This window comes from Enoplosus armatus, chromosome 6 (assembly GCF_043641665.1).
Source record: "Enoplosus armatus isolate fEnoArm2 chromosome 6, fEnoArm2.hap1, whole genome shotgun sequence".
Taxonomy (NCBI): Eukaryota; Metazoa; Chordata; class Actinopteri; order Centrarchiformes; family Enoplosidae; genus Enoplosus; species Enoplosus armatus.
Window position 1 is genome coordinate 8,735,098 of NC_092185.1, and position 69,373 is coordinate 8,804,470.

General features: G+C 41.5%; 1 protein-coding gene across 2 annotated transcripts; it reads right to left on the bottom strand.

Annotated features, from left to right (window-relative positions):
- Positions 1-3,546: 3,546 nt before the first annotated feature.
- On the bottom strand, positions 3,547-34,255 carry sema3d (sema domain, immunoglobulin domain (Ig), short basic domain, secreted, (semaphorin) 3D). 2 transcript variants are annotated; one of them, XM_070907747.1, is made up of 18 exons: positions 34,146-34,255; positions 26,439-26,696; positions 22,633-22,793; positions 20,670-20,732; positions 20,427-20,546; positions 20,255-20,348; positions 19,624-19,752; positions 17,568-17,704; positions 15,495-15,609; positions 15,158-15,227; positions 14,914-15,058; positions 14,070-14,292; positions 13,527-13,615; positions 13,202-13,243; positions 12,410-12,567; positions 10,070-10,134; positions 9,726-9,865; positions 3,547-4,898 (listed from the first exon to the last, which is right to left on the bottom strand). In XM_070907747.1, exons 2-18 carry the CDS (start codon positions 26,644-26,646, stop codon positions 4,434-4,436), a joined length of 2,424 nt encoding a protein of 807 aa, XP_070763848.1. In that variant the 5' UTR covers positions 26,647-26,696; positions 34,146-34,255; the 3' UTR covers positions 3,547-4,433. The 2 variants fall into 2 exon arrangements, with proteins under 2 accessions (XP_070763848.1, XP_070763846.1); XM_070907745.1 differs by having other exon boundaries at positions 20,255-20,546.
- Positions 34,256-69,373: the final 35,118 nt, after the last annotated feature.

Below are 69,373 nucleotides of genomic sequence, written 5' to 3' on the forward strand. Positions count from 1 at the left end.
GTTAACAAACACAGTCGTATTAACAGCAGTTGTGGTATCATCACGATGGATGCCTTTACAGACCACAGACAAAACATTAGATGGTTATATAATCAGAATGTTTTCTCATGTTTGAAAATGTCTCACAAGGTTTGTGTGACTGACATTTCTATGCCACATGAAATGAGAAACTTTCCCATGTCCCAGTAGGGAAAGACTAAACTGAATACTACAACAATAGGGCCAGACAAACTACTTTAAACTGTCACAGACTAGATTAAGCCATAAAAATGAATTTACATATGTTCAGTACGGAATCAGTACGGCTGCTACTTGGATTTTTGAATGTACCAGTAGAGTATTCCCTAAACTCTGGTGCTTTGATACCAGAGATGTCTGAGCCTGGCAGCCTCCTCTGTGACCCCTAACCTCTGATGAGAAGAACATGGGCCTGACAAAACCTCTGTGAAAGCCGATATGCATGGATGCACAACGTCGAGTGACACCCGATATCCAATCAGCAGCGATGACCCCACGGCCGACGCAGGCAACCTTGCATCCTGATTCAGTCACATGCCACACCTACAGAGCAAAAGGAGAATGACAGGGCAGCGCAAGGAGCATTCAGAGGAGACATCTCATTTACATGGATTTTCAAAGCAGCTCTTTACACTACAAATGAAAACATCTATCATAGGGTGTGTTTAGGACATTCACTGCATCCTGCCTGTCCTGCCACAAACCTGAAGTGAGGAGAGATAATGTACGTCCGTAAATCAGGCAGAGGGAACGCAGGTGGTTATTACTCTGAGGGAACAACTGTTTCTAGTTCATGCACACATACCTCTCTCATTCCAATACCCCAGGCGGCCATCAATACCACACTGCCCGACAGCTCCTATACAACACTTGGCTGTCTCCACCCGGGTCCAGAAGTTCACTGTCAACACCTGATAAACACACACATCTGCACAGCTGTAAATACCCTGTAATATAGAACCAGAAACACCTCCGCAGCCTGACATCTCAATTTCGCTCTCATCTCCTTTTTCTCTCCATCGAGTCTTCCCGTCATGGTGTTTGATATCTTGATTCTGGCGAGGCCGCTGTGGTTTAAGTTTGCTGTGGGACTGTGTTTATTGGAAAACTCCCAACCCTAACCCTAACCTTTAAATTCTTGCACCTGGGCACACTTGCATGAACTGATACAAAATACAGTAGTGTGCTCATCTGATGTCAAGATAATGGAAGCAGACAGAATGACAGATTTGGGTCAACAGATATTGCAATCTGTGTGGCAATTTGTATGTGCCAACTAACATCGGCCGGTTAAAGTTTGACCCTCTCTTTAACCCCCGTTAAATCAAAAGAGACACTCGAATGTGTTAGTCAATCACACCTACCCATTCTGACCCAGAATAACATATATGTTTTAATTTGATTGAAAAACTCCAACTCCACTATGCATTGCCAAATAATGCGTCCAAAATAATGAAGGCATAGAAGCGCATGCTTAGGGGCCAGGTGTATGATAGCACACAGCTCTCACTAACCAATGTAATAGTATTTAAGGAATGTAATGTTAGATTCCTGATACAGAAGGAAATTAAAATATATACAAACCACTTTAAATCAGGCCCAGACAACATCATTTAATCAGAGAGCTTCCAGCCCACACATTTTCACAAGTCCAACCTGTGCCACCTACAGGACCCCAGTGCCATGCACTGTATCTGAGCTTGATGTGCCCACGTGGGTCACTGGACACAGGGAAACCACTTCAAATGGAGACAGTGGAAAAGGAGTACACTGTGTGCATGTGCCTTTGTCTGTGTGTGCGTATGCTGCAAGGCCACTACAGGGGTCCAAAGCAGATTTGCTCACTCATTACACCAATCACGTCAAATTAAGCACTTCCTTCCATAAAATCTGGTTTCTTTCCCTGAATTCTGTTTCCTTTCTGTTAGGCCCCCCACTGCCTCTGTCTGCCTGTCTATCGCGGCAAGTCATCTTTACTCATTGGTTCTTCTCCAGCCAAATGTGAAGGTCAAGTTAATGCTGTGCACAGTATAGTGTGCTGAGCAACTGCCTGGCGCACAACTATGTCTACACTGCGAAGAGTTCCTTATGAGGAGGCATAACATCTGAGAGATCTTTTATGTGGTAAAGGATCATAAAGCATTAATGCAAATATGAGATTTCTGGACTTCTGACCTGCAGGAAGTATTATTTGTAATAACTCACATCTCATTTAGGAATATTTTCTGGAATGTTTTGTTTCTCCCCCTCCCCATTTTCTTCACTCTCTTATAACCTCAGAGAACTAATTAGTTCATGGCATTTTAGACCCATGAGAGTGAGAGGCAGAGGGGGAAATTACTGAGTTGCAGGACCAGATGAATGAGTGGTATAAACAAACATTCAAGATGCAGCACTGATTTGAAGATGACTTAAAAGTATTTTTATCTATATAATGTATACATGTGCTTCTACAACAAATGATATGGTGATTAGAATACACAACAGTGTGTTTAAGCATTGGTTAAGCATTTCTAGGGTAACGCGCTCTTAAAGCCTGCTCTAGTCCCTTTGCTGTTTCTCCTTTTTTTTTGTTTGTTCTTTGCAGCTGACTGATAAATAAACTATAGACAAGGAGGAAGTGCTTGAAATATTTATTGTCTTTGTTACAAGAAACATGGAGAATTCACTGTGGAGAAACACAAAATGGGAGACTTGAATGCTGTCCGTATGTACATATGTATATAGAGGGTAAGTAAACGTGATGGAATGGGAGGCATGGAGGTTTCTGTGAAAGTTAAGGCAATAAAACGCCGATCATTTCACCACAGAGACAGTCATAGTTGTGTAATGGGGAGGTCCACATATGAGACCAGTAAAAGAATTACAAGGCTTTCGAGGAATATGATGTTTTCATATATCTATATGGGACACATTTGTAGCCTGTGATACCTGCAGTATTTCAGCAGCTCCCCTCTAATCTAATTTAAGAGGTTACCACTAAGTCAGTTAAAACAGACTCCATGACTCTCATAATGCCATCACATAAGATCCTTGTCATATTGTTGTCCACATTACATCCAAGCACTGTGTATGATAACATCTACAATATTATGTATGTCTGAAAACACTATTCAGGTCAGACACATTGGGTTGCATAATGTTTGCTTTTCACGCTCACGCCACTAATGTCGATGCCTTTACAGCTTTATCAGTATATTCTAGGAAACCTGTAACTTGCTTAGTTTGATCACAAGCTTTCACATTTTGCATGGTTTCTCCTGAAGGCGCCCACTTTCTCTCTCTTGTTCACACACACACACACACACACCACGCACTAACACTAAACAAGAGACCAGCTGGTCCTGAATCATTGTGACATCTGCATAGAGTGTACAGGGACTTGTGTTGCTATATCAGGAGAGGCTCAGCTGAACTAACCCTAACCCATTCTCAACCTGTCTGCTCGAGACTGCCTGTAACTGCACTTTTACAGTAACAGATTCTCTGTATATTGATTTTATCTCTTAACAGAATGTACGCAAGCAATTCAGGGAACGGAGGCTCCAAGACACATTTATTTAAATAACTTCCAAAAACAGCAACAAAGAAAACATCTATTGAACGTACAGTACACAGGGGTGAAACGTTTGTACAAAAATATGTCATTTTGTCGGCCCAAACATAATACAGGATTATCATTATAGTTATACAGATCAGTAATAAGACTAGATTGAGCATGCTGTATCTCCTGTACATGTTATATAAATATTTACAGTCATTCAACATGAATGCATTGTCGTCACCAAACTCTTTTTTTTTTCTTTTTTTTTTTATATTTTTCTAATCTCACCAATTCAACCATATGTTTCAATATCATCAAATGATAACCTCTATTAACCATCTGTCTGTACTGTTGGGGAAAATACCACTTTGCCATTGAAAGCTGAAGACCAGCCATGTTGCAATCCTTCATCTGGCCAGCTCATCTCCAGAGGCACACCATTGACTTGCTTTTCAGCTACAATACAAGTCAATGGATGACTTTTTCAATTTTCAAAATAGGTTTTACACATTCCAAAAATTACTGTTATCTGCAAACAGAACAGAATAATAACTCAGTTGTTAAGATGGAAGATTCAGAGAAAATCACTTATTTTTCCTCTGAAACACCTGATACTTTTGTTCATACTGTAGCTGGCAGGTGGATTAAATTACATATTCACAACAATACTACTACTAAAAATTGCTTGTTGAAATTAATGCTTTTATTTTGAACTCTTTAACTGTATATTTCAGTGTTTTTCATGTTTCATGGCCCATTAACTCTGAGTTAGATTTTGCTTGCTCATGGATTGATCTGTCATTGCAATTTTGCAGTTCTGTGTCACGTCTGCTTCATTATCCAACCTGTGGTGTTGTTTTTACCACATCCCTCACTGCTTTGCTGTCCTCACCACCCTCCCTTTTTCCTGTTTCCCCCCCTCTTCCGCCCTTTCTCTGTGGTGTCTCCTGTTCCTGCTCTTTTTCATTTCCTGGATATGTTTCCATTTGCCAACTCCTAAGCCTCGTCCTCTCACCCTTGACGGCCTCTTCTCCAGCCACAGTGAATCACAATACTCCTCCAGAGAGGCAAAGGGAGAGCTCATCACTCTCAGGTAGTCTTTATAGCGCTGGCGGGACTCAGCACCATGGCGTAGCTCCACCACAGGGGCTTCACTCGGCTTGGGCTTCCCATCCAGTTGTCCATGTGTAACCAGTTGTAGTGTCAGCCGGAGGAGAGTGTGGGTGAAGTGTGTGTGCTCTTGAGCCACGCAGACATACACACCAGCATCAGAGGCATGGAGAGAGCGAATCAGGAGACCTCGATCTGTGTGTACAATGCGATCATCCAGCCTGACCTGGGAGACAAAAAGAAACATATAAGAGCTTCATTACAAAGGACACAAGGGAAAACAGCTGCCTTCAATTCGCCTGACCAGCTGGTACACAATACAACACAAAATTCTTAAATCACCCTTGCAACTTAAATCAATATTTAAATCTTTTCTACAAAACAACAAGAAATTCTGGGTCCCTCTACCCCTAAAACAATCAATCTGAATGACTGCACATTACAAAACACCAGCTTGATACCTGCCACCCTGTTTACACGCCTGATTTGTATCCAAGGTGCGTTAAACATGGTAATGACCCCTGAAACAGGAAACATATTGAATTGGGTGTGGTGAGTGTCACCCACAGCGTGAAGGACCAGGGACCATTATGTGGTGTGGAGAGATCTTTAGATGCATGATGAGTGTAAGTGTGTGTGTGTGTGTGTGTGTGTGTGTGTGTGTGTGTGTGTGTGTGTGTGTGTGTGTGTGTGTGCTTGTCGTTGAGGTGTAAGGGTAAGTAGCATGCTAATGTCATTCCATTTAGCATTCACCATGATTCGTCAGGTGGCATGGTTGCTGTCAGGGCCTAAAACAACACAGCTGTGGTCAGAAGACAGAGAAAGAGCATGCACATATGTGTCCAGTGTGTGTGTGTGTCCACACATGTGTGGATGCTTCAAAAGCATACCTCCCACAGCCTGGCTCTGGCCCCCCAGAGGTGTAACTGATAAGAGAGGTTAGAGAAGGAGGCCCAGGCGTTAACCTCATGTAAAAAAACATGAATATTTGCCTGTGTGTGTTGTAGCTTTGTTTTCCCATATCCTTCGACATATGTGTGTGTGTTAGTGTCTATACAGCTCACTAGTGGTTTCTAGGTCTGACACTGATGATGTGTTGTCCAGCCAGAGGCAGACCCACAGACTCACTAGTCTGTCTCCTATCACGTTCTCGTTTCCTGACACACCTGACTGACCTGACAAAACACATGGGATATATAAATCAAAAACATAAAATCTCCTACGCAAACTCCCTGCGGAGACATTGGGCAATTTCCTAAAATCATTCAATCATTCAGTATTTATGTTTTTATTTGTGTGCCTTTGTGCAGCTTCTGCCATCCAAAATCAAGGCATCTGTGACTAAATGGCAATGCCAGACACTTAAACTCGCCCAGATGGTCCGTCTTTATTTGTGTACCTGAGTGTGTGTGTGTGTGTGTGTGTGTGTCTATCTGGGCCTGCGATTCAGCCAACAAATTCCTGCAAGGAATGGCAATGCAGCTCTTAAGTGTATCATACAGCGTTCTGTGTTTGTAGGGACACTTGTATGTGTGAACAGGGGTGCATACATGTGGAGCAACCCAATGAAACACAGCTCTTAATAGTTAAATGAATCACAAGTGTGAGTAAGTACCAGGCTAAGAGCTTCGCATGCTTTCAGGAAGGCTTTGGTCTAATGAACACCATGGATGAAATTCAACGTAATCCATGCTTTTCGTATTACACATTTTGTAATGGGCCAGCATTCCAGGCTCCGGGAGGTGAATGCACACACAGGCACTAACAGACACACACAAACATGCTGTGAAAAAGACAGAGAAATCTCTTCCAGCTCACATCTTTAATAGCTGACTTTTACGAGGGGATAAGAGGAGGGAATGTGTGTGTATGAGCGTATTATGAGAATAAGTATTGGGTTGGACTGCAGGTGCTGTGAGCAGCTGGTCGAGGATGCCTTTATCAAAAACCATCAGGAGGCAGAAAGTGTGGAGAGAAACGCAGAAGAGAAGAGGCTGTGGGAGCGTGTGGAGACAACACAAAAAGCATGAGGAAACAAAGTAGACGAGAGTAAGGAGCGTGACGGCCGGAATTAAGTGAGGAGAGATTAAGGTGTGACTGATGAGAGAGGATGAGGGACAAGAGAGGAAAAGGGATGACAGACTGAAGGAAAAAGAGTGGGGAGAAAAGCACAGGGAGTGAGAGGTTGAAATGAGCCAGACACTTCAGACATCACCTGTTCCAGCCGTGAGAGCAGGTAGAACACCTTGTCTCACAAGAGGCCGCTGATGGTTTGGGTGTTTTCGTGTTAATATCGTTGTGGTTTAATATTCTAGCCAGTTCCAATTCGTAAAATGCACGTAATGCAGTTTTTTTTGTACTTGACACAGCTGCCAGTAAACGCAACATTACTGACGGGTGGCAGTGACAAAGAAAGAGAGAAAACAATGACTAAAACTGGAAAGAACGAAAGCAAAGATGACAGTGAAGTCATATCCCGGCACAGAGATGAGGAAACTGCTGACCAAAATAGTCAAATAGCATCAATTACAAGAACACTATTTGATTACCGTCAAAGTAACTTCAAAGTAAGGCTCAGGCGAAGACACTGAATAACATGCCATGCTACACAGCGCAAACTAAGGCACACACACAACTGATCTCTTCCATCACCTGAACACACTGTGTGTGTTTCTTTGACCTCCAGCTTGGTGTGATTCACTTGAACTCCTTCACTTTGTGTTGACTGTCAGCAGCATTGCTGGGGTTCAGCCAAGAAGAAATCAATCACAGGCTTCATTCTATATTTTAACCCACGAGAAACAAGCAAAACTAACTAGCACTTATCCATACATACCCAAAGACATTTTGCCTGTGAGAACAATGGAGAAATAAAAAGCCTTGAAGCATTAGACTCACCGTCTACCCAGGATAAAGAAAATATTATTATATTATATAATATACTCAAACTCCTATTTTTCCTATTCAGTTTGAAAGCCATGTTTGTAGTCTGACATGTTAATTAAATGTTAATTTATTATCCCATTAGTAGACACAATTTATCTTTCAGCCACATTTAATTACTTAAAAATCCAAGCATTTGTGCTACAGTTACCTTTTGTCTTGGGTATTCTGTGTCTACATTTAAATATTAAATTTTTCCCCCTAAAACATTGTTTGAATCATAATGAAACATCTGGCTTCATTATCAGGACATTCTTCAAACACGAAAGCAGCATTTTTAAGTTATATATCATTATAATTAGCAACATTTGTCAGTGTGACAGACTTATGTAAAAGGGTTTGTTGTAAAGCCCAGCCTGAGTCTGAATTATTATTTAACAATACTTTAATTGTAATGTATCAGAAAAATTGTAAAACCAAAACAACTGTATTGGGCTGCCAGTTAGTCCAGATGATGGCACTCTGTACCTTTTCATTGACAGAGAAGACACATTTTAGTCACATTTTTATGTACATACTGCAACACAACCAAACCTCAAACAGCTGAACTTGCTGTTGATCCATCATATTCTACACATTCTGCTGTATTTGTTTAGCTTCTGTCTATCACATAACAATCCTGAGGGAGGAAGAACTCCTGCATTCACTCCTTCATCACTTTGTCTAGAGTACAATAGGTCACATATCATTGCATGCCTGGACACACAAACACAGAAAACACCCCATTGTGTTCATTACCCCAAAACACATGACTGTCCCCAGGGGTCTGTTATGATTTCTGCTGTAGGGAATCATAAAGAAACACGCACATATGCACACACACACACACACACACACACACACAAAGGAAATCACAGGGCTTTCTGCTGTGTAGGCCTATAAAGGAACACATGGTGTTAGTGGCCTCTGCACCTGTCAGTGTGTTTACATTCACCCCTGAGAGAGAGAGAGGACAGAAGACCTTTCATGGGAGTAAATAAGTGTAGTGGGAAGTGGGGAGAGAGAAGGAGTGAGTGGGTGGAGTGGTAAGCAGGCCACTCGCAATGGGTGGAGGAAGGTTTGCATGTTTGGATAGGGGAGGGCACCGAGGTGCTGAGTAAGCAAGTCTCTTGTCTCATTCAGGAGACGAGTGTCATCATCAATGAGTTCCTTTCAACACCCCAAACATAAACACATCCCGTGTCCTTCTGTGCCCACAATCCTGTCTCCCAGGATCTGAGTTTTAAAGTGACTTTGGTCCAATGACAATTAAAAAAATTGAAATAATACAATGGTTTTGTAAAGAAACACTAAACACTGAGATTTGTTTTAACTTCTTGACAACAGCTGGAAATTCAGCTTTCAATAAGCCCTAAAAAAGGCAATTTCAGTTTTAGGCCATCACTTGTTGAGTTTTCAACTAAAGTGGTTGTTTTCTTTTTGTTTTAAGTAATGCTTTGTGTAAAGTCCATATTTCATACAGCTTTAGTTGCAGAATGTGTTTTCTGATTCACCAATCAATGTTACTGCCCAGAACACAATCTTTAGTCTCCCTCTGGTTTAAGTTATTCCTCAATTTCCTCAAAAACAGAGGAGCTGCAGAACATTTCTGAAAGCCCTGGACCTTCATAAATATCAAAAATGACCTTTTTCAAGGACCTGGTGAGACCCCGGATTGCTCCCTTATTACCTATAATTCCACAACAGATGAAATGTGCGCAGTATGCTCTTGGTCCAAGCAATGCTTTTTATCTTCCCCAAGATAAGCAGGACCTGCAGCAATGTGATTTGTGGCATAAACAGTTGCTGATGGGTCCAAGGCTCAGACCTCATAGCTGGTGAGGTTGAAGTCAACTTTGATGTTTTTGGATTCTTTGAAGTACTGATGTAAGAAATGATTGTTGCAGTGGAAAATACCTGTCTTTGGCCCTGTTACTTTCTTGCTTTGAGACCTGGCATGAAAAAAATGTAACCCCTCAGGTACAGTAAACTTAAGAAAAGCAAAAACAAGGTTTGCCTTCAGACTTCAGAGAGAGTGGAGGAAGAAAGAGAATGAACGAAAGAAAAGCATGAACAAGAGAATTTATGTTTGTGTGTGTGTACATGTGTGTAGATAAGGGCACTTTCTGACCTCCTCCCTGCGTTCAGATCCAGGTCTCTGTATGTACCACCGGATCTGGGCCTGTTGAGATTTAGGGATACACTCGAGGAAAGTGGAGTTGCTCTGCACCCCAAAGAGGACCCTCTCCTCCACCCGTCCCCCAACAAGACCTATAAAGAAAACACAACTGTTATTGATCCAAGAGTCTCCTCTCTGGTTCTAAAAAAGGTATATCATGCAGGTTTCCTCTAGTGACTGGTGAAGTGATTCATCTCTTCTCTGGATGTGTGTTTACAGCTCGCAAAGAAGATTAACAGACTCTCCTACAAAGACAGACACAGGCTGAACTTCTGAAGAGAACAAAGTCTACGTACTGTCTTCTGTGTCCCAGCACTGACTGGCGGGGTCTCCATGCTTGATGTCCTGTCTTCTGGCTCGTCTGGAGAGCAAACACACAAAGTTTATCAAGATTACAAGTTCACGTCATGTGGTGTTTTGAGAGGTTGTTTGATATACCGTAAAATACTGATAGTAATCTTAACAAGGTCATCTGTACAGTATGACAGTTTCACAACCTCAACCATGTGATTCGGATGACGCCCAAAATTCAGAATGAGGCCAGAAGTGAAAAGCAGAATGGACGAGATGGAGGAAAGCCCATGCTAGTTATTGTTTACTCATTGTGTCGTCTCAGTCAACATGTGTGTGAAATCTGGAATTGCCCACTACATTCTTAAATTATGGCTAAAAACTTTTTTTGAGGTAAGTCAAAAGTGAAATATGGTCAGAATATGGTGTTGAATTATTGCCAAAAAAGAAAGTGTTTTTTCCATTATATGATGATGTCAGAGTGAAGTTGACCTTTTGGGAGAAAAAATGTCATCACTACATCGTTGTATCCCATTAAACATCTGTGAGAAATTGTGTCATAATTACTGCATCAATTCTAGAGTTATGGCCAAAAACATGTTTGTCAAGGTCATTTTGAGGTCACAGTGACCTTGACCTTTGAGTCAAAAGTGTCACCAATTCATTGTCAACTGTGAAATATGGTCATCAGTTCTTTATGATGTTATGGCTAAAAGCGTGTTTTGTGAGGTCACAGTGACTTTTGACCTTTGACAACCAAATTCTAATCAGTTCATCCTCAAGTCCAAGTGGACATCTGAGCCAATCGCCAGCGTGGAGCCATAATGAGGGGAGAAGAGAAGATAATAAAGGGTACACCTCTCACTCATCTCAAACGGGGGTATGTTTTCTCAAATGTCAAATTTTGCATATACTGGAAAAACAGGAATGCTGTGCTGAACATGTGAAGAAGTTGCCTAACTATCACCTCCAGCAACAATTTTTCACAACCACTCAAAATGTGATTTGAGATGACCTCTGATTACTTGTAACTCTCCGTGTCCTTCTCTGATTGACACGTATAAAGCCTAAATGGAAAAAGTAAAAGTGAAACCTCATTCGAAGATTGACATTTGTTTTCCTACATAAATGTTATAGTTTGAATAGAATTTAAAAAATCAAGTTTTTTTGGCGTCCAGCTTGGTGTTGCTCACTTGGGCTCCTTCAGTTTGTATTGATTTCACCTCCTCCACCTCCTGTCAGTCCTGTGTGATGGGACATCTGTAGCCTACGCTCACTCACACTGTGAGGATCAGCTTTCAAAGAGCCCTGGAGACCTCCACTATTCTACAAACCACACCAGCATCCCCACTGGCCAAGAATATGGCAGTGTGACCTCTAACTGTAGGGTACAGATTCTGTAGAGCCTCAAATCGTGCAAGCAAGCACACAAACAAAAAACACAGACACACATGCTTTTTCTCCTCGAGGACTGCACTCTAGAGGTGTGGAATGACAGTAGCATTAATCAGCTGAGGAACAGCACCTCTGATCAATGCCTCAAATGCACTAATACCCCCTGGCATGGAAAAATGCTGAAGAGGAGAAGGGAACCAAAAGGGAAAACATATTTAGCAAGAACTATGAACTCTGCCTGACAGCCCCAGAATAAAGAACCAGCCCTGGGAACACACACACACACATGCACACACATGCACACACACATATACACCAAGGAAAAGTAGGGCAACAAAGGGTCAAAGAAGTTTAAAGATAAATGGGTTTTTTTTTTCCTTTTTTGGATCAAGTTTATTGCTATTAATCATTCTATGCCACATGTTTAAATCCTAATGGCATCAAGACATTAACGTGCACCAGCTCTGCATACCTGGGAGGAAGTCAATTTAAAGTAGTACAATTTGAATTTGCATTGTGTTCGTACGAGTGTGTGCATGTGTGTATCCAGGTTTCAAATGGTTACATGTTTGGTTTTGTAATTCCCCATAAATGTTCTGATATGTGATGCAAATTTGTGTGAAAAAGATATTTTCTTAAGATTTTAACTTAAAGTGTTTACTCCACCTATTTATTATTGATGTTTTATTTATCTGTGTGTTGCAGTGTGGACTGTCATTATTTTCACTGTTATTTTCACAATAAGAATCACAATACATTTGTTTCACAAATCAACACTAGACACTCCATCAAGAGTCACATATTTGACGACCCTACATTTTTAGTGTGAATGTATGCATCTACAGGCTCTAAACAAAAAAATGTTAAAAAGAGGTTAATTCTCATGCTTTTGGTTAATGTTTGATAATGACTATAACTTGGCAAAATGAATTTCTGGGAGCCTAGCATACCTCTTGGATGCAGGCATGTATTGTGAGCATGTGTGTCCATCCCAGGCGCAGTAGGGGTCTCGTGCCAGGCAGCATTCAGCACAGGCCTGACCATACAGGTGACATCTACTGAGGGACACCTGGGCCAGCCCTTCACTTGAACCCACGTAGAGCTGTTTCTATAATGAAACACACAACACACTCTGCTTTAGGGAGGGTAAACATACAGGTCAATTTCAAATTCAAATTTATTATCCATTATGGAAATTCATGTATTTAGAGGTGCAACAGAGACATAGAAAAAGTACAGCAACAGAAAACTGTACATTGTGAATAATGGGGGTCAATGTGTTACAACAATAATATTCATTTAAAATGTCAAAACCTTCAACACACACTTGAAAAAAACCAGAGAGATTTCAGGATTTCTCAATGTGAGGAATTTTTACAAATGTGATTGTCATGATCTGCTCTGACTCGTCTGAAGGAGAAACAGAACTTCAAAACAACAACGGAAAGCACTAGCTGCTGGAGATTAATGGAAGCTGTGATTGGGGTTGAAGTGTCTGCTGACACCCCTGACCCTAAGATAATGAGGCAGGAGGGGGAGAGAGCGCTACAAGAACATGGGGAAGGCTAAAGAGTGAGAGGAATATTGAATACATGAATGAATTGGGGATAAGAAACAGTATGTCTTGTGCCACATCAGGCATATGCACATGACTGAATGCATGTGGCATGAATGAAGGCAGAGAGCAGAGAAGACGCGCAGAATTAGTGTGGGAATATGGATGGATGAGAATGAGGCCAAACCTGTTTAGAGGACATCTCCATACTGAGGATGGGAGTGGGAACCTGCAAAAAGTAAAACAAACAAACTTCTTCAGCTTTAACAGTAAATATACATTGCTGGAGCAGTGTTTGAGTAAAAACAACAGATGAGTTTGTTGATTAATAGTTCAGAAAAATCCACCAGCGTTGTAGAGTCTGTATAACAGAGGGATGATGAATATTTCACTGTTTGATGAGTCAACTGTCCCACCGAGGACGGCTGGGGAACAGTTGGCATAGTCTATCAAAAAAGCAACGCTCGCAGCGAGTGTGTGTGCTCATGTTTCTGTATTTGTGCACACAAAACCTGGAAAACTTGAAGTTCTTCAAGCACCACTTCCTCTGTTGACCAATTCTCTTGAGTGATGCTCACCACCTTCAGAATTGAGCCAGCATCTACGACAGAGAGTGAAGAAGGAGGGGGGGGGGGGTCGGGATAAATCAAGCAAACCACACAACATGTATTTTTCATTCAGAAGTGAATACTGTAAACCAGCCAGGTATGAGTACTGTATTGTTTTCATATCCAATGGAAGTAAGTACTTCTAGTCCGTGCACTCACACCCTTCTCTAAGTTTCTAAACAAAACTTAAACACTGGGCCATTCTCAGACTAGATATATATATATTATACATTAAGGGTTAAACTGTAAAAGGGAGTCAGTACTGAGACCTAAGACAAGATACTGGATTCAAGTGCAACCATATATTTATTCATTTACATCACCAAGACCATGACAGCACCAGTAAAATCTGTTCAAGGCTGAGGACAACTCATAGTGATCTAGTGCCCTCTGCTGGTCAAATATTAAATTTCAAGAGACAGCTGGGATGAGAGGTGTGTGTCTCACCCGTTCCCAGGAACATGACCTCATATTGTCCGTCCTCTGCCAAAACTCTGTCCACCACAATCTGAGTCAGGGTGTAGTCCACCCGGACACGTGTGAACACGGGTCGGCCAGTCAGAGGGTAGACAGAGCGATGCATGAGAGGGTGGAATCGGACGAAACTGACCACCTCATCTGGAAAGTCTTTGGTGGTCTTGATCCTTGGATCATACGTCTTGCTGGGACACTAGAGGACAAATAAATAAAAAAATGTTGATCTTGTGCAAAAGTTTCACAATCACAAGATGATTCCACTCCCTGACAGTGTTTAGTGTCTATTTTTCTTATATTTCTTTTGAGCAAACTGACCAATGGTTTCTGTCTGACAATTTTACTGGTGTATGCCTCCCTCTGGTGGTCAAATTAAGAAGAGCAGGAGGCAAAGCACATCTGGAACATCTGTGTCGCTCCTGCTCCCCCTTTCTGTGTATACTATAGCTCAAACACACTCAGCTGTACACCTGAAGTATACACCAAATCCCCCATACATCCCTTTCCCTCCCTTGATTACGTTATTTAAACAAAATGAAACCAGAATCTGATTAACATGTCGAGTAACCTCATCAAAGCCAAGGCTATGACATACATCATGAGGTTGCATGTGCAGATGTGAGCTTGCATACCCTACAGCATCTTGAACATTTCACCCTTGAATCTGCCTTAAATTAGGCCATATTTATTATTTTGTAATTAGCAAGAAAGTTGGGGATGACTCTATTCATTGAATTTGTGAAAAGAAAATCTTTAATTAGGAGTGATCGAGTATGAGCAGCCTGTTTGTCTCTGTGCCCTTCAGCGGGCAACGCACCGTTCCAGGACGGGGATACGGTATCCGCCCCTCATATTCTACCCATCGGTGGTCGGGCCCCTCTTTGTGGGTGTAAGGTCCGTTAAACACAGCCCTTATGTCCGCCATGCTGTACACACACACTGCTGAGCCACGGAAAATGGAGCTGAGAGGAGAGTGGAAACAAGAGACCAGGTTAAGGCTGGGGAAGAAAAGGAGAGACCACAGGTGGTGTTGGTGATGGTGTGAAGAATACCAAACTTACCTGGAAGTGGTGAAGACTGCATACACTATGGGGTTTTTGTCATCTCTGGTAGGGAGCAGAAATATGTCCTCTGTAATCAAGAGGGGAAGCCACAAAAAAGGTTGTTTGTTTTTATTATCTGCACAGAAAAGATTGTGTTGCACCTTCATCTTCATTTTCATTTACTGCATATGAAACAGCAACTACAGTCTAATATTGGCTACTGCTACACTGTGCCACTTCTGGTGCAACTGGAAATTCAGTCCCTTTCTAAAGTACACTGTGAAGGTAGTTCATGGAAGATAAAGCCCAGTTTATTGGCCTAGCTTTTTAGTTTTTTATGTTCGCGGTCACTTACGGAGCTCGTCAAAGTGTGTGTCCACTCCGTCTGGTCCAGGGATAGAGCACACAAGTCTGGCTTTGAGGAAGGTGGTCCATTTATTGGTCAGACTCCTCAGCCCACCCACATCATTCTGAAACACAACCACATAGACGGTAAAGTCATAGTCAGCATAGTGCAGCTGTCCAACGTGGCCAAAAGACAAACACAATTAATAACACACACTTTGTACTTAACCACAACCCGACTGTAATCTATCTAATGGTCTTACACACACAGACAACATACAGCATCGTGGCCTTTCTCCGATTTCCTGCGCTAATTAGGAAAATAAACAGGTGAACCACATGCCTCTAGTATGGATCTGCTTATTTAACCAGCACAAAGGAGACCTTCTTGTTCGCATAATGGCAGTCGGGAGTAATTGAAAAGGGAGAGGAAAGAGGAAGAGAAGAAAACAGAGAGAGAAGAGGGAAAAACATCAGAGGAGAAGAGAAACAAATGAAAGTGCAGCATGTTGGAAGAGAGTACTAAAATCAAGTGAGGCTACTGATTGATAATGCAGGTTTTATCTTAGCATATGAATTGCTGCTTTAAGTAGCAGCCTTTGATTGAGCTACGGTAAGAGCATTCAAGTGCACCTCCTTGTAATTCATAGAAAACTTGAGAGAACCTCCCTATTAAAGTTGGCTGGTGCACCAACTAAGTGGTAAAGAAAAGACTGCTATGGCTCAACACACACACAAACACACTTGTGTTTAAGAGACAAAAAAAATGTAAGCACTTAATGAGGATGTTTCACAATGGTGATAATCTTCAAAGAGGATTGAAGTGAAGTGCAATCATTCCTTTTACATGCAGGGAAAACACTTACTTACTTACAGATAATGAAAGGGAAGGGGAAAAAAACACAAAGACCACAAGAGAGAGATAGCTAAAAGAGGAGGAAAAAGAGCGGGCTGTAATCCAGAGGAATCACCTTCCAGTCTGCCTTACAGCTTACTCCCAAGTCATAAATACGTTGAAAGCTTTTCTCTAAGAATGTAGCGATAGACCTCCAAATGCTAATAGCAAACTGCTGTGGGCTAGTCCCATTTGGAATGACTAATGGCACGCTGTATGGTATACAGAAGGTCCCCAATCATGAATCTATCCTGATTCTGTCCTCAGTCAGCTGTGCAGTGCCATCCAAGCTTACAATTGTTTTGACACGCTGTCAAATAGAACTTAATGAGTGCTGAAACATGATATGCTTCTCAAATGTCTTGCAGCATCTAAACACTGAACAGAGAGAACGTTTGTATTGACAAAAGGATTCCTTTTAGTTTGGCAATGTGCTTCTAGCAATAGACCATTGTACTTCTAGCTCTTCCAGTAGAGGCTGAATGCTCTCACTTTAAGTTGTATTGAACAAAAGCATCAGCCAAATGAACGTAACGTAATAATAATGGTACCGCACATGCAAGCTCTATCATGCCAATTAAATCTCTCCAAAGCCAAAATATGTCTCTGAGATTTGAATGGTAGTGCAACAACAGCAACCTTTTAATAGAGAACACAAGAAATTATGACAATGAGACGTTGCAAAGATCTTTCAACGACATTGATCTCAGTGACAATGTAGGCCGCAGCACCATGAATGCCCAGTCAGCATAGCACAAAGGGGCTACACCATGATTTACCGCCCCTGACAGACTCTTTCAGATGACTACAAAAGAAGAATGTATCAGGAAGGCCTCCTCCTGGGGGACATAAAACACTTTTGTAGTGGCCGACACAAAGATCCTTATCCGATCAGATCATTGTAGGAGTTATGACTCCCCCACACACTGTAAGAGGTTTTACATTCCTACTGTCTTTCTTTCTCTATAGTCCCACCATGTCGTACCGACTTTAACTCTACCTTCAAAGCACCATTTCTCTCATTACCAACTGGATCTCGACATCCATGTAGAGTATCCTAGCTGGGCCTTTCACTCTTCCATCCCCTTCTTTCTCCCCTACCTGTCCACCCATCCGTCATATCCTCACCTCCCCTCCATGCCCTGGTATGCCTCCCATTTTCCACACATTTCTTGTCTAATATCTCACCTTGCACACACGAGCCACTCGGGACAGGATGCTCTTGTCGTTGCCTTCCCATGACATTTCACGGAAGAAAAAGTATATCTTATCATCATCTGGATTGTAGGTGTCTGCAATGGGATGAGCAGATATAAACCTGCCCTCTGAAGACACAGAGAGGAAAAGAGAGACAGAGGGGAGAGTGTTAAAATAAGTCAGGTAATTGCTTTTCCATGCGCTGCAGCCTTGAGGTGGCATTAACACTACACTCAGCACGTTTATTTACAATCTTGCTCTATTTCTACAGAAAGGTCTGATTTATTATCACTTCTATTTACTAAGCTAAAGCTTGGGCTGCACATAAATCTTCAACTTGCAGTGCAGTTTGATACATGGACTAATACAGTAATTGCTAGAGTATTTTGGTTAGTTTAAAAGCAGTTTTGTTTACTTTTCTATGATTTTCAGCCTGTCTGGCAGTATATGTTATGCAGTAGTGTGGAATAGAGATCATCCTTTAGGTGGAACACCCAGGCTCAAATATCTACCATAATCATGTCGCCTGTGTTTGAAACAGTATTCAGATCCTTTAATTAAAAGCAATGTAGATATTTAATTACAAGTAAAAGTCTTATTATTATTATTTTAGGCACTTGGGGGCAGCGTTACAGGCTGGAAACACACATTTTACCACCTTATAAAGTTGAACATTTACACATCGAGCAGACACGGAGCAACATTTCATTTGGTCTTTCTGGACACACAATGACTGTAAGACCAATATTTGCTCTCCATCTTGATCTGTTTTGGTCTCCACCAACAACAAGGGAAAAATCAGGCTCCTTAGCTGCTAAATGTTCCATTATGTTTGACAGGTAGTTGCTAACTTTGTCTGTCCACCGCTTGGAGCTGAACAGGTAGCCTACAGTGGGTAGCTTAGTAGCTTTTTGCTGAACAGCTGGAAATGAGGAAAACAAGGAGCTGAAAGAACCTTAAACACTTTGTAGAGCTGAGTTGCACAGTTGGGTGATAATTCTCTGTGGGTCACTATAAATTATAAATAAAGATTTCATGTTACACATAGTAATTTGACTTGTGTGTAGCACAAAATGTAATGCCAAAAGTAGCTTAGTTTTACTAGTATCCATACTATCAAAGGGTTTCTGGACTGATCTTATGTGAATTAAGACAAACAAACAAACAAATTATGAGTAATTACTATTTTATGATGTTGCACAGTGTGACAAGAGTGTTAAAACAAGTAAAAACTATACACAATGTATGAAATAGCAGTGGGGAAAGGAGACTATCAACAGCATGTCGCCATCAGTGTCCTCATTCAGGGGGGGAACTAGTCCAAAGTGTTGCAGTGACATTACATCAACATTAGCTCAACCCCTAGAAGCCGAGCCAACCACCAGAGGGTGATTCCCCAACTGGAACAGCTTAATGTACGACTGCTAACACACTCGACAGAAGGTCATTGTTAGTCCTGCAGCACTGGAGAGATGTTCCACAGGCTCACAGGAACAGAAACACTGCAAGAAATGATGTGCTCTTTCTCTCTGCCTGCCCTGCGCTAACACATGCTGTATACAGAGAGAGAGAGAGACATAATTACTCCAAACAGCTCAGACTGCGTGGTTGTGAAATGTGGAGACCATGTGTATGGTGACAACTGTTGATACACGACAACCCATCAGTGGCTGTAAAACACTCGAGACTAGAGACGTATACAGAGAGAGAGGGCTCCCTCCTGTGATGACTGTGCATGCCTGTGTGTGTTTGTAAGTGTGTGTGTGTTTGTGTGGTTATGCGGTTGTGTGACTAAGACCGTGAACTTTGTGGCACACTGTAAATTCCCCGGTAGGTGTGGTCCCTGTTCAGCTATGGCATTCATATAAAAGTTCCAGCTAAATGAATAAGTGGACTGTTTTCTCTGCGCTGGAATGCCAATAACCATCCTGAGGGCACAGAGAGGCTCTTTGTATCAGTAGAGAGGCTGGAAGTTTGGAGAAAAAGCAATAATACGTTTTGAGTGCACTCAGCGTGTTAATGGGGATATGTGCAAGTGTGTGTGTACCATTGATCCAGTAGTCTTCAGAGATGTCTGTGCGTATGTAGTGCTGGTCAGGTGGAGGGCCAAGGGAGCGTGTGAACGTTGTGTCTTTGCCTAGGAAGTCTGAAGATGTGCCCGCGTACAGGTACTGATCTGGACCCATTACAGAGACAGGTCGACATTATTGTACATGAAAAGTCACATAGCAATAGCTTCTTTGTTTTACATTTGTACAATTCTAGTTAATACGCACGTACACCATAAAAACATATCAGAAAACAGATTTGACAGTGTATAATACTATTTAGCTTTCAGCAGCTTACTCAGATTTACAAAAACACAGACTGAGAAAGATGTCAAGAAACACAAAGCGAGATGAGGCTCAAAAACACTTGTTGTTTACAATTCTCTGCCAAGTAACTTTGCTGCTGCCTGAGAAATGTCTGCTTGCCTCTCTCTTAAACAAAATAACTTGCAGAAAAGTGCTGGGAAAACAGATATATGAAAACAGATTTACTCAAAGAACTGAGCGGAGACTTGAGGGGAGACATCATTTATTCCTGGGTAAATGGTTCTGTGCAGCAATGAAATTCTGGTGTTCAAGAGATAAGGCAGGCAGAGGACTGCCAGAGTATTGCGTCATGGCTCATCTTACCCGTGAGGACTGAGGTGAATGGCTGCAAGGGATCAAAAGGACATTTCAATCTGCCAGACTCCACTGTACTAGACAGCAGTTGGAACACACCATCCTGAGAGACGAAAAGGAAGATTATATTATACTCGTGCCAAAATGATTCCTGCTGAGATTCACTCGGTCTTCTCTCTACCTGTCTGCGGCCAGAGATTTCGATCAAAGCACAGTTGGGGTGGAAAGCTCCTGTCCCACAGGCATAGACATGTGTTCGATTGTAGTTGTGGAGGACCCTGACAAAGTTAGCGCACTCCAACTAGAACAAGCAGAAACAGAAAAAGAGAGCAAAGATGAACTATTATAGACAGTCTGATGGAACACGTACGCTGTATATTACAACACACAATGGTGCACAGATAAAACCTTTAGAAGGACTTACATTTGCATTTTTGCCAGCCAGTTTGCACATTTCAACTCTGTCCCGGGGAGCAGGCCAGTGAATCTAATGACAGATAAATAAAAGGAGAAACATTTTACATCTCATCGTGTAGCATGTGAGCCTTTAACTTCTGACCATAAAAAAGTCATTTCATCTACAAAGAACTTGAACATTTTCATTAAATCTCTGCCAGACTATTGTAATGCACTTTATAACCTACTTGAGCCCGCAATATAATGAAAAGATTACAATAATAAAAATCATAATAACAATATAATGTGTTCACGCTGCAATTGGGTCCGAATCCCACAGCCAGGCTTCTCACAATATCTGAAAGGATAGTGCATAATACTCCTGTTATAGCATCTCTACAGTGGCTACTTGTGCATTTTAGAGTACAATATCAAACTTTATGGATCACTTTAAAGACTACTACTGAGTAAGCTCCTGACCCCCTAACCTGGTAGGAGTCTTCAGCCCAAGATCCTCCAAAAGGTCCTTTTTAGTGGCTAATGAGGATAGGCAAAATGTTTGCTGCTCTCAGTTATACAATAATTAACACCTCCAACTGCTGGAGAGACCAATGGACGTATAACATTCAGTGTCCCTTCAATGTACCCCACCATGTTCACACATGTGTTATAACAGGCTTATGTGCTTAGCGTGTCACCTCTCCTAAATCCTACCAAGACGAGCTATCGCCAAACTTATTCATGGGTCGACAGAGCCTAAATACGCATGCAAACACACTGGCACAAATATGAAAACATCTCATGATTCCAAATCATTGCATGCCGCTGAGGAATTCATACAGAAAACCAGTGTTACAATGTCATGTGTTGACTGCGCACAGTGTGCGGCCTGTGTAAGGGCTTAAACAGGTTTTGAAACGCAGAATATGAAATAACCAGTGGCCTAGTCTTACCACACCATATAGGGATATTCAAAGACTGTAAATCAATCTCCTGAAAATCAAGGTGGAAACACCTGGAATGCTTGTTAGCAGAATATCTGGTTGTGTTTTAGTGCCCGAGGGCCCCCTTCCAGGTATACCTCTTTGCTAACTGATAAACCAAGTTTGTGTCCCTAGATCATGTTCCCTGTCAAGGGCTGGTCCCAAAAGGCAGGGAGAATTAGACTTTTGGTGCATATCGCCCTGGCATCAGTATCAATGACCAAAGAGGCAACAGAAAGGCAACACTTTGAGAGCAAGACTACGAGTTAAAACAACCAGATAAAAATCAAATAAACACACTGTCGTCCCACTTGCATATCAACCTCAGCTGCATAAACACACACTCACGTCTACAAACTTTAACATATGGCATCCGTCCAAGTGCATTTTTGTGTCTGTGTTTATACTTGTGTGTGTGTGTGTGTGTGTGTGTGCCCTCCAATGTGATGACCCTGACCTCACCAGACAGACAGTTGCAGACTGCTGTTGACTGAAAGGGGAGATCTTCTCTAAAACAATATACGGCTGAGTGCATTTCATCTTAGCAACACAGTTACGGAAGAAAAAATACCTGACATCACCCCACGTAATGGTAAGACAGGTATAAGTGTCATGAGCTGAAGCTAAATTACTCTCTCTATGATAATGAGCTGTTCACAGCAAATAACAGAGGTTATTAGGATGTCTCAAGTGGCTCCAAGCATGAGTGTGCATGTCTGGGGATTGGGCCGGTTATGGTGTGTGAGGGAGGAGATACTCCATCTCCTGTTCAAAGTTGATTTTCTTCCAGCACTATTCTTCTGTCAGAGGGTGTGGGGACTCTTAAAACCACTGTAAACACTTCAAAGTCTACCTAAACAACCTCTCAAGCATAGTAAATGGCCTGAATAGCTACAAAACCAAAAGCTGCTGTTTATTTATTGCACTAAACTAATTGTTAGTGTTGTTTTTTCCGTTCTATATCCTTCTATACTTTCCTCTTCTGTGCTCTTCACACACATATTGTACCTTTCTGGGGGCTCTGGCCAGATTGTCAGGGTCAAGCAGGTAGATGTAATCCCTGGCTCCCAGCAGAAGACGACCTCTCTCCTCATCCAACAGCAGCGAGTGGGAGTGGAGGCCATCGGAGGAGCCCAAAAACAGGGAAGCACTGCCGGCATGCAGTAGTTCTGACCCAGAGAGAGCAACAGACATAGAGACAAACAAAGAGATTAAGTGCAGTGTATGTAAAAAAAAAAAATTGGAGCAGGATTACTGTCAAGCCTAGCTCATTCTCTGCAGTTTACTCATACCGAAATCCCAAAGACAAGCACTGGGTTTCCTCTTCTAGAGAAAAAAACATGTCTTGGCTTGACTTGAAACTGCCTAATCCTCTGTGGTTCAACACTTTAGCTACACATGCTGATAGAGAAGAGATACAGTAGGATCTGAAAGCACAGCACACATCCAAATCTTTATCAGGGTATTTTCATAGCTACTTCATTAACCATGAAGATGTCTCTCAGTTTAAAAACAGCTGTTTAAAAGGAGATTTTAAAGGGGGGGGGGTTATTTATTCCAAAACTACCTGTCTCTCCACCACTGTTTTCCTGACTAGACTCTCAGTTGCAGATGTATGAGCATCTTCATAAACGATGAATGAGCTGTGGCTGTAGCATATGAGATTAGATCATGATAAGAGCAGGTGGAATACCTGTTGCTCACCCATTAGATGATGGTATAGCTGTTGACTTCTTTATGATTTATAGCGGTAACACTTTTAATAAACTGCATTTAAAGAATTAAAATATACTGTATGTACGCTGTTTCCGTTAGTATCGGTTGGTCCATTTCTGGGAGCTGAATACTGACTACATTCTCAGCTCAGTACTGTGTCCTTGATCTCCTTGATCTGAGGAAATCTCTTCTATCACCAGGCTCTTTTCAGTGCGCCAGTATAGCAACATGCCTTGAATAAACACAGGCTCAATGCGGGGGAGCCCTGTGGGAGTCACTCTGAAAGGATTGACATTGTGATTACCCTCTTGGTGTGAAGGATTGGAGAGGTTACCAACCCTCAATATTTGAATTTCTAGGACCCCTCCACACCACGCAATCCTGCTTAATACCTCCTCTTATACACAAGCTCACACACACAGCACCCCCACATGCTCATATCTCTCACCCCTGCACACACATCATGCCCCCAGCAGACTAAACCTTACAGAGAGATTAGGCCTGCTAGCCCTTGGCTAAGGTTAATCTGTTCTGTAAACACACAGCACTGTGAGCCCATTGAAACAGCATGCTTAGCTGTTGCCGCTCAGCATAGTGCTCCACACCTTTCTCTAGAGAAGAGCGCCCTCAGCCCCCTCAACAACTCTTGATTAGCTCCTCTGCTGGAGCTCGGAGGCACTCTCATCCACATTCATTTGAGTAAGACATCACCATGCTGGCTTGCTGCCAACAGGTTTAGGCTCTGCTGATTTAAGCTCTATAATACTATAATGTCTGCTATTGTGCACACCACCTAAGACAGGATGGGTAAGGTAATGCTTATTCAGCCACAGCGTTGCCTGTTGTCTGAAGAGTGAAGTTGAAATAAAGCCATAAAGTGGAAAAAGATACATTGCTGTAATGATGCTGTACGTGTTTCTGCCACATGTCACATGATTTAAGCACGAATCAGAACAATATAAGACGCTCCTGCTGATCGTTGCATTTAAGCTGGCTGAGATGAGGCTGCTATTTTCATGTTGCATTGTCATTAATATGCAGTGAGCAACATCACAGCCAGCATCAAATGTTAAGTCAAACAGTAATGTTGATAAGAAACTACTAAAGATGAGCTCAAGAACAGCAAGATTTAATTTGCTGAAATGTGTTTTGATTTGCTGTTAGCAAGCAAATGTGTTCACTAAATGAATGCCGGGTATTCTGCGTTTGAGTGTTTACAAGTAGAGAGAGAAAGTCCTGTAAACGTCTTTTTACTGTATATGACTAATGAACTGCAACTTTTTTAATACAGGCCAGTGTGTGGTCTGACTTCATCCTTTAAGAACAGCATAACAATCAACACATTAAGAACAAAGGCATAACAATCTGAATGTGCAGCATACTAAAAACATGTAAATCATGACCAGATTTACTTTTCATTTGGCAGAAGGCCACATTGTCTATGTTGTGACTCTGGATGAAACTTGAACTTGTGCCTCAAGATGTGTTTTTCAGAGGAAAGTCTGTAAGTTTGGAGAAGAAGGCAGTTGTTTTGGAGATGTTCACTCAATCAGGGATGATTTTTCGCTTTGATCGTTTCACCCTTCACTCATTGAAGCCGTGCTTTCACGGGAGTGGGTGATGCGACGTGATGTTTGAAGAGTGATCACTGCTGGGTGGTGTTGCTTTTGAAGAGTGTGCACTGATGAGACGATGACGATGATGTGTGCATGATGTGTGCACTGGGTTGGAGATGGATTTTGCTTTTGATAGATTTCTTCTTTGCAAAGCCAAGAGACACACCCTGACAGAGTATCAAAAAAGCCGTCTCAGAAATATGGCCCCATTAAAATGCAATCATATATGAAATGATGAACTGCTTTCTTTTATCAACTGGCTGGTTTGGAACAAACTGATAAAATGAGACCAACTGTAGCGCTAAATGCTAGCCTAACTGCTGAGTAAACACTGTCCCCAGCAATCATTATTCCTGCAGCTACTTACATATATTTATGTTGGACACTCAGGACATACATGTGTATCTATTTCCAGCCATGCTGGGTTTTAGAAGCCTTTCACCAGAAGAGAGCTTTTGGAGGTTGAAGTCAGAGTGAGTTTACTTTTAGGTCACAGTGGGGATTCAATTTTATGGAGCAAGACTGAAGTTCATTTGTGTGGTTGATACATAGCATGAGGGATGGAGACTTTGAAGTAAAGTTTGCACTGGAGTTTAGAATGGGTTTTAAGGGAAGCAATAATTTAGCTTTCCCCCGGTGGCACAAAGCAAACAGACTCAGTTGACGCAAAACTAAACACATGGACACAGTGCACACATGAGCCGGCTAATACACACACAACAGATTGAACGACGGTCTCCTATGGACCAAGGGCATCAACATGAAATGTATGTTCTGCATGTGAATTAGACATATAAGACTGGACTGCAACAACACTGTATTTTATTCAAACTGACTGCAGGTTCGTGTAATAAGGATATGTGACAAGACAGGATTATGAGATTGTGTTCGTGTTTCACAAAAAGTGACCAGGGAACCTTCATGCGCCCATCAAACGTGACAAACAGGGAATTATAAAGTGGGTTAATGGATACGCAAGTGAGTCTTAAATCTCTCACTCTACTTTACAGTTATGTTTCAAAGACCATTTACTTTGACAGCACAACAGAGTCTACTAATCCCTCTTTTCACGTTTCCTCTTGGCTGTGTGCACAAAGCCACAAGAGAAAAAGAGACGAGTGCAGACAAAAATGTTACAGAGAGAAATAGACAGAGCTAGACGTGGCCTTTGAAGATGCACACTGAATGGCTGAAATAATACCAGAACAAAATGTGTGAAAAAAACAACAAATTCAAGGGAATCTTAGGTCAGAGTGTTGTATCTCATGTAGCTTTAACTATGACTCCAGCTTGTGGAAGTGCACTGGTGATGGCTTGTTGGCATGAGATAAAACATCCAAAATGACTCAAATTACCCAAACTTTGTTTTGCTCTCAGACTGCCCTGAACACATACTGTAACAATATGATAAGTATCAAAGCAAATGTAAATATGTAACAACAATAAAATTAACAGACAAATCAACAATATTTCAGTTCTTACCTCTGTGGCTGAGTTTGACCCTGGGGACACTTTGTTTGATGCTTGCTCCAAAAGGGAGGGTGGCCAACAACATCAATCCCACTAATGGGACCCCTGGATGGGATAGTACCTTAATCTTCTTCCCTTTGCCGCCATAATTACTGCCAGACATGCAGTGCAGAGCCCCAGCGTCATTCAGACTCTGACTAACAGAGTCCTCTGTCTTCATGGTGTGTGGAGTGCTCTTGTTCCGTTTTCACTCTGTCCTTTTCTGCAACCCTGGAGGAAGACCCGAGAAAAGAGTCAAGCTAGGGAGGAGCAATCATAAGTGTGTGTGTGTGCATGAGTGTATGTGCGCAGTCTCATCAAACTTCATGCAGGATATGTACCCAGGTTTCTGTTGTGGCTATTCAGCTGTTTCACCATGGAGCCCTACAGGCATGTCCCCTCTCTTTACCCGTCCTGCATCAGCTGTTGCCTGTCACTGGCTTTCCTTTTGTGTCGCCTTTAAATCTGTTTGCCCACAACAAAGGTCAGGCTAACAAAACAGTCACATTCTGCTATCTTTCACTCTGCCAGGCCTCTTTCAGTTTCCCTCTGTCCTCCATCTTCTTTTGACGTGGATAACTCATTTAATTATTTTACTAAAAGATACTTTCCAAGAGTTTCAGCACTGGCTGATGACCCTGTCAGCTCCTCCTTTATGTCCTGTAAAAAATTGGGCCATGTCCTGTCTGGGACTTCACAGTGCATTAAAGAGGCCTGTAGGACAGACATTAATTCACACTCAATGAAAAGTGATCTGTATGAGTAAACAGTCATGGGAACACTCTGCACTGGCTTTTCTATCACTAATACGCAAAGAGAACTTGAGCGATATGCACTATTGCATGGGACAAAGTGGAATCATTGAGAAAGAAACTGGACATTTTTTGGTTATGTTCAGTAGGGAACTTCAATATTTTAACACTGGAAACATCCAAATGTTTCAATCCCAATCATTTTGACCTGACAAAAGATCCAACTGGGATTGAAAAGTTGTCCAATTCAAATAAGGCTTTACTCTTTTCATTAATGCTGATTTCCAATAGCCTTGCACCTACATGTGATGTGCTGATACCTACATTCCCTCAAACATGCTAATGTGTTCATCACAGGACACGGGATGTTTTGAAGGGCATGCAACTGACAATGTTAGTCTGCAGCCTTTTCTTTGGTAACACTTTATATTAAGAGACAAGAACAAATTCAGGAACTAAGCTTTAATAAATGAATAGTTAACAAGTAGTGCCTGAAGTACTTATATAGTAAACAAAGATACTTATATCAATAACAAAAGCTAGATACTAATGCAAGAAACAAATAATCAAAATCTTCATTCTTACTTTCTTAATGAATTGTTTCTTATTTACTCTCAATCAGGCGCTAATCAGCACAATTACACACATATTAGTAGCACATTTGTGCCACCTCAAGAAGTGGTGCATCATACCAGGTTGTTACTTGGAGTGTGTTGTTACCTCATGATAAACTTACCCTTAATTAGAATTGCTGTGTATGCAGTGCATCACCTCAGTACCAACTGAGTACTAACAGTGATTTTTTTTAAAACCTGCATTCCTACACATTCCACAGCCATCTAACTAATAATTAACCAGACAATCGATGAAGAAATTAATGAATGCATCAAAAGAATGCCTCCCCCCATATATCCACATCTCCCTCATTACTTTCCTTCCACCCCCATGTCAGATAACACACGTCAACCTGTCTTGTGACAACATAAACAATGCCAACTTAGATTAATAGATCCAATGTTGCACACACACTCACATTTCTCAAATACTGAAACCAAGCATGTTGCTTCCACTTGAAGCAATTGGACATACAGACAAGAGAAGACACAATCACCATTTGGGACAAATATTGTCCATGTGGCGCCTGGGAAATTATATTATATTAAGGTGACATTCTCAGAGCATACATTCATTCAGCGCCTTCACACAGAGGTTTGCATTGCATGAAAAAAATGTAAAATGGCATGTTGGCAAGCTGTAAAAGTACAACTCATTTCACTACATTTATTTTCCCTGTCCAGTTTTGTCATCTGGCGTTTGAAACTTGAGTTCATTACTGAGATTCAGGGCAGAGTGGCACCCATCCAAGCGCCCTGTCGCTTTAAACTGGAGAGGCTTAGGCCCTGATAAACAGACTGGTGTTTATCTAAGATGACAAATTGAGGCACCTTCACACCTTCAGGGTTAGAAATACAGATATAGAGCTGTGTGTGATGGATGGGCAATCAGCGAAGAGAGTGAGAAAGTGAGCAGGTTTAAATCTGTGTGGTCTTTGCACTCTTTGTGAGCAACAGTGATAGTGCTGCTGGTGGGGCTCATCCTCCCTACAGTGTCTTCAGAGGAGCGGTGACACGATTTCACCCATGTGAGTAGTGTTCGAGTAATGTATCTCTCTTCACCGCTTGAGTGCCCACATCTATCAGCAGTACAGGCCTGCGCAGCACCCCTTTACAAGAAAACCCCCCAAACAAAGGAGAAAGCTCAAGTGCAAGAAGAGGAGCATTAAAAAACTCTCCATCTGTTGAGAAAAGGATGACAACAGTGGATCGTCACGCAGGGAAAAGATATGCCAGTCCGTCAATACTTCGGAAAGAGTGAATAATAAAGATGAAAAAAGAGATAGAGGAAAAGAGGAAGGGAGAGGAAGGCGAGAAAACGACGAAACAGACGGCTTGTGCCATGCGGGTTAAGCTAACACCCCTGTTTCCTGGCGGCTAGAGTCCCTGTTGTCTTTGGCAGCATGACCGGCACACGGTGCAGGGGGTGATGGGAAACGATCCTGATGGCGATGGTGACAGATTTAAAGCTAGCAGCCAATAAGGTGATGTTGGCTTCTGATCTGAGCCCAACATATAGTATATTATGAATGTCACCTCCTCAAATATACTGTCTTTTTTCCAGTTTGGGCTCAACATCAAACAAGTGTATATGTGCCATAAAACAAGCATTCACCAGCAGCCAAAATCTAGAAATTAAGGCGCTATATAAGAAATTTAAGGTAGCTGAACTTTTTAAAGACCCAATATTCACTATAGAAGTTGTCAGCAGACGTGAGGAAGGAGCAGATGGTGGAGAAGTGCTTTGGCCATGGGCATTCTAACACAGAGACCACCCCTAATGAGGCATTTAGCAACACCCAGGTGTCCTGTAGAGTACACTATTATCAAACCCCTCCATCTCCACAGGACAGAGTGCATTAGCACGGCTATTTGTCTTTATTCCCTGACCACAGGCATTGACCTGGCAGAACAACATAGGTAATTGTTTCTAGCTCTCAAGACATTAGTTGTTTTTCTTGGCAACAGTCAATCCTCTTTTTTTCAACCTTGCATTTAAGCAAGCATGTAACTCCCCTGTGAGTCTGTGTGAGTTCATGTCTCGTAGGGAAAATACAGGACAGCCACCAGGCCACATTGTTTGTGTTTTCATTAAACACAAACTATAAAGCATATACCACGAGTATTACATTTTAGAGTTGTTCTGTAAGCTATAACTCCAGTTATAGATGGCAGTAAAGAAGGAAACACAACACTGTTCAAACATTGACGAGCACCACTCTTTCTCTTTATGTTTTGGCACCGTGATATAGCGTATATTTTAGAGAAAGGGTAATTTATTTCCCTTTCCACAACAAGCTAAAAGACTTCTGGAAACAAAGCATAGCACTGCCAGCTCTGTGTCCAATGGCTACTAATAAAAACCAGTAATATTGACTTGAGGGGTCCAACATCTATATCTTCTAACTTCTGTCTAAACTATCTTGCCTTAATAATGTTACCACTATACACACTTACACCAGATCTCAACTGTGTGCTGAGAATGAACTGTTAACTGCCAGAGAACAAGTAAATATGAAACATGTGATCCTTGTGGAAATGTAAGACTATTCTGGACTGAGATCAAAAACCTCAACCTACATACTATTAAGCTAAAGCTTTTTGGCAACTTTTATAGCATCACTCACTCATTTTTTCTGTAATGTGTTTACTTAGGTCATAAAGTAAACATCAAGGCAGCAAGCTGTGATTCATTTTAGATTTTAACCAAAAACATTACCCCACCTTATCTGAGTGAAACACCGTATCCATCAGCACAGCATGCATGCATCTCTTGGGAAATTACACTCTAAAAAATGAATACAAAATAAATTGCCAAAATATCCCCTCACGCACAAAATTTAATCATCAAAACATGGTGATACAGAGAGAGGTGGGCTTTGAAGTTGAAAACGTTGCAGTAAATTATCCCAAAATAATGAATGAATGCATAGTGCAAAACACGTTAGGTAAGGACATCTAATACCTCTCCATGGACTAGGATAGGGATCATATTATCCCTTGCCATTAGGAAATGCTGTATTTCCTGCAGCTGCTTACCTTCTACTAAATCCTATGAATCAGGCTGTCCGATAACAGAAACTCTCACACAGCTAAACAGCAGTGGAGTCCTGACAGTTAACTCCATTGCCTTAGTTAAAGAGTTTATGTCAAAGCGAATCATTTAGGTCCTGTTTTGCGTCCAATAAACACATTCACAACACTACATTAAAATGACTGACATCTCATGACAATCACACTTTGCTTGAAACCTCTATGCATGAAATCAATGAATGGTAATTCCCAGACGAGAGGACATTCCAGTGGAATTCTTTCCGTTTTGGAAGTGAAGAGCATGTCTGTGGGGAAAAAGCTAACGGCGATGGATAAAATTCCTTCTCTGTCCACGTTTTGTCCCTCCCTAAGCTGTTATCTGAAAACACTGGTAAGAGAACGCTCTGGGCAACTGCTGGTATGGTAACCAAATACACCAAAGCAGATAATAGTGCTTGTGCTGCCTTTGTTAAAGACTCGCTTTATGTTTAATGTAGCCATTTAATCCTCCAATCTTTGTCGGTGGTGATACACCATATTCTGTGACCCATCAGATGCTGTGACCTGAAAAGGATTTTCATGGTTAGGGTCTGGGGTAGGGGTAAGGGGTCCTACCATAGACTTACAAGTATTTGGGTCACAGAATTTGGTGTAACAGAGGAAGACGGAGCCCACAGCTCCAACTGAGCCAGTGCCAACTCAGGTCTGCTGTCACACCAATGGATGAATGGAAAGGTGGGAGAGTGGGGGAGTGAGAAGTGATACTGGATCTGTGGTTTAACTCTTTTCAATAGAGACGATGGAAACATAAAAACAAGTGGAAACAAAGTCAGATGGCTTTTCAAAACTGAGAAGCAACCATGTAACTGAGACAACGGCATATAGATAAACATGCCGATAGGTTTGTTGATAAGGGACAACAAAACAAGTAACCCTACACATGCTGAACGGGTCATGACCCGGGCACGCAACTCTGAATGTGTATGAGTGTCTGCATGTATGAGCATATGTGTGTGTGTAAGCTAATACCATCCTGAGGTAGGCAGATGGGAGCAACAGGGCATGAAAACAGTGACTGACAGTTGTAAGTGCTCTCACTTTTCTCCTGATGGCCTGAGGATACGGGGGTACACCCATGTAAGCTATGCAACAACTCATCTCAAGAGCATTAGAGTCTTCTACAAATGTGGGAAATAACTCTTTTGTTCAGTCCTGGGAAGGCTTTTGTTATGCGGTTACCTCCACACACGCTCCGGTACAGTTCAGTACAGACAGAGGAAACACCGAGCTGCAGGGCAGGCAAACCTAGCCGGGCTGTCTGCCTGCAAGTCATTGGCACCTAGCCGTTGTAGACTCTCTAAACACACTAACATCACCACTGCAGTAAAGGTGCCCTAGCTGCTTTGTTTGTCCGCACCGAAGGATTCTGGAAACGTGACCATATAAGGCTAGGCCAGCGTGCAGCGCAGCTACAAGTATGTTTTAATAACACTTTCCACCCAAAACCTGTTGAGTTTTGAGAAAGCACTCTTTCATTTTTTAGTTTTCATCACTGTCCAGGAAAAAGCCTGAACTGCATGAGGTTGTCAGAGAGCGCAGGAATGGTGCTGTAGGCCATTCAAAACACAGCTGAATATTGATGCTGTGATTTTTAGGGTAATGTTGGATGAGTCCAGACACGCCACACAGAACAGGAGTGAACCAAAGCACCCAGGAGGCTCAGGGTTACACAGCATGGGTTTGTATTGATTGATATAGTGAACAAAGGAATCCACATACCCTACCAAAACCCTTCAACCAGTCTCACATTTTAACTTATTATCAAATCCACTTTCCCAATCATACCAAAGCACTCACAGAAACGACATTAGGATACAGTTTCATCTGCAAAGTGTGTTGTCACTTCTTCAAAAGTCCCTTCAAAGTCCTCAAAGCTCACAAGTGTACATCTCCCGGGTGCATTAAGTATGCCTGGCAGACACCACCTCAGTGACGCAACGATTGGACGGTGTTTAAAGGAGAAAATCAGACAAGATTTTCTGAGTTGTCTTACTGTGGCCCGAAGCAGAAATCATTTATTTACCTCCATCATGCTGATGGAAAGCCCTGAAACCCTGCCAGAGAAATCAATATCCACACAACTCCAATCTCTCTCTGCCTCTCTTTGACCGTTTCTTTGCCTCTCTCACAACACCCCCTCAACCCAAAGCTCCTTGTAGGGAGTTAGATAAACCTTTAGAAGCACAGTAAGTGGAGAGTGGGTCCTTCAGACTGTTAGATATACAGGCTGCACAGTAAACCACACAAATGCACACATTGCAGTGAGCTCCATAAGTAAAGTATGTTCACTGCAGCATGTTTAATGTACTGTAGATCCACAACGTGAATATTTGGCTCAGGGAAAAGGACTTGGCTGTTTAAGTGCACCTAGTCACATTCAATTTGAGGGTATGTGGAGCCCCCACACTCGCCCCCCTCCTCAAAAACTGCCTAAACACTCGTCAAACACATTTGGTACCCTAACATTCTGCCACTCAAGCAACTTCTAATGTAATTATATACATCTGTACCTCTCTGGCGCTATATATCCCTCAGTCCTGTAAAATAAAACACTGATGCATTGTGATTGATTTGAGGTTGCAACTCCAGCTGCACTGAATGAAATGTTTGAATAGATTAATATCACATTAATGTGCTTTTATTCTTTGAAACACCATCAACCCATTACTGTTTGCACACTTCAGAAAGACATCACTGCTGTCTGATGTTTAACATGTATTAAAAAAGATTGGTGATTTTTACAATTCCAGTCATTTGAATTTCAAAATCCACGACATTGTGTGAAAAGTTAGTTGTCACCATGCTTTAAAAAAAAAAAAAAGCTATTAAGAATTTCTTAAACGTTGACATTTTGAAGGGTTGGATTTAGAATCTTTGGAAAGTTGTTCTGCAGAAATTAAAAGTTGGAGAAGGAGTCGCAAATATCGAAATATTTATAGACAGACACATCAACGGTACAGGACGGAAACGTGTCTAAAGTCAACAAACTGTGTTGTGTCAAACATTACATAAGATCATGAAGATAAAAGAAAAGAAAACCTGTAGCCTGCTGATAAGTGTCTCCTTCCTCTAATCTGCTGTCGACCCACTTTAATAACAACCCATCATGTAACCTCGGTTAATACCCCCCAAAAAAACAGCACATAAAAGTCCAGCGATGTACCTGACACAAAGTTGTAGGTTTTGAATGAACTCATTTACAGTGTCATTGTTGTGCTTACCTGAGCATTCAACTCAACTCGTCTCCTCTCACAAGCAGCACATGACAGCAGCTTCACTCTCCTTAATTGCCTGGCGCAGGAAAGTAAGCGACACTTGAGCAACCCTGTCCCGACCCAAAGAAAAGAAATGGATAAAGTGAATACTTCCCACAAATATTTCCACTCCCCTTAATTGTAGTTAAACGCACACTGGTGCTCTTGAACTCTTGGTGCGCTCTCTCTCTCTCTCTCTCTCTCTCTCTCTGTGTGTGTGTGTGTGTGTGTGTGTGTGTGTGTGTGTTGGGTGGCTGGTTAATCTGTGGCATTTCGCCTCGCGAGAGACTGCAAACTCCCAATTACACTGCTGCAGCTGGAGGGGAGGGACCCTCAGCATCGGTACCACTGCCAGCCAGGACTGGGTTAGGACCGTCCAGTGGCCACCACGCATCCTTAAATTTTACTCAAACATGTTTATTTTATTTGAAAGTGCAAACAATAGAAACAAAAGAGCAAAAGCAGAATTATAGAATTACATGTATATTTTATAAGATATGCATATTGCAGTAAAATGGAGTATAGAAAAGCATTAATAAAGTGTTCTTACAATAATCCATCAAGTTTGTGGTTGTAAATGTTGTTTAAAAGTTAACAAATTGATTCTGATTCAGATGTTCTGTAGCCCTTTTCCAGAAGGGAAGGAGCAGGATTTTCACAAACTGGCAACCCATAAGTGGTTCTAATGGCTTATATTCTATAAAGTATGAGTAAATGATTGGTCAAACATTAATAAAGCCATTAATTACAGCTTATAGCCCTTTATATAGGCGGTCTTATTAGAAAGTGGTACTGAAATATGATACAAAATTGATAGATATCATAAAAAAAACTATGAGCTGATTGATTTGAGTACCAGAGACATGATATAAGCAAGACTATTAGAATATTATAGGGTGGAGAGATAAAGAGCCTTGCATGACTTATTTTCTAGTAAATGGGAGTGACTCAAATGGATTTGATCATTAAAATGTGTGTCATGCCGCTGGGATAATCCTATAATTGTTCAGTTTGTGATATATGAGCAAGCATGTCCTGTCAAAGCCGATCATCTTTCTGAACTTGGTGTTTGCTCCTCTGGGATCCCCTCAGGCGCTGGTGAGAGGAAACAACAGCTGTATTTGGGCTCAGGCAGCAGATCCTGCTGGATGGGATGCCTTGGCCGCATGTCTTCGCGACAGGAGCGTGCGGTCTCAATCCCCTGGTTGATTATGAAGTAAACATGGATTTCTTTGACACTCTCCTACATCTACACACAGACCTGAATCAGTCCAAATCTACAGTCCATTTTTTTGTTTCCTTCAGCAGAAGTTGTGGAAGGGTCAGAGCCAAGTACACACAGGGGTCACATTCATTTGAGATGAGAGCTGTAATGTTGGGCCCAGAGAAGAGAGTTGCAGCGTGTCCCGTTCATAAAGTGAGATTGGATACGCTTGTTGTTGCACTTTAGTGGTAATTAAGCTATTACTGCTCCGGCTCTGGGTGTGTATCTTCAGCAGATGTGACTGGGTCCAACTTACCTAAGAGGATTAGGTTAAAGGTTAACAGGTTAAAACAGTGTCCTCCCTCCCCAGTGGGAGGTTCAGTGTCAGGGTGTTCACTTCCTCAGGACAACTCCCTCACACACGCACAAATAGAGTTAAACCATTACTTATGAGCAGCATTGATGACAAAGTGCATACTGTCCTGTGTCCATCCCATCCCTGCCCATTCTCCTGAGAGTTGTGTTAAACATTGTGTGCACTCCTGTACCATTGTGAGGACCAAATTTCCATGGAAGGCATAGGGTTTTAGCCTAACAAACTGGAATAATTTTCACAAGCTTCAAGCACATGTTAAACTATTAGCAAAATACAGTCTAATACAATCCATGCGTAATTAGATAGTAGTAGAGAGATAACAGGAAATGAGGGAAAGAGGTGGGCATCAAAGGTCCTCAGTTGGATTCAATCTGGCCACATTGCAGTTCATGGTCGGCACCTTATCCCCTGGGGGACAGCAGCACCCCAAAATGCCCAAATGTTGTTAAGCAACTGTTTGAAAATGGTTTTGAAAATGTTGTCTCAAAAAAGAGTGATGCTGACAGGAATGTACGTCACCACCACAAGAACATTGTCTACTTTTTGTTGCAAATTAATTGAGAAACGGATTTTTGTAGATGGTTCAAGAGGATTTTGGCACTGTTCCCAGAACAGCTGCCAAGTTATTTAAAAATCAGGAGCAAAAACCAGCGACAGCCCAGCAAGTGGTCCATTCGTCCAATTAGGGGCAGGAGCAGTTAATCGATGTCTGGGTGAAAGATGAAATGTTCAATCGTCTATTGTTCAGCCTCCTTGAAGAGACATTTGTTCCAAGCAAAACGTCTACTGAGCCTCAAACATCAATCATACAGCAAAGTGAAAACTGTGGTTAAATTCTGGTTACAATTCTGATTATTTAGTGTTTGGGGTTGCAAAAACAGGATTTCATTTTAAAGTGAATTTTCAGAATACACATAGATAGAAAACACAAAAACACACACATGCTAATTGTGTTTCTCCCTATTTGAACTACTTACACAATGGTAGCTTGTTTTGTGTTTTATCCCTATCCCTTGATATATGGGGTGTGAGTGAAATGAGAGGATTTGGCAATGCAAGACATGATAAAGCAAACCAAAGAATAGCCCGCTAATCCCCAGTCATTTTTACAATGTTGTTATCCAGTTGATCCTCCATTAAGGAGGATCAACCGTTCACTCTGGATGAGGTGGGAAGCTGCAGAAATATGAGATCAGCAGTGATTTTCTGAAGAATATACCATCTTGGATAATGCTGATTATTCTCCTGCAAAACTGTGATAGCATTGCTCTAATGTAAACAGCAGAAGATAATGGATATCGGAGGAGGAAGAATATGTTATCTCAAGTCAAAGAGGAGTAGAAATTTCTCTGCAAGGATGTGAAAGCTTCCCTCATTCGAAGGGATTAACTCTTAACAAATTGGAAACACTTTCACTAGTACATTATGTGTTTGGGTTAAGTAAGTGGGCAATATATCACTTCACGGAGTTTGGTCCACATCCCCCCTCTCATCGCCTTCAGGTTTTGCTAAAACACTTGGCGGTTGGGAAAACATTGAAGATTAAGTTATAGTCTCCGGTAGGCTGAAATGCTCTGTGAAACGAGGTGAGAGCGCTGAAATTCTTATAAACTGGAGCATTAATGTTCCATTAGTATGTTCGCAGTTCTCAGTTGTTTAGAGAAAGAAACAGCTTTTCTCACATGCCTGTGGTTTTTATGTGGGAGAGGGCCTTGTGCACAATCACACGAATAGCGTATGTTAGGGTACAGAATGCAATGCAATCTGTGAGTAATTTCTAACAGTAATCGTGAAGATCTCCAGCGAGAGGGCAGTCATCCAGGGAGCTCCTACTTGAGACACACACACACAAACATGCAGACTTCCAAGCTTTAGTGCCAATAGATTAGAACTGATTAACTAATCTTGATTACATGAGCTGCCACCAGGCTCGTAGTGGACTAAAACAACTGGAGCAGAGCTAATTATCAATGATTGTTACTTATCAATGATTAGGGATAAGGATCATTAATTAGATATCAACTAGACATGTCAACAAGCATGAAAGGACTTTAAGTATCCCTAGTTCCCCAATTCAAACATAAAGAAGTGCGGCAGACTACAAATGCACACAAAACATAAATGCTGATCAATAAAAAAGTGGTGAATTTATCGATAAAGACATAATCTAATTTACTTGGTTGGATGTAAAACTCTTTAATGTACCGTGAAAGTGATGAAATGACAGCAAACACAATCAAACTATATGGCCAACATTCGAACAGGTGTCAGCATACTTCCAGGTTGAGGACATGTATATATCAAATGAAGACCGGCTGTTTTTCACACTGCGGGCGTCACTTGATAGATCCAACTGTAACTGCCTCTCTGCAGTGTGTCGCTGGTAAGATGGAGAGAGTTCACTGTACATCATGAATTTAGAGGTGCTCCGCTGTGAACCACATGTTCTCTGCTTGTTTTACAATCTAGTGTAAAGAGATGCTCATCATAATAACATACAACTGTAGCAGCAGAAGTTAAAAAAGTGAAGTAACATGAAGTTATTTTTTACCTTTTACAAGACTAGTGCACAACATTTCAGAGGAACATTTTTTTGTAATTTTAACTTTAAAACTTTTATCTGAGAGTTGTATTTGTATTTATATAAAATTGTGCACGCTGAACATTAAATTGTTTCATAAAATATGTGTTTTGTAGTTGAAACTATCAAACAGTAAGCAGTATATTTTAAATGTGTTAAATAAATCACGTATGTTTACTCAAGTAAAATATTTAAGTAATTTCTCAATCACTGCTGGGAAGGCAAATGTGTTGCATTTCCCATTAACACATCACCTCATCTTTGCTTATTTTCTTCCTGTAACTTCCCATAAAATCTTTGTTACACCTCAAAAGTTTTGTAACTTTTAAACAAACGCTGGCTCATCTCAGGCATGAAAAATCATTTTCTGTGTCGCCACTCACTGAGTGTTCTCTCTCCCTCTAATAAACACACAGTGACCCAAACAAAACACCACCAGACTGCGTTTCCCTGACTAAATGGGAGGCAAACAACACAGCTTCAAACATTGCACTCATGCAGTCTAAACAGCAAACCCACAGCCCAATTAAATGCATTTTCCAAATACACACACACACACACACACACACACTTCAACACACACATTTCAAAATTCACCAAGCCATACTGCCAAAGGTAAACACTAAATATGTAGGTCCATTAGACCCCAACTACAGCAAAAACATACAACCAGAGAGGTAGAAAGTGAGCGCACGCTGAGGAAATGTCTCCATTTTGTTTATTTATGCTATGAGTTTGTTAGTGATTGTCAAGTGTCTGAGCGTGGGATTATTTATTTATTTCAGCTTTGTGGCTCACAGAGCAACAAGCTCTGCAGTAAGAGTGAAGTGACCTGAAAATGGAAACAGGTGGGATGTACAGCAGCTGGGAGAAGAGAAGGACAGAGAAAGTGTGACACATCAAGAGGGATGTTATTATATGAAAAGAAAAAGTCTGCTTCAAAAGATAAAAAAGACTAAAAAAATAAATAAAGATCAAACATTAAAGCACAAAAAATGCAGAGAAATTGTTCCTTGTCACCAACACTAGAAGAATAATATGAAAAGTGCTGTAAAAAGATAACTTCCTTTTGAATGCAGTCTGAGTTATTTTATAGGTGAAGTTGTTTGAATACACAAAGAAAGAAGAACTCTTGTACAGTATTTTCTTTATTTCTCTTGTTGCATCTCTTCTTTCTCATCATTTGCAGTCTCAGGTCTGTGCTGGTGAACGGGGTATTCCACTGTGAACAGCATGTTGAAACTGTTCTGTATCTGAAATTATTCTGTGCAGGAAATAACCAAAGGGAAACCGCAAATGTCTCAGTCAGGTAGTCCCAAATGTTTCCGAGTGAAGAGTTGCCAATGTCAGCGTCACCTTCTCTCAAGCATTTATCTTTTCTGTGCAGGAGAGAGGAGGAAAGTACCGATCATGGAGGAGGGAGTGTCTGTCCTAGGAAATGGACGGCTGTTATCTTGCCATGACTTGTAAAAATTAATGTTATTCCAAGGAAAGTCATGAGCAGGAACGGGCGTAACAGAAATCCAAACTCACGGATCATGGATGTTAACTTGAGCTTCATATTCTACAAAATTGACGGGGGGGGGGGGGGGGGGGGTTAACCCTAACGCTGCCTCTACTCTCACTTCAACCTGTCAAAAAAAATCCAGACAAACTCTGTAAAAATGTCCAAAAAATTTTTGGAACAGTATCCAGACTAAATAGTTGAGCTGACGTCTGTCTGAGATGTTGATGGGCCTTCACATTCCTCTCTAGTGAAATAAACATCTGTGGATCTCATCGGATAAGCCAATAGCATTTCTTAGGAAGAGAAGAAGACAGAGAGAGAGACTGATAGAAGGATAGAGTGTAAATTAGACCTTCAGGGGAGGAGGCTGACATGCAGCCTCAGATGGTCTGGCTTGACGTCATGATGTTATCCACTGGTCATGTAGGGGTTGTGTTGTCATCAGAGAGGGTCAGATGTTGGCAGAATGGAAAGGAAGTGGAGACAGGAGGCTTGTGCACTCAACTTCCTGTCAGAAGGCTTAATTGTTGTGCGCCAGTGGGGACGGTGGAGTTTTTTTCTTCTTTCTTACTCTGTCTCTCTCATTCATCTTCCCTCTCTCCATCTCCTCAAGCTTTTTATTGCTGCTACATTGTTGACATGTGATTTATATCTGCTCTTTCAGGCTATCAAATAGTGGGGGTAGGATAGATAGAGAAAGCCCAAGGGGAGAGAGAGAGAGGACTGCTGATAGAAACACAGCAATGCCTGTGGCCCAACTAGGCTGAAATTACTGCAGAGGTCTCTCAGCTTATCAAACATCGCAGTTCACTCAGTCAGGGGCGGAAAGAGGAGGGGGGGGGGCTCGTCCCCTGAGGTGGTCCCACATTCACAAATATTGAGACAGGTCGCCTTTAAAGATGGAGTCGGGATTTGACATGCCAGAGTAAACAGTGTTAGGTCTGATTCCAGTGAGCAAAGACTGGCTCTATGCTTTTGTGTGGTAACCCTGGAGAAAAAAATAATTTTGGAATGCAAGAAAACCACAATTTGTTGTTAATCAGAACGAAAAAGAGCAGCATTTTTAATGTGTTTAATGTTTTTAAGTGTTTTTTTGGAAAGGACATGTGTGTACTCAATCAATACCTGTTCTGGATACTTACGGTATTAGTGCAGCTCTATATTTAGTCTTTCTTTTTCAGTGTATGTGGGTGGGATGCAGGGCTGCAGTGGGAGTATGTGTTTCAGTGTGTCAGTTCTCTGCATTCCCTAAATGAATCATTTTAAATCACTGCTGCATCCTGTGCTGGCTTCAACTTGTAATTGTGGTCACTCAAGCATAAAGAGCGAGATAGAGGGGCAGACAGAGGAGAAAAAGCACAACATAGAAAGGGAGATGGAGTCTACGATAACCTCACTGCCCTCACTGAAGTACTGTGAACTTTCAGGTTTGGAGGCCATCAGCATGACAACGTCCTTTCTCTTTCTTGTGAAGAATTTCCTTCTTTTTCTCTGCCGTGCCTGTTGTTGAATCCTGTCAACAAATACCAGAAATTACATGTTTCTTTTAACATTATAAAGAACCAAAGCTCCTCTTTTCCAGCCTGCCATCCCTCCACCGGAAGTTAGAAGAGACATGCCGACATACCGCAGCCAAAGTTGGACTGTATGATCAAATTACTGATAGAGAATCAACTCTTCTGGTATTTCTAATCTTCTTTACCGCACCACTGACTCACCCATTCAGCCAGTTATTATTAGGCTTGTATTTCTGCACCTATTCATTATAACAATGGAATGCATTTACATGACTTTCATTGGGTCTCGGAGGAACGTATTGACGATAATGTGCGTGCCAGTGAAGCGTGACTTCCATATCCCAAAAGTCTACCTCAAGTGTGTTTTTAATCTACGGCTTCACATTAGGGAACATTCAGTGTTGATGTCTGGTGCTGGCTGGCCTGTTGGAAGCCATAAATCACTCTATTACAGTATTTCAAACAATTGAGAACAATTAAGAGCAGTTAACCACCCAATTACCAACACATTCTGATTATTAAGGAACCTCAGCATCATTACAGAGAAGTTCAATGCTAATATGGTCACAATACATGCTGGGGTGATTCAGTAAGTTACTTACTTCCACTATAAACCTAAGATTTAACTGACCAATTTCAACTAATTGGAAACAATTTGCAGCAGTTAGGAGTTTCAATAAAAGTAAGGCCACTTATAGAGTGGCTCGGTAGGGGCCTGTGATGGAGGCATATAGCAAGGCACTGAGTGGAAGGGTGAAAAACCCAAGGGTCTCTGCAAGGTGGGAGACATGACTAATTACAGGTATGTGTGTATGTGTGTATATGCGTGTAAGGACATTTGTAATGAGGCCCTCAGAGAGAGTCTTGTGTGGCACCTGACTGGCTGAATGGGCCAGACCGAGCCATAAAAACACCTTCACCTCCATTAGGCCATAATGAGTGCTGTGTCAGGCTGCTGGATACTGCACTCTGGCTGTTACCACACAGCTCAAGCCATCACTGGAGAGGAAACGAGGAGTGATCGGTACAATGACTCACTGTGAAGTAGAAGTGGCAGTGGGACAAGCCAGGGATATATGCTGGAAGTAGTGGCAGGGTTTCCATCCACCTGATTCTTATTAACCTGCAGGGTGTTGGTGCTGAAACAGGAAGCAACTTGTAGCTTTTGCGTCCGTGTGTGTGTGTGTGTGTGTGTGTGTGGCTGCATATGAGACCGATAACAGTAGAAGCCCAGTGTTTTAAATATGGAATTTCACTCTCTGGCACCATTCTCGGCATTGCTCCATGTTAGCGCACCTCCCTCTTCAACACTGTCACAGGCTGGTAACACCTAATTGTGTCATGCAACAATAATCTCTAATGGCTGATTACATCCATACAGATGGAGTACTGTGTGGAAGCACATAGAAACTATGTGGAGTGAATAAACCTAAACAGCTAAAGCTTGCAACATGAGATTTGGAATCAAACAGAATTTTAGCCGATATAATCCAATATTTATTCATATCAATTCTTTAGAAGTTACCGGTTTTCTAATAATATTATTGTAAACCTGATGTTTGAAAAAGTTTCTCACCTGGGAGTGAAGACTGGTTGCGTGTTGGTAGCACTTAGGAGTATGGGGCTCTAAGCTGCCTGACTTTGACACCAATAACAAGAGAAATGGACAATAAATAGAAAGGAGGTGAGGAGAGTGAGGGGTAAAGCAGTGATAAAGTTTGGAAAACTGAAACCTTTTATCTGCTTTTCATTTGCAGTAATGGTCATTAGCTGAGTTTGAGCTACCCTGCAGTAAATTTTTAACCTTTCAAATCACGGGGTCATTCCTTGGAATCACTATGAAGAGCTGGTTATAAATCTAAAGGGTTATATTTTTTTTCCACATGGGATAGCTCATTAGATTGGAGCAGTGCAACTGAAACCAATGCCATATGGTTGTTAACGGAAGAAACTCACTTAGCAAGCTAACAGAGTTGTATGAGGGCATCGGGTTTCAAAAGAGAGATAGACAGACAGAAAAGAGGAAGCTACATACGGTGGCAGACCGAAACATAGGGAGCCATAGTCTCTATGTGTGTTTATTTGAAAGAAGGAATGCTAAGCAATTCTCAGGATATATTCAGAAATGAGACACAAAATGATAAGTAAGACAATATATATTCAGCTCAAAGGAAGAGCTTGACATTTAGGAAACAGAGTTATTTGCTTTCTTGCTTTCATGTCTTTACAGCAAATGTGAAGCTACAGCCAGGAGATGTTAGCTTAGCTTAGCATAAAGACTGGATACCGGGGGAAATGGCTAGCCTAACAGAATTTGGACTCAGCCTTGCTCGCTGTTTCACCCTGCTTCCAGACTTCATGCTAAGCAGTGGTATGATTTGTTTATAAAGTTGCATCCTCTCATCTTGATACGCTTTGCCCCTTCAAGGAATAGGATGCCCCCTCAAGCCCAACCTACCATTTATGGCCTCAGCCCGGACCTTAACCTGAAATCCCAACAAATGGGATGGCTTTCCTCCAGCTCCCTCAACCCCACCTTTTAGCCCCCTCACCCTCTAAGCCAGACCACCTGGGAAACCGTCTCTAGTCTCTGGTCTAACCTCTACCTGTTTGAAGACCCCAGCATGAATCATGACCTCATTCTGGTGAGTTAATCACATCACAAAAAGCACTGATCCTCGCAGGAAACAAGACTTAAAAACCAGGAAGTTCAGTCAGAGGGATAGCCTGAGGCTGGTAATCAATCATGAGGTATCTGGTGTGAGGTCACTTGCATGTGTATGTGTGTGTGTGTGTGTGTGTGTGTGTGTGTGTGATTAAAGCATTCATTGTTTCCAACATATATCCAATATGTATCAAGGCCTCACATAATCTCTGACTTTGGGAATTGCCACTACATAAAATATGACCTTGCCCAACCTTTGTAAAATAGCAAAGGCAATTGGATAAGACATTTATGTTGCCACAGTAACCAACAGCTCAGTTTTGGCTTCACTGAAATTTGGACCCATCCCGACAGGAAACCTCATTATGAAAACATAACAGGAAAAATACTTTAATGAAAAACATGTTTTTCAGCGACCCTTCTTGCTGAGATTATGATTGTGAGATGACATTCATTGCTGTGGTTTGGGAATTCAGTATGACCCCTTGTTTCCAAGGTTACAACATGGCACCGTCCAATTAGTGACAATGTTTTGACTGACAGGTAGAGACAGTAAGAGCACTGATATTTTCCCAACTTCAAAACATTTTTCTCCCTCTGACACTGGAACAGAGAAAACTGGTAAAAAAAAAAAATGTTTTTTTTCAGCTTCTTCTTCGGCATTGTGCTCTCTTAGTTTTTACTTTTACCATACTACTTAACTACTCTTTATCCAAACTTTCATCGCTTTTCTTTTTGAAACGAATAATATGATGTGGCCTCTTGATTCATATCTGATTGAGGCTAAAGTTGTTATGAAGACACATTTTATTCTAACGAGAGACTATGTGTTCACATTTATCATTCACAGTAAAACTAGAGCAGACTTCTTCAATCCCACAATCCCTTAGGGCAGAACAGAAGAACACAGGCTGTCAGCAAAGAGGAAAACAACACATCCTGGGGCCTGTGGCATGTGTCGTTAGTTGGAATTGAAATATATTCATTCCCTCTGCTGACGGTCTGCAAGATCAGATTTTGGCTACACAGCAGTAATAAATCACATTAATATGGAATGTATTTCATTTGATTAGCTTCCTGCCTTCATGTACACGCACACACACACAACATGCAGATGCATGCTCTCATACACATCTTACTTGCAGAAAGATGCTTGCATTTTTTAGGAAATAGCTCTGGAAATTATTATACTGTTCATGTTCAGTCATATGCAGCTTGATACACCACACCTGTTCCACTGATACATTGGCTGAATGAAAGAACAGGGCAGGTCTGTAAATGCACACTCCCCTGCTGTTTATAACTTTGCTCTCAAGTACCCTAACCCTCTGTCTGCCTCTCCGTCCCTCTCTTTAGGCTGTTTTTGTCAGGCCCTTCAAACGGATATAGCTGGTAGTTATGGTAAATGTACCGTATCATCGTATGTGACACATCCTCCTTTCATCATACCTCTTTACCGTACTGCAAATGTGTGTACATTATGTGTTTTAGAGTGATAGAATCCAACCCGTGGAGCAGATTGTTTTCATAGTGGCTGCATTACTGTCAGCTCTTGTACAGGTCTGAGGAAGTGCTGTCAATTCAACCGTCCAAAACACAGTGTAAGTATAAAATGTTAGACACTTACCCTTTTCAAACACTGATGGGGTAAATGCCCTAAAACCCACCTTGTCTAAACTTATCTAACCTTAATGTTGCCCTGGAATTTCTTCAAGTGAGCCCCAAAGTCAGTAAAACTCCACGTTTTCCACACCGTGCAAACACATATTATTTGTGCTGTATGAGTTTGTTCCAGCATATAAACTACATCTTAGACTTACAGGGATAGTTCAACAATTTGGGAAATGCGCTTTTTTACTTACTTGGCCAAGGAGAGGGTTAGCTTAGCTTAACAAAAACATTTAAATATGGGGAACAGCTAGCCTTTTCTTGGCTCTGTCCAAAGGCAACAAGATTATCCTAACACCTCTAAAGCTTGCTAAATTCAGTGACTTGAGTTTTACAATTTTACACTTTGTATTGATTAAACAAACAATATATAACATGTTAATTAGTGAGAGTATGCAGACTTTGTTAACTTCGAACAGAGCCAGGCAAGCAAGCGGACATGAACTATTTCTTTTAATCGAGCAAAATATTAAAGCTCAGGATGTCATTTTTGTGGCTGTGCCAAATGAAAACAATACATTGTTATGCATTTTTACATTTTTGGAAATCTTGAATGGACCACAATTTGAAAGACTGAAATGAATTTCTGCCAATGTGGCCCTGCAAAATGCATTTGAATGATGGATTCACCACCACCAGAAAACTACACATAAATATTTACTCCAGAATTCACAACAGGAGAGTTGTAGATACAGAGAAGCAGACTAAAAGAAGAAGAAGAATATTCAAGCTTTTATACAATCAAGATGTAAAATTGAGATTGAATAAAACAAGTTGCAACCTTCTACTTACTTGTGGATGCAGCACAATGGGTCCTGATGCATTACACGTTTGCACTGTTCTAATTGTCAGATCTTAAAGGACATCAAAAGCAGCTGCTTGCTCTTTGCCCTGGAAAACCTTGAGTAAACCAGTATAAACCTTGAGCCACCTGGCTATCCATATGGTCAGTGTCTGTACATTACATCTGTTTGGCTTCCTTAATATTGAGCCATAAAAGTAAAATATTGGTCACGATAACACAATTCAAGATTGTGGTTTGTAACAACATCTCCCTGTTAAAAGTTGAAAACACGGCCATCAGTGGAAGCTCTTACAATACATTACAATGAATAATGTAGTGATGGTTGATTACTGCCTTTTAGGGATGCCGCTGAGGAAGAACGCTTGAACGATTCGGGGGCCCCAGGCTGGACACGTCAAGGATTATACATCTCTATTGTGTTAGAGCTGTCTTTGAGCTGTTGATGAAATCTCGAAGTGACACCCCTGCTGACTTTAGCTGCAGAAATTGTGTAGACTCTATCAAAGAATGTCAGTGTTGTAAACCTATTTTCATGGGCTCACTCTCCTCTTTAGGCCAGTGAATTTTATTATTACCTTTAAAAGGAAAATGGTCTGTTGACTGCCTATCCCAAAGAGCTGACACAGTCCCTCTGGGCCTGGGGAGTGACTGGAAGGAATGAAAGGACAGATGGAGCCAGAAAGAGCCGAGACCTTTGATGTGTGGTTAGTGATAGAGCTTCAGGTTGATGTGTTTGATGTCTGTGAGCAGGTCAAACAGTCAAACTCAGAGCACACACCTGGAACACTGTAATATAGATCTTTTATCAAGGGGTGCTGCAAATCCATACTCAGTGAATCCCACATATTTCAGACGGTTTTCTGAAAAAGTTTGTCTCCGTACATAATCAAGTTATATTGTTTTGATTATTAGCATAGATAGCCTTTTGGTAAACAAAAAGAAGAAGACGAGATGTTACTGTATGCTAGATTACCGATGGGGGAGGCTGTTTAAACTCAACCTTTTGTAACAGATCAAGCACTTTAATATCATCTCTCATCCTGTGATGAAAGAAAAGCTGAGGACACATAACTCTTTATAAACACTTACAAAAGAGTCAAAGAAAACAGAAGCAGCAGCACTAAAGTCAACTATCTCTCCCTTTGTTTTCCCTCTCACTGGAAATCTAGAAGAGGGTTCACTCAGTATCTGTGCTGCAGAATTATCTAGTCTTATTAGCAGTTTGTCTATCACACAAATAGATTAAATAGAAGGTATATACTGCTTTTTTAACATGTTTATTATATTTGTTGTTTTTGATAAATTGAGCGAATGAGTGAATCTAACTATTTATTCTCGATAACCCAGGACTCAAAATTGTGCAGAAACCACCGTTGAAGTCATGCTGCTGTGTTCTTTTTGCTTCCAGATGTTTACTTCATTGCAGAGGCTTTCTGTTTTTGATACTGAAACTCATTGATGTTGTTTTTTTAAGAGCAGGCTAAGTGTGCTCACAAAGTGTAAAGCACTGTAAAAGACCTGCTTTTGTGGTTGTCATAAAAGTGCTTTAGCAAAGCTTTTCTGACAGTAAAGCAGTGGGACTCTGTATATAGCACACACACACACATACCTATATATGCACACACACAGACATACAGATTCAAAGACTCCCCTGATGATGGCCCAATTAAGCTCTACCACATGGAAGCCATTGAGTGTGAAATTGAAAACAGGGACAGGAACACCATTACAATGTCAGTGCTCTAACTTCATAATGGCAGTTGGGCATAAGATCAGATCTTCCTTGTGCAAGCAACCAGTCCCCAATCAAGATCTGACACTTGTGAAGAGGGGAGTGTTTTCTCTGGCTGCGAGCTGATGTGACATAAAGAAATCTGCTGTACAGATATACAGTAGAAATGTGAACGTTTAGGACAGTTCTGTAATGTATGCTGCTGCAGAACTCGTTTTTGGCGATACAATATGTGATACTTGAACGAAGAGGCAATTACCCTTATAATGCTCCAAATGGTGCATCTTAAGTTGAAGTGGTTGATATAAATAAGCAAAAAAAAAAGCTGTTGCTGAGGCAGAGTTGCAGTAGTAATTAACCACAAACATCAGAGTTTCGACTGAGAAGGGGGCCTGGAATTAATTAGACAAATAATTAAAGTAAAAAAAAAGACTGAAGAGGTTTTTCAAATGAGCTCTTTGACAAAATCAGAGAAGGACAACAGGCCTGGGCAGAGAGAAACAGAAGTAAACAGAGCGAAGGCGCATTTCATGGATTCCAACAGACCCAGAGGTTGGGGTCATATTCTTTCTCCCCAGTTTAATTAATCATAGAAACTAAGCCCAGGCATACAAGCTTATTGTCTGAGATCAAATAATAGTACTGTACTAATAATATTGTGCTGTACCAAATCTACATAATATCCATGTACACTAGCGTAGAAAATACATAATGGATGAACTCTTTCATCCTTTATATTTCCTTTTGCTACTGTTCTGGTGTTAATCTACAGCTCTTGCACTCTTTGGAGATGTTATTCCTCTCTGCAGCCTCACGGCTCCAAAAACAGAGGAGCAGCAAATTTCCACCCTCTCTCCTTTGCCCAGGTTACAAGAGGGGTCGGAGGAGTGGTTTCAGCTCCAGGGGCCAGGCCATCTCCTGGGCTCTGGTCTTCAAAGAATACCCAGGAGAACCACAACTTTTTTAGCCTCTTTTAACCCTCCTTCCCCTCGTTTGTCACGGAGCCACCCTGCTGACAGCAGACCCGCTGCACTACTCACACTGTCAGCTGTGTGATCCTCCACACAAAAGGTGCTGTGCTGTGCTGTACGTTCACATCTCCGCACCTCGGACCCACCATTTCCCGCATACTGTCTTTTTTATCTGACCTGAGTTCACACTGTCATCACAAAGTCACTTAGGCGCCAAAACTGTTACCTCTGCTGTATACTACCTTTTAGGATTAAACTGAAGGGAGGGACTGAGAGAGTCAGTGTTGTCTCCCGGGATTCATAAGACCTCAGAGGCCGAGGCATTGATATACTGATCTGTCATCTCTTTCTGTCTTCTTCTATTCCATCTGTCTGTCTGTTCCCTGTAGGGGTTGTGACGCGTCTCCTAATGTGTATTTAACGTCTCGTCTGCCCTGTCACCACATAGTTATGATGATGTCTGCCCTGCCGTTCTGCAGGACGCGCTGTGGTTCTGATGACAGTGGAACCACTGCTGTACGCTCCGCTGGGGCCTGAAGGCTCAGTGGTTGTCTGCCTTTTTATCCCTCCATCCATCCTGTCCCTCCACCCCACCATCCTTCCTCTCCTGGGGTTCATGTCTCCTTGTCCCCAGCCCCTTTGTCACAGCTTGTCCTGTCATTACTCACACTGGCTATCCGATGACAGGAGAGCACTGAAGACAGAAAAATGTTTATGTGCATGTGTTTGTGTGTGTGTGTGTGTGTGTGTGTGTGTGTGTGTGTGTGTGTATGTACACTCAGCATCTTATTACATCGTAATCAGTAGTGTAGCAGCCAACAGCAGGGAGCAAATCACATTAAGATAATTGGGAAACACTTCATGTTGGACAGCTGGGATTGTGCTGGATTGATTAAATAAATTTGATGTCACAGAGGAAAACCAGCCTTTCCCAGAGTGTGTGTGTGTGTGTGTGTGTTTGTGTGCACGCGCATACATGCAGTGATAAAAGACACAAGAGAGAAAGATGTAGAGAAACAAGACAAAGGTTTATTGGCTTGCCAGCGAAAAAAAACCCACAAAGTAGAATCAAAGCTGTAATGCTGGAGAGAAAGTCTTGCGCACCCTTTGGGAGAAAATTGTTAAACTGTAAATAAGCAGTGCTATTGTTTGTCACCAGCACAGGTTGCCATCCACATACTCACACGCCTCATAGTTCTCCTGACTGACCACAAGATGTCACTATTATCTATGTGTTAAATCTCACATTGACTGCGCTTGCTGACCTGTTTGGCTCTCACTGTCAATAGTTGCCATATTTACTGCGCAGCATCACGCTGTTGTTTTCAACACACTCCCCTTAGTTACACTTTGGTCAAAATGATAAATTGCTTTAATGGTTACAAAGCAACTGATGCTTTGAGCATGCCTGCAAACACCCCTCATAAAGACAAAAGGAAATGATGGAGTTATAAAATGTGATAAATGTGCAACTTATGCCTGTGTTTTTAACATTTCTTCTAAGGTCACCTCAACTCTACCGGCGTAAGGACATATTGGTTTGAACTAAGAGTATGCAAATGAGCAGCAAGTAATCAAAGTTCAAGCTGAATTGTTTAAGAGTTCATTGAACTGGAATAAAAAGATGTGGAGGAAATTACTTCAGTTTGTCATCGCTGTGGCAAATTAGGCAAGGACTGAATAAATGGATTAGCAGAAATGTGTGTGCTTGGCGGGTGGGTGTGTTGGAGGAAGAATAAGTGCGTCATGTGGTTGTGTATGTGCATTTCTTTGCAAGCACACTTCATTTCATCCATGCACCCAAATGCATTTTTTTGCACCCGCACGGGGATGAGATACCAGGATACACAGCATTGCTTCCATCTTTTTAATGGCGTACGTCCTACTCCTCCCTGTGTTGTCATGGTGATGTGTCCCTTCCCAACCTTTTTTTAGATAGGTATGCAGGGTTTGTTCCTCCTTTGCAATCTGACACACATACAACAGAGCTACCATGAACATGCACCATATTACAGACTCATTGAAAAAGTAGACAGCCAGCAGTGTTGTGGATCAAAATTTGAAACGTACTTATCCTCAATTCATGGGGACAAGCCAAACTTATACCCAGGCTTATGCTAGACCTAATGTTAAACCTAAACAAACCTTGAAGGGATTTGAATATTAAAATAACATTTCCCTTTGAGTTATTTTGAGTAATGTAGGCTTTCCTCACTCAAATTTCTTTTAATTTGAACTGTCCTCTTTTGTTAATCCACCTTGCTCCACCCCCTAAGGTGTAACTTAACGGTGCAGAACTCTTACTGCCAGGCATTAGTAATCGATTATGAGGAGAAACGGGGACTTGGCCGCTGCCAAAACTTTAAACACCCAACTGATCTTATTTAGATTTAGGAGAAGGAGAAGGGAGAAAAGAGAAGTGTGGATAGACAGGCTTGACTGTCTTATCTGCAGCCTGTGGTCACATCCGCTTTTCACACCTTCTGTTCTATCTGCTGCCCACACAAACACGTAAACACACACACACACACACACACAGGCACACACAGGTACGTGAGCACACACACTTGAAGACATGGTGGGTAATAGAAACGTCGCTGGATGATTAATTATCACATGTATTGGAGAAGATTCAGCCCTGTTAATACATTTACTGGAGCAATGGGTTGTCATCAAGATCCTCCTGTAAAACGTGGCTTACACGATTGTGACACTGATTTTCTCATTATTGGTGCAGACAAAAGAAAAATTCTTATACCAATGTTAGTATGTGCAAAATTGAACACACCTGTAGCAACACTATTATCCCCATCTGTAGCCTGTTTCCTATTTTCCAATTTCCTGTTGTCTGCACCTTAACAAAGCCTTTGTTCCACACAAACACACATAGGCCACATTCAGCAAAACGCTGTAACACATTATTATCAAGGCAGACAAAACAAACCATTTTCCTGTATGAGTGGTTTCCTATTACATTTGAACAGGAAGCAAATTAGGGTGAGGAGACTGTTGCTGATGAGAAGTGTGTTTCTGGATGCCAGGTGCAGTGGAGAGCTCGCTTTGCATATCAGAGAAGTGCTATTATGAGTAGAGCCATGCGTCCTCTGCATTAGTGGATGTAATGACCGAATGAGGGGCGACTAAATGAGGGGTTACTGTTCACACACACCCACACCAACATATACATACACACACACAGGTACTCATGCAGATAGACACTGGCAAACGCACACAACCAACAACAAACTCAAACACGCTCAGGCGTCTACTGTATGTGCTGAGTGCAGGGTCATCAGTAATGGAGCAGACTATGGGAGCGAGAGCGACAGTGATGGATCCGCATCTCCATAAAACCTGTTCTCTCCTCGCAGCCTCCATACATATTCAGACGGGCCGACTGAAGCCGTGCCACGTCGTTAGCAAATGAAAAGTAGTTTAGCATGAGAATGAGCCCAGGGGTCAGAGGAAGAGAGATGCACAGAGACAGAACAAATTCCACTCGGCCTGTAATTGGCCCAAGAGGAGAAAGGAGGCAAGGGAGGACGAGGCGACGAGGATTTATTTCATTTATTTTATAAGCATTACATTTACAGTGCTGCCTCTATCTGGATCCATTTTTGTAAGGGACATCTGTTTGCATAATAGAGGTATTGTTATTAGACTGAGCCATCTGATATTGAAATCACAGTGGCATTGGTTAGTCGGGTTTCATATTCAGGTAAGGTGATACATTTGCATCAGCCGGGGGTTATGAGCTCTGATTTGACACAATGCCACACGACTGCGGCACCTTACGGTTCAGAAAATCTGATTTTTTTTTTTGAGGATTGCAAACTAGCTTTACTTTGCAAACTTTAGAGAAAACATTCTGACAACAGTAACTTTGAGAGCAGCTGGCATCCTTTCATTAAGGCTGGTTTGACATCTTCTGCTTTGCCCTGAGTCCTCCACATCCGTCCCACAGTGCAGTGCATCCTCAACATCTCCACACTACAATGAGACACTTGTTGGCTGTGACCTGCTTCCTGTCAACAAACTTTTGGTGCAGTCTATCCTTCTGCGTTTTACAGACTCTATGGATCACACCGGCTGAAGGACGGGGAGATTCTTAAAGTTTGGTGAAGGTTGGGTAACTAAAAACCCCTTAGATTAGGCTTGGGGAAAGTTTAGTGCCATTCTGAATAATACAATTTACATTTTAATGAGACAGAACCCATAGCTGTTGAAAGAAAATGCTTACATCCTGACCTCTACAACATTCTAGTTGTTGTCCTCAAAGATGTCGCACCTTGTATTCCATATTCATTTAGTAATTCATTAAGATAACATTGTGCAGCAGTACTTTACAAAAGTATTTTGTGTTCGCAAAAGTGACAAATCATGCCTTGCTACACTTATCTGCTGAGCGACAGTTAGCTTAGGTTAGCATAAAAACTGGAAACAGGGGAAAACAGCTAACCTGGCTCTGCCTAAAGGTAAAGAAAATCTGCCCCCCAGCAACTCTAAAGGTCACTTATTAACACATCGTCTCTTGTTTGTTGAACCCATACAAAACGCACCCAGTTAATTCTGTCATACGTGTGCATAACCATCGTATTCATTCGTGTTCCACCAAGAAACACTGATGCCTGATCTTTCTGAAAATAAAAGAGTAGAGAATGATATATACAAGCATTGCTCAGTGGGACGGTTCTGAGAGATTCTTGGCAAACTGACCTTTATGAGCGACTGCCATTAGAGGCTCAGCCCTCCCCCGACTTGCTTTTGAAAACTCACCAGTGCAAAATATTGATTTTCTGGCAAGATGAAGTTTTGCCCAGATGTTCCGTCTACTGTCGGCTGGACAGTGCAGAGCAGAACGGGACCAGAACTGATCAGTAATCAAGATCAACACCAGTCCGAACCAATTTGCACCACCTTACAGAACCTGGCATGCTTCGCTGCTCACCCCCAACCCCTCACCCACTTTCTTTGTCTTTCGCTGTCCTTCTCTCTCCCTCAGTCTTTTTTATATGTAATCTCTCTGGCCCAAGTTGTCCACGGAGCAGAAAGTCATTAAGTGTTGGAGAGGCGACAGCGCAGTGATGGTTCAGCCTGAGAGAACACAGTCTCCCTGAGCAGGCCTGACCACGGCTGCACACGGATTAGCTCATTACAGGTTGTACACTTACTATTTCTTTGCAAAGGCAGAGAGGGAGTCCAAAGGGCAGCCAGGTGATGTTCTCAATTGGACCTTTTTATTTGCAAATCAGTTTGATTCTTTTCTTTTCTTGTCTTTTCTTCTCTTTATTGCTTATACCTCTTTGTTGAGGCACGAATGGATTATTACACAGAAGTTAGCCTCAACATGTGCTGCTCTATGTGTGCCCATCACTGCGCTGCACTGTACCTACACACACCATACACACACACAAACACACAAGTTTTTAATATTTCTCATGATTCAGGATACAAACCCAAGAGTGAACATACAAAAACATGTCCCCTCAAACTGCCCTATTGAGTTTTATTGAATATACATAAAAACATTTTTGCACACTAAAGGCCAAACAGTCATCGCAGTTGACGTCTGAAATTTCATGTGATGTGTGTGTGTGTGTGTCTGTCTTAGAGTGTATACCTCATTAGGCCCACAGCAGAGGATAGTCGCCTGGCCAATTACACCAAATTCTCTTTTTCTTCCCTCTCCTGCCATCCTCTCTCTCTCTCTCTCTCTCTCTCTCTCTGTCTCTCTCTGCCGCCATCCTTCCCCAACCATCCCAAACAAACACGGCCATTTGCATATTGCCTAATGGATTGCAAATCATCCGACCCCCCAAAATGAGCTTAATTGAGGTAATGCATCATATTGTCGGCCGATTTAAGAAGAATAATCATTTTTGATGTCATTTTCAAACATTTTGCCTTTTCTTGCCCGTTTGTTTACACCGAGCAAAGTCTTTGAAGGAACTGAGTGCCCTCACTGAAACGTTACAATGCAGTTTCCAACTATGAAACACAAAATACAAAATCACTCAGTGAAGAAAAACACTCTATTAAATAGGGATCAAAGACTTTAATGTGAATTTGTTTTTTTTAACTTGAGCTATGTCACAGGAAACAATTTACCTCAGTCCATATTTTGTGTATTTCTTATTCAGACTGTATAATTATGTTTCCCCAGTTTGAGTGCTTTGATATGTAGCAGCATCACTCTGCCACCTATGGACACAGATATGGACAGACATGTGTTATAGACACCTATGTAGCACAGTGTAGGGACCAGTGGCCCTCAAGAGTCTCAAATACAGGTTAAGGCATGTATAGCTGTAAACTAGTTGGCAAAAACAAGTGGTTCTAATCTGCTCTAAAGGGGAGTGTTTATACTGGGAGACAGAGCAACTGGGAGAAGCACCATGTCACACTACAACCTCTGGTGTTTGTGTGTGTAGTGGGTGTGTGTGAAGAGATGGCCAATGGAGACCCTGAGAGAGCAAGTTCCCATGACCCGTATAGTCCAATAGGAGGTCTCTTCAACTTGTAAAGACACCACTCTGCCAATGAGCGCACACACATAATCACACACTCATTCACACACACACACACACACACACACACACACACACACACACACACACGATGTGACCACACACAGACCAGTTTCAGTCAATCCAATCTGATCTCAGGCTAATTTGGCAAACACCATCCTCTCTATCTCTGCTCCCTTTTCATGCTCCTGAAGATTTCATCTGTCCCTGAGAGAATTCCCATGCCTACTCATCTGCACGGCTCAAATTTAACCACACACACACACACACACACACCCAGGAAATAAACAAAATATACACCAACATTTATCAAGCATCAACCAACAAAAGGCAGAAACCCACCAGGATTGTAGTTTGACTCAAATGCAAACAAGTGTCTGACATAATCATCCACCAAATCTTCAACACTCAATGAAATAAAGTTCAAAAAAACTTTTTAAGATACGGTCTGGACAGCAGAATCTTTGACAGAGAAGCTCTGTCTAGTCTGAAATCTTCTGAGGTTATCATCTGAAATGATGTGAATATTTATGAGCTGAGAGGGATGAGACACAGTCATATCTAAAATATGAATTTCCTAATCAGAGCTAATAAATATTTGACTTGTGGAGTCTATCGTGCAGATTAATAGATATTCAGGGCTAAATTCTTAATGTGAAGCAGGCCATACAGTATGGTTCCCCATTAGGACCCAAGTCATCTTTGTCACTTACTGATGACGTCGTTGCCTGACCATATCATTTCAGACTTTTCACATTTCTGTCAAAAAGAAAATTCTGGACAGCTCTTGTGTCTCCATATTAGAATCCACCAAGGTCATGATAAATTAGTGACGTATAGATTTGGGCTTTTGCGGATTTTAAGATTATTGGAACAGATTATTTATCTGTATTCTATCCCAGTGTTGTCTGGGATGCATGTGACGTTTCCTTGTCTTCTGACCACAACACCCTTCTCTTTCTGTAGTTCTCTGTGATGAATGATGTGACTGCCCCTTACCTTCATTTGATCGGTCACCTTGTTACTTCACCATGGTCAGAATTTTAACAGTCCCCTCTGGTCAGCAGAGGAATGGATAGAAGAGATAACAGAAAACATGAGCTAATCAAGATTGTATCATTTTAAACTCCTGTGAATCCTTCGAGCTGGTCCAATCGCTAATTTTATATTACTGATATAATATATTAATAGTAATAAACTGATAATTGATAAAATTATGCCTTATGAAACCATGATAGATCAAATGACAATATAATTGAAATTGAAAGGTGTTGCTCATAGTGATGAACCTGCACCTGACTCACAGTTCCACTCTTTAGCTTGTTGTTTTTGGCTTCAAGGCCTGTAATGTTACTATTTTGATTACATGTTATATTTGATTCAAAAAGCACTGTATGCTACCTGCCCAGCATGAAATGGCAGACAGACAAATATAGCGACTAACATTGTGGAGGATTTAGCAGCTAAAGAGACAGACATCTCCCTCAGAAGTTGCAGACTGCAGACTAAAACAGAGCTAAAAGCAGAGTGAATATTGGACTTACATTCCCCAGGTGGCCAGAAACACAAGCCCAACGAATGCTAGTGTTGCTCATGTCTGCTGAAACAGCCAACACGTTCGCTATATTCCCCTTGTAAGATGATGACATGTGTCTGCTGACCCCAAGTGGCCAAAAAATCAGCTAATGTATGGTCAAGGCTGTCACATTAACACATATTTCATGCCTTTTCTTACTGACAATTCTGAAATAATAGGCATTGGATATAACACCTTTGTATCTGGATTCTATTGGAGGTTCATGAGCAAATATCAAGATTTAATACATGCACAAGAATGGCAAATGTAGAAGTGAACTCACAAGATAACATTTGTTGTTGTTTCTTGGGTTATGGGAATGATCAGTAGTAGTAGTCGATGTACTGCGTCTATCTAGGAAATGAACAACCAAAACTGGAACCTGCAAAAAAAGGCCATTTGGGACTGCCAGTAACGCATTTCAAAATCTTGTCAAAATCATGAGGGTTTCTTGAATGGTCTTATCTTTCAAATACTCTAATTTTGGGCTAACCCTAAACATGAACACATTTTGAGGCTGTTCTCTGGCCAAAACAAGTGCTCCGTAGCTACTTCATATTTTTAAGCTGTATATTTTAACAGCCTTTTATGAGCAGAGAGGAAGAGAGAATACGAGAGGAGAAACTAGGAAAATGTAGTCAGGGGAAAGAAGGAGAGAAAAGAAAGGTACCAATCTCTTCGGGTCTAACAATAGAAACCCAGAGTCAGAGCCAGAGCGGAGTCGATTTGAATTCCCTCGCAGGCTTCCTATAAACAGGACTACATGCTGAGAGTGATAAACCAGTGGATTTATTCATCCACCTCATCCTCATCACTGTAGCTGTCCACATGTTAGCATCCACCCAACTGACGGAAACTACAAAAACCAGAGCAGAGAGAGGCTGATAAAGTAACTCTATTACTTTCTAAAAACAGGCTTCTTTCAGGGTCTGTGTGTGTGTGTGTGTGTGTGTGTGTGTGTGCGTGTGTGTCTGTGTGTCTCACTGGCAACACCAATCACCGTACTAACTCAAACAGATGTAACACGGACTAAAAATAGTGCACACGTATACACATAGTAGTCACCGCAGGGGGCCACACCTCACGGCAGTCATTTCAAAGTGTGTATGAGTGTGTGTGTGTGTGTGTGTGTGTGTGTGTGTGTGTGTATGTAATCCAGGATTTTCCAGGTCACACACTGGACAAGATGAGACCAGTATGGATTGAAAGAAGCATCTTCCCTTCACTGCCATTATACTATTAACTAAACATTGGCTGTAAAATTAGTAAATAATGATAATGTAAAATAAAGAAGGAAATTTAACCCTTTACTCAAAATTCTACCATCTGGCCATACCATCTTTGGCAATGAGACTCCTCACTGAATGTGCCATAATTTTACTAAAAGGAATAAACATTTTTGGAAGTACTTGCACTACTTATTGCTTTCTGGCAGAGAGTAAGATGAGAAGATCGATACCTCTCACATATTTGTACGATAAATATGTAGTGACCACCAGGAGACGGTTAGCTTAGCTTAGCACAACGGCTTGAAACAAAAGAAAACAGCTAGCGTGGTTCAGTCAGAAGATAACAAAAACTACCTACCGACACCTCTAAGGTTCACTAATTAACAGGTTATATTTCATTTGTTTAATCCCTACAAAAACTGAAGTGTAAAAGCAAACAAACAAGTCCTTTATTGGCTAAATCACAAAAACAACAAACAAACACATGAAACACATCTTTTGAAAATACCTGTAGTAATTGTGTGTCAAATAAATTATAGCTAAATTACTAATATTAGCATAGCATAGAATCAGTGTAGAAAATATTTCTTTCTAACAAAATAAAATTAACAGGTAAATATGGTAACATAATGAGCCAATTTGTGCTGGAACCTTTACTTTTTAAATTAATGTATTGGTGGATTCAGTAGTAAAATCACTAACAATCTCCACATCTATTACAAATGAATCGACCTATTAGTCCTGTGTTATTGATATGGCTTACTGTACTTTACTTTACAAACCCGCACAAGGGTGAGAAGAATATGTGGTAAAATTAGATAAAGAAAGTGCTTGTGCAACACCTTTAGCAGAGGAGTGGAGTCAGCCCTCAATCATAGATCAAGGTTGCATGCTAAAAGAGCCCCACTGTGCATAAAAGTGCATGCCGCCGTGGGGAAAGTAAATCAGTTAAATATGAGAGTATCTCCCCCTCACCTTTTTCATGAACCCAAATTATGGAAAGTGCATGACTCATGTTTCAGAAACTGAAGCATAAAATACTGTTGACATATGTCTAAGAGTTGGAAACAGGATTCTTCCTGTATCTGCAGGTATCTTGACGTGTCTTAATAGATGAGGAGAAGGCTAAATTACAAATATTTATGATAATATGCACATATTATATCCTGTGATATCCTATACACATGTATTTATGCATTCGCTCACACTCACACACACTCAGAAAATACTGACAAGGAAAGCAGCCTCTGTGAAAGAAACATTATTTACTGTTAACTCCACCACACTATAACTTCGCATTTCTCTTTAAGCATGTTTTAGCTTGGCATACTGACAGTGTTGTTTATCTGAGAGTTAAAGCATTCAGAAAGTTGCTGTTACTTCTACCTTGACACAGCTTGAGTGTTCAGCAGAAGCTCAGGCAGTGACAATCAGGAAAGTTAAACTCTTCACTTAAATTCTTGCTAAATTTAAAATGTGAGACACTGTAGGAGGGTTACTTAAGTTCAGCTCTGTCTCTGTCTCTCAGCTCTCTCTCTCCCTCTCTCTGATTCCCTCTCTCTCTCTCTCTCTCTCTCTCTCTCTCTCTCTCTCTCTCTCTCTCTCTCTCTCTCTGTTTCATCTGGCAACAAAGCCATCCAACAGTATGCAACACTTGGCTTGGTGCTTCTGCACTTCAAACACACATCACCTATTCCCTGAACATGGCACAGACGCACAAATGCAAAGATACATGCAGATGTGCAAGAGACACACACACACACACACACACACACACACACACAAGCCCCCAGAAAAACACTGACTCCTGTCTGAAAGCTACACCTGTTTGGAAGTATGTCTTCCAGTGAGGCAGGAGACACATTGGTTATCTAATCCCTACTCACACTGTGTGGGTGGAAGGCTTTAAGAACAGTGTTGTCATGTGTTTGATAGGATGAAATGGTGAGTGGTGGTCAATCAGGTCAGGTCATGGTCTCCTGGAAATATTTTTTTACAGCAGATCTTAAGATAGAAAGACACTGGAAACACACTGCACAGATACAAGAAATACAAATGGATGTGCACACACAAAAACACACACACACACACACACATTTCAGTGAAGCCCTGACATTCCTGCAGTGTATTCACAGAAAGGAGGGGGGCTGAGAGCTCTACATTATGGACAGCAAAAAGAAATAATTTTTTTGAAAAGACAAAATCAAGGCCAAACACTGGCTTTGATTTATCATGTTATCCACAGAAGGAGTACAGAGACGAGAACAAAGTACAGAGATGTTTGTAGGATACTTGTATCATTTGATTTATCAAACTTTCCTGCTCATCAATAGAAGCACAACGTGAAAGGAGCTCTTTCAAAAGCAGCAAAACCTATGTCTGCGAGCACCATCCCATGAAGTTCAAGTGAAAATGAGAATACATTTGGCTCCCTGTAAATGAAGTTGTATGCTAATTTGCACATTTGCAGTGAGATGTTCTACTTCTTTGTTGTTTGTGGGAGAAAGCCCCTCACTGAGTTTAACTGTGATGCAGCTCTCTATCTGTCTGTCTTTCTGTCTGTCTATCTATCTATCTATCTTGCTGTCTGTCTATCTATCTGTCTATCTGTCTGTCTATCTATCTATCTTTCTGTCTGTCTATCTATTTATCTTTAGATGTCATGCCTGCTAGCTGAATTTGGTCAATTTACAGTTTTCAGTCTAAAAATAACACACAGCGAGAGCAGGTCCATGTATGTGTATGTAATGAGGTGATGACATACTATAAATATGACTCATGACGATATTTTCTGCATTATGAAAGCAAGGCTGGGGTTTTGCAGCTGAAGTTGAGAACTATTCCTGTCGCTTTACTTAGCAGAACTGAGCAATGTCGGGGGTTAGGGCTTTTATCTTCCTCTGGAATGTAACGTAGACACACATGTGGGCGCACATGCACGCTCACACGCACACACACACACATACAGATCCCCGAAGAACAGCAAGACATGCTATCTAGATTCCACTTTCTGAAGATCAAACTCCTCACGTCTCAAAGACGAGACAGTTCTGCTACCCTGCCCTGTACCCAGCGAGGAGGAGGAAGAAGGTGGGAGTGAAGAATGAGAGCTGGGGCAGAGGCAGGAAGAGGTGAAGGAGAGGTGGGGAGGAGAGGGAGGGAAAGACAGGGTGGTGTTTTTCTAAAAACATATAAAAAAATATATATATTCAAGGCCAAAAAGATTCAACAGCCTAAAAATTCAGCCTAAAAGTACAGTCAGAGCTGCACACAGCAAATGTATCTAAGTGTGTGGGTTTCGCATGTTTATATACAATAAAAACACCTGGAGGACTTCAGAGAAAGAGAAGGATCGAAGGAGCTTCATGTATTGATACCCTTACTCTCTGATTCCTGATATTTTAAGACTTATCAGTGCTTTACACCTTGCAAGCTGCATCTTTTCCTCTGCACTGACAAATATTGATGCTTTATATGTATTCTATCCAGCCTGCACTTGCCTGCCTGTTTCCCCTCCAGCTATATAGAAACACATCGCAAACACACACACACACACACACACACACGAAGGGTGGCCTGACAGCACAATGAGAAACTCAGTGTGTAATACCATGATAGTGAACATTCTCCTGAGGGATTTACTACTGAATGTTACAAAAACAGATAACAGATAACAGCCTCTTACGACCTATTGATTAGCAATACGTGCCCAGATTCACACAGATGCACGTGCATGCACACACCCACCAGCACAGACATTTGAACACAATTGTAATGTAGCAAAAATACATCACCCACCCCCACCTGCATTGTTTAAACAACACTAAGAGTTTACAGCCACAATAGCAGCTCTGTGCGGCTATAGCTTAGGCCCAGTGATGCTTTGAGCTAATATTAGCTAACATGCTCACAATGGCAATGCTAACATGCTGATGTTTTGCAACAATAGCGTTTACCAGGTTCACCATCTTAGCTAAGCATGCATGCTAACGTTTGCTAATTAGCAGCAAAGAGGGACAGTCAGGGGATCACCAAAGTCAGTAGGCTTCATCCTCTGGGGACTACGAATGCCTGCACAAAGTTTTAGTGGCAATCCATCCAATAGCTGTTAAGATATTTCAGTCTGGGCCAAAGTGATGGACCAATTGACAAACTAAAATTGCCATCCCTAGAGCCATGTCACATAAAAGTCAGAGAGACCCTTAGGAAGAGAGAGTGTATGCCAGGCAAGGACAGATGGACAGACAGTGCGAGAGAAAAAAAAACAGACAAAGACAGATCAACAGACAGGCAAACTCACACAGGCTCAGATTCCTTTATGCATTTGTTTCCTCTTTGCCCAGCTAAGCAGCATCCTTGTTGCTTGCTTTTTTTTCCCCATAAGAAGATTAGCTGTGAGAGGTGACGCAACACCCCCAGATTACAGTGCATATAGTTGTTGTGGTGCTCTATTCATCATATCCTTAGTAGCCTTATTAGATTGGCACTCATCCCTCGAACATTTTACAATAGCACTCTATTCATAGATCAGCTCCTGCCCCGTGAATACAGACATGCTAAATCCACAAACGAGAGAAAACCCTCTCTTTTTCACACTCAGAAGACGAGCGTCCTCAGACACAAGCAATTAGAGTTGTCAGATTGACCCGCAGAAGACAAGGTGACTTCTGTGTTCTGTTATCAAGCTTATTCTGGGTTACAATCCCTGCTCCTTGGATTGCCTGTCACCTACAAGCTCATGCTCTTCAGAATATGTGGTACAATTCTTGTTTGATATCATCCATACTTTATGGTACATCATTTGGATTCATACCCTGTTCCACTTGTTTATGTAAATGCTGATATGAGTATCTGTCACTCCACTCAATTTCGTTATGATTAATGTATGCTGCCCCACATACTCAGCTAACAGATCTCTAAGTCTTCCTGGCAGATGCTGCCAGCGGTTTGATAAATATGCAGAAAAAAAACAAGCATGATTTTTGTTTTTGTATTTAGCGGCATACATGAGGATTTGAGGTGTTTTGCATGGAAGTCTAAAAGACAGCTTTAGTATTCAGATGAGTCATGAGACGATTACCGCTGCATGCACACACACACACACACACACACACACACCGTACAAACTAAAAAGGATGTTCCACTTTAACGTGTGTATCTTCTTTGGGATAGCATATAACAGCATATGGTGTTTTAAAATGCTTTGTCATTAACATGAGTTGTGTTGAAAAGCGAAACAAATGTGTGTCCCAAAGAAGACACACAGATGGGTTCAAAATGACGTGCAAACACTGAAACACACACACATGCACCTGTGCACTTGGTCACAGAGTTGAGGTATAATTCATGTCTCGTCCTTTGTCAACTGTTACCTTCAGAGAGAACTGTTATTCTTCTTTGCCTTATGTTGGATACACTCTCCTTCAGTATCTCATAGTGAACGCAGCTAGCTGTCTCACACACACTTACTCTCAAATATATATATATATATATATATATTTATATATATATATATATATGCCTGGAGCATGCAATTACCTGTGTGTATGTGAATGACTGGTGGCAGTGTCATCATGGTGGTTGGAGGATATTAGCCCCAGCAGGAGCGGCTGACATCTCAGTGCTGCCATAGGGCTGTCTAACAGTGCAGAAAATAAAGGCTGGGAAACTCATTAAGACTCATTTACAATGTGTTGCTACTGAGTGCTCTAATTTAGACATGAAACTGACTTCAGATCTGCTCCTACAAACTGTGCGCCAGCATGCAAAACAGATTCATGCCCCAGCCCAGCTTGAACCACAAATCGTCCACTTGCTACTTTGACTGCAGAAGGAAGTAGAAGAGGGTGAATAAAAAGAAGCACATGCACCATATGTCAACCACACAAAACGAAGTACCTAAGGCTCATTGTTTTTATTTGTTTTAAATAATTGGTATTGATTTTTATTAATATGCTGTGGCACATGTTAATATTAATAGATATGCGAGTATTGGATTTTAAAAATCAATAATACTCGAAGTTTCTAATTTTATAAGTTGTAACATGCAACCTTTGGTTGAACTGAGACATAAAAAACAAGGAAAATGCAGCTCTTTCAAAACAAACTTGAGTATTTTTTGGTAGAAACTGGTAAAACGATCTTACAAGTAAATAATAGTGTTTTTTAAGGTCATTGGTTCAAACTTAACCATCTATTCAACATTAACGCCCAATATCAATGATTGGCAGTCAATAAATCATACTATCATCTGTTCACATTGGCTCACCTGGTGCACCACAGCAGCTGGCTTGTTTAACATGATCAGTGAGGAGGCCACCTTAAGGCTGCGATTTAAAATTGTACCCCCAAGGCACTATGACACAGTTCACACATATCCCCTCACCCCACACGCAGATACACACTAACACGCACACAGTGGAATGGAAAAAAAATGTCAAATGGTCATGAGCGAAATGTGCACACACACACTTTCATGAATAAAATACATTCTGAGCTATATGTAGTTTGCCATCTGTAAGATTATGTGAGCAGGTAATGATTCATTACCCACGCAACTTTGGTTCACTTGTGGTAGCAATCTGCTCGTGTTTGTGTGTGTGCGTGCACATACAGGATGTGAATGCATGCATGTGTGTTTTTTGAAAGGTTTCATTATGTGTTGCATATTTGGAAGTGGATGTCCATGTGTATGTTGTGTGCCTCTGTGCATGTAATATCAAAATGTGCCTTTGAATGAGATTCATGAATGATGGCGTTGGACTGTGTTTCAGGATACACTTGGCTTGGCACTCAAATCTCTCATCAGTCTTTACTAGATGACTAGAAGACATCAGGGTAACATAAAATTATTTTAAAGAAGCTGTGAGGGCCATGTGACCCCCGAAATCACTCAGATAGATGGCCACACTTTACTTGGTGGCATTAAAAGTTTTGAGTAGCACAAACCATAGAAAATAAAGGATTTTATAGCACAGGGGTGGAGTTATTGTATATGTCTGAAAACACCATGGGATGTGTTATAGAGACCCAACACTTCCCATAACCTCAGAAGGACTTTATCGACTCTGAGCTCACCTAAAACTGTGGAAAAATAAGGGGTCCAGTTGGGTCCTACCTAGTGACGGAGCTCCTCTCCTCACACCGACAGAGACACACTGGAGGCAAAGACGAACACAGCACTGCCCTGTGAGGTAACGTCAGTCCACACAGGATCTGTCCTTTGAGGCACTCGGAGAGAGAAGAGAGCAGCAGCTCTTGGAATCAACATTCAGTGCATTTTGGAAGCACCTCCGAGGATCTGTCAAGTGATGAGTTCACTTTTCACTACTCCACCATTGCCTCTCCACGGTGTCTCCGAATAGAATAGCACACATAATTAGACACACATAATTACACATACACACACAGGCGCATATGGTCTCATCTGTAGTCTGGCTATGTTTTTACTGATTAGAAAAGGGGAGCCGAAATTAACGGAGGATGGGAGGAGGAAACAAAAAGAGGTGGACTGAGAGAAGAGATGAAGTCCAGAGAGGAAAATAAACTTGTTAAAGCACTTTTTTCGCTTTGTTTGAAATGGTACCAAGGGAAAGTTTCATGCCAGAGCAATTGTCTTCCGCTTTTTTGTTTGGTCCAACTTGCTATTTTAATATGTAATTGAGTGCGTGTACGTGTGTGTGTGCTTTGTGTATGCAGTACTTGTGGGCATGCATAGAAAGCTCTCGTTTGAGTTCTTGTGTGTGTGTCTGTGTGTGATTTTAGTGTGGATTTGAGTATTATCCATTACACTGCAGGGCAATTTGAGTCCCTGAAGGGCACTCTGTGTTGTGAAAGTGCAGAAAAAGCTCTGCCATTGCCAAGCTCTCACCTGGACAGCTCTTCAAAGCTCCCCTCTCAGAGCAGCCATCCTGGAGCGACTGGCATGGGCAGAAATAGCAGCATGGCGGCCGAGGATACATAGCCAACACCAACCGAGGCATCCACTTAAAAAAGGGGTGGGTGGGTGGTAATCTAATGGCAGAGCTCGAGATTCATCCAATGTCACTGTCTGCTCAGGACTGAAGATCTCCTGAGTTTTGGGCATGTTCCCAGACACTTAGAATCAATTCGTCATAGCTAAACTTCCTCCTTATTCAAAGTTTTCTGTGCAGCTGCCTTGTTGCCATGTTGCGAAAGGAGACGCAGCAAAAAAAGGGAGCGGGAATGGAGAGGAAGAACAGGGGAAGGAACAGGCAGAGGAGGTCTACTTCAGTTGAGAGGTTTGTAATTAGCAACTGTGATAATTAACCAAATGGGAGATTAATGGACAGGGATGAAATTATTTCTGTGCTATTTAAAGCATACATGCACCAGCAGATAACAAAATCTCACGCTAGATAATACTGATTAAGAGATAAGCCAAAAATACATGTGGAAGAGTAGGAAACAACATGCTGCATCACAGAGAAAACCAAAGCATACAGCAGGATGCAGAAGTTTCAATATGACAGTGCAGCACTGGTTTGGATGACTCTTGATATCCAGGGATGGATCATCTCATTAATGAAACATCGTCTTTTATCAGATCGTAAAATTAAATATTAAACCATGTGATAATGAACTGGTCGGCCTCCTTAACTGCTCTGAGTGTCAGGAGCCAAGACAGACAAGACACACTTGTGTGAGCGCAGGCATATAAACACACACACACATACAGACTTGCACACATATACACACACCATTAGTTGATTTAAAGGGGTGCGCCTGCCCCCTATTCATCATCGAGCACCTCCGTGACTGGCCCCTGCCAAGTCCTGGTGAGTTTCATCAGCGCTGACAGTGGACATATCTCACTCTATTCTCTCCCTGATGAGCTCGTGCTCTCTCTCAGCCTGACTCCAGTAAGGAGACATCCAGCTCTTATTTTCGCTGCTAGATGACTGTCATTATCCTAATTTTCACTCCGTGAGTGTCAGCATAACTACTGTGTGTGTGTGTGTGTGTGTGTGTGTGCGTGTGTGCGTGTGTGTGTGTTTGAATATATGCACTGTATCCTGTGTGAGTGTCTCAGATCCAATTTTAACATGGAAAATTGTGTTTGTTTTCAGTAGCTGACCACTGAATTGCATTAAGCAGTAACATTATGTTGAAATTACTCCTTCACCACTCAACATGAGTGTTGTAGTGTCAACAAATTACACAAAATCATACTACATCATCAGACACAACGACCATTCAGCACTGTTCATTATCATACAGTATATTAAATCATTGTCAGTAAAGCTAAAACTTCATTGGTATTATTCCCACACTTTAAACTAGCCTCTCTCTTTTGAACGCCCAATCAGCTTAATGACAGATAACCTTAATGAAACTCTGTCTAACCACTGTCAATGAGAAATCCCCATCACTAGGGATGCTTGAAGGCTTTTTAGGGCCAAAACAATCAACGACTGAATGTCATTAAAATCTGCCAATTTGATACCGAGCACAGATTGGTCCTGTTCTTAAACGTGCAGAAAGTGCTCCTAAGAGACACTTAAAATGTCTGTATGTGTCTGCAAGTGGGTCCTGCCACAGTAAAATATAAATATCATCATCAATAAATATCAAATATAAAGTCATCAGCTGTGTGCCTTCTAAAAGAAAATGAATATAATCAGCCAAAAGCCCATTTTCATTTAGAGAGACTGTCTTAATGTCCTTTTACATTCCCAAGGTCCACCGTTTGTGGGGCCAAACTAGAACTACCTCAAATGTCCTTGTGGTAGAGAATGGACCGCCATGTTAGATCAGTAAGTGGACATGGTGTACTGAAAGACAACAGGATGTTGATTAGCATATTGGATGCACGCGTTGGGACTGACATTATATTACAAAGAGTATGGTCTAGACCTGCTCTATATATAAAGTGTCATGAGATGACTTTTGTTGTGATTTGGCGCAATATAAATAAACTTGAATTGAACTGAATTGACAAACTGCAGAGTGTTTGCTCTACGAAATTGGGTTATGTTTCTGCCTAAAATGAGACACAGCATCAACCAACTGAAGGAACTGACGTTGGCTCTAAAACTAAGATTGATAGAAATCTTTAGGAGCTCAAAGATGGTAACATTATTCTTCGACATCAAGTATATGAGGCCAAAAGTCAACTCTGTCTTCAGAGACCAAAACGCCATTAAAATTATTATGTAGGGTACAGTATGTTTACACTTGCTAAAAAAATGTCTGCACTTGACCAGTGAGTTAATTAAATTGTGGATGAATGAGTGAGTGAGTGAGTGAGTGAGTGAGTGAGTGAATATAGTGAGTGATCCTGTCTGTCTGTGTGTGTGTGTGTGTGTGTGTGTGTGTGTGTGTGTGTGTGTGTGTGTCTGTCATGTGTCAGGGCCTTTGCTTACCGCTGCATTGATTCGGCCTCTCCTTCCTCTCATCCATGCACTCTTATTGTCAGAATGCTGCTGCAGATCGCCTCATATCATTAATCAATTATTCACCAGTAGCCTGTTAATGTTTAATGAGTGAGGCTGCTGCGGTCAATTACTAATGAATTGTGGTCGTGGTGAGAAAGCTCAGAGGAGAGGCCAAATCAGATACTGTACACAGTCTGTTTGTGTGTGTGCACATGTGTACATATACATGCAAACACACCTGGAGTGCTTCTGCATTCACAAGTGTTAAGTTTAACTCGATTCCACAACAACTCAATAGCTCATAATTTTTGTGTTTTTTTTACTGATTTTCACCAAATATCACCCAGATTTTTTTAAAAAGCACATTGGCTTACAGTGATTCTCACCCAGAGGTTGTTGTGATTGCTGTCACAAGTAGCACAGTTGTTTACAATAAATGT

Coding starts and splice junctions, on each gene's coding strand:
- sema3d (XM_070907745.1), bottom strand. CDS start 26,646: ATGAAGACAGAGGACTCTGTTAGTCAGAGTCTGAATGACGCTGGGGCT. Junction 20,733..22,632: donor TGGCCAGAGCCCCCAGAAAG/GTACAATATGTG, acceptor ATCTGTCATTAG/ATTCACTGGCCTGCTCCCCG. Junction 14,293..14,913: donor CGTATCCCCGTCCTGGAACG/GTGCGTTGCCCG, acceptor TTTGTCCTCTAG/TGTCCCAGCAAGACGTATGA.